The following is a 68472-nucleotide window of genomic DNA, read 5'->3' on the forward strand; positions in this document are numbered from 1 at the left end:
GGCTGGTCATGTAATGAGATTTAAAGACGACCGCTGGACTAGAGCTGTTACCGACTGGATTCCACGGGATGTCAAAAGACCACGTGGCCGCCCACCTACCAGATGGTCAGACTTCTTCATCAAGACCATGAACGATCGGTTTGAGGGAGCACACCTGGCTGTGCTCAGGGTTTACTCCTAACTCTATGTCCAAGGATCACTTCTGGTGGTGCTCGTGGGGCCATACATGGTGCTGGGGACCCAGCCCAGTTTGGCTGCTTGCAAAGCAAGAGCCCTACCCACTGTACTATCGATTTAGCCCTTTGTTTCCTGGAGAACAGTCATTCTGACAGGCGGGAGGTGAGTGCATTTGGTTTGCATTTCCCTGGTGATTCGTGATGTGGCGCACTGTAGGATAATATTGGTTTGTCGTTTCTCCCTAACAACAGGGAATTTAGGCTTATTGGGTTACACCCATCACAGTGCTCCCAAGGCACTCCCATTCCTGTGTGTTTATCTTTAACCTCTTCTCTGTACTTTGCTTCCCCAACTGGTCAATCACCTTTATCCCCAAATCAGACTCTTTTGATTTGTATTTGTAAGTGAAAATTTGCTTTTCTCTTCTTTTTATGTCCTTTTGCATAGTTTACTTCAGAGCAATGTCCTTTTAGTACAGACACCGGAAGACAGTTAATGCTATGCTTTTGTAACTTAGGAGTTAATTGACTCCAAATAATATTCACTCCTGGGTATCTGTTTTCTCGATTTATGCCTCAGTTGCCCTTAATTCCTAGCACCCCAAAAGCAGGGTCCCAACGAGGAACTGGATGGACACAGTGCAAGCTATGAGCTACCCTCGTATCGAAACAGGCCAGAGACGAATCTGGCCTGAGCACTGTACTCTGGGATCTAAAGTGAGATATTCCCAGGAGAGCCACCCTCCAAGCTTAATGTATCTCTAACTGTGTCCATACAAAATGTCTAATATTAGGAAGTAGAATAAAGGGGCTGGAGCAATAGTACAGTGGGAAGGGCATTTGCCTTGCACGCAGCTGACCTGGATTCGATTCCCAGCATCCCGTATGGTCCACCCGAGCACCTCCAGGAGTAATTCCTGAGTGCAAAGCCAGGAGTAACCCCTGTGCATCGCTGGGTGTGACCCAAAAAGCAGGAAAAAAAGTAGAATTAATATGAATGTTTACATGGTTACATGGTTGTTGGACTCAGGAAAGAAGAAAGACACCCCTGGGTGGTATGTGGCAGCCAGTGGATCTCCTGGCTGCAGGAGATTGGAAGGAAGGGCTTTCATATGTTGATTTTGCTACCGGTTGTTGCTTGGAGGGGTGGGAGACCAAGGCATCAAGGCATTGAGATGGAGCGCAGAGAGACTAGCATGGGGAATAGGAGGAGACAGAAATGAGGGGCAGTGTGAGGCTGGAATAGGACACTTAGTGAGACTGGAACAGGTGTGTAGGGAGAATGGAATAAAGGGCAACTGATCACCAACCAGCCTGGCGGCCCTGTTCCCTCCTTCCTGAGTCTGTTGGCAGCGACTGCAGGCCGAGGTAGGGAAGCGGCACATGGCCACCGAACGCACGTGGCAGGCTAGAGAGAACGCCACCACAGCCGATCACTTATTTGTTTTTTGATTACACAGCGCACCATTCCCAAACACCTGTTGGTTTTTGACACGTCTTTGTAAAACTGTCTACACAGGGCCTCTGACTTGCTCAGGATTTTTTTTTTTTCGATGGAGACGTCTGGGTTCCCTGTGTTGGATTATGGACCTTATATCCCAAATAGGGTTTGTAAATCCGTAGCCACACCTCCATCTTGGGGTCAGTTCTCTGGCTTCCTAAATGACTTGGGATTCTGGACCACATTGGCCTGTTCTGACTGCTCTGAGAGGACCCTTCACTTTTCTCCCAAAATATTAAAAGAGAGTTAGAAGGGGGCTGGAGCAATAGTACAGCGGGTAGGGCATTTGCCTTGCACGCGGCCAACCCGGGTTCGATTCCCAGCATTCCATATGGTCCCCCGAACACTGCCAGGAGTAATTCCTAAGTGCAAAGCCAGGAGTGCATCGCTGGGGTGACCCAAAAAGAAAAAAAAAAAGGAGTTAGAGGACTGCTAAAGTCAAAGGAAGAGAATCAGTGTCTAATCAGGGGTCGGAATAATACATAAAGAACATCCAAGACTCTTCTTTCTAGATGGACAATTTTATGGTGACATTCCTAGAACTAGAGGCAAAGAATGAAGGACACTTTGTCATGCAATCTGTCATTGTCACTGTCACTGTCCTCCTGTTGTTCATAGATTTGCTTGAGCTGGCCCAGTAACATTGTGAGACTTGTTACTGTGTTTGGCACATTGAATACATCACCAGTAGCTTGCCAGATTTTGCTGTGTGGATGAGATACTCTTAGTAGCTTGCCCGGTTCTCCAAGAAGGGCGGAGGAATCAAACTTGGTTCGGTCATGTCGTCCGCGTGCAAGGCAACCGCTCTACCCTCTGTGCTATAGCTCCAGCCCGTCATGCAATATATATATATATATATATATATATATATATATATATATATATATACACACACACACACACATATATATTCTCAAGGAGTAGAAAAAACACCTATTCTGGGCAAGGCCTGGGTTTTGATTCTGGGCACTGCATGGACCCACCCCTGAGTACTGCCAGAAGTAGCCCTGGTGTCCTCTAGCACTGCTGGGTGTGGCCCAAGGCCCCTGAGCACTGTCGGGTGTGGCTTCTGTAAAATAAAATAAAATAATAGAATTTTTAAAAAAGTGAATGAGTGATTTGGGGAAAGTCCTTCCCAGTAAGGATCCCTGCTGGATTCCATCAGAATGAGCACATTATTCACAGGGAATGCCTCGTGAGTATTCGCTTGGTCATTGTGAGGGTGAATCCCCAGGCTCCAGCCAGGAGTCTCTGACCCCTGGGTCTGTTTCCACCTGTGCTCTCTGCCCCATCTCCAGGCCTTAAGTAAACAGAAAGTCAAAGATGGTGATGACCGTGCTGGGAAGGAACACGCAGGCATGAGGACCTTTGTAAGAACAATGAACAGAGTCGCCTATGGGCTCCTCCTTCATCCCCATCACAGCTGTAGCTGCTGCCTCGGCTGCAGGGGCTCAGGACCCACAATGGAGACTTTCCCCGGAGCTTCCAGAACCACAGGAAGCGTGCAAGTCAATTGCCCTGCTCCAGCCTCTGCCTGGTTTGATCCCGAACACTGCTTGGTCCCCTGAGCACCCCAGGAGTAACCCTCCTTCGTCCCCCTCCCCCACTCAGCACTACCAGGTATGGCCCAAAAGAGGAGAGGGGATTCCTCATAGCTTTGATTTCTGAAGTTTTCTCAGTCAATATAGAAAAAACTTATAAGATTTACCACTAAGTAGACACATTTTAAGTTTACTGCTGTGTTCATTCCAATTTTTAATTTTTTTTTGTAGCCTGTATTATATAGAAGTCTGTTCATTTGTTTGGGGGCCATAATAGTGGTGCTCAGGGTCTACTCCTGGCTCTACACCCAGGAATCACTCCAGGTAGTCCTTAGGGGACCAGGTGTGGTGCCAGGGATGGAATCCAGGTTAGTCATGTGCAAGGCAAATACCCTATTCGCTGTTCTGTTTCTCCAGCTGGGAGAGTTCTGCTCCATTACTCAGGGTTTGAGAATTGGCAGTAGAGAATGAAGAATGTGGCGTGCAGTTTGGAATTCCAGGGCATCTGACACAATGTATCTTGCTGTCTTACAGTGTTGTCCTAAAAATCAGGATTGCTAACATTTAAAATTAATGGAGTTTATATTATTCACAAAGATGGTGCCACTGGGACAGAATTTCTGGGAGTTTTCCAGTCTTCCCGATGCCCGCTGACCTTCATTGACCCCTGGCCCCACCAGGAGGCTCCTGGGTGATGCCTGCTTTGGGAAGCTGCTGGGACACTTCCTCTCCCTCCTTCTGGGGGTCCCAGGGCTTGGGGCCTGAGTCCTGAGGAGGGTCCCAGAGTCCCTGTCTTTCCAGCAGCCTCCTCCCCTGTATGAACTCTCCCTCTCCCTGGCCCTCGGTATGGAAACAGGCAAATGCATCCGTGTTGCCAACATCTGTCCCTCCTAGTGCCCCCTGCACTCCGCCCTGCACCTGGACTTCCGGTCTGTAGTGGTCAGGATGACCTTCTCGTGTGGTTCTGAGGCAGGATCAGTGACTGTTGCTCCAATAAGGCATCTTGGAATGGATGCAGCCTGCGAACACAGCTCCTACTGGAGAGGATGCTGCTCAGGGCGAGCCAGGAAAGTCACCCTTGGACCACTCGAACCACGTCTGTGTTCTCAGCAAACATGTCATTGCTGAGGGACTAACCCTGAATATATATATATATATATATATATATATTGAGAAAGATCTAACTAGAAGCCAGCACTGGGGATTACCTGGGTCTTCACCTAGCTGGGAATCCACCAAGGGCCTTGGGCAGAGGCAGGCCTTGGCCGCACAGGGAGCCCCAAAGCACACCTGCCTGTCCTCAGTGACCTGCTCTCTAAGGCCCCGAGGAAGCAGTGATGCAGGCTTCTAAGGTTCAGAGGAAGTAGGTGAAGTCAGGCTGCTCCTCACCCTCACCCTGTACTCCCAGGCACAGGTGGTTTGAAACTTTTGTTGAACCCTTGTCTACCACTGCTATCCTAAGAGAGAAGGAGTAGACTGTAGCACTGTAGCACTGTCCTCTTGTTGTTCACCAATTTGCTCGAGCGGACCCAGTAACGTCTCCATTGTGAGACTTCATTGTTACTGTTTTTGGTATATCGAATGAGTCACAGGGAGCTTGCAGGCTTTGCCGTGCAGGCGAGATACTCTCGGTAGCTTGCCGGGCTCTCCGAGAGGGGCAGAGGAATTGAACTCCGGTCGGCCGTGTGGGCCACATGCAAAGCAAATGCCCTACCCGCTGTGCTATTGCTCCAGCCCTTGGGAGTAGACTCTAAATCAATTTTCTGGGGCTGGAGTAATACTGCAGCAGGCAGGGTGCCTGTCTTGCATATGGCCAACTGGGGTTCAATTCCCAGCACCCCATATGGTTCCTTGAGCCTGCCAGGACTGAGCCCTGAGTGCAGAGCCAGGAGTAAGCCCTGAACACTGCTGGGTGTGGCCCCAAAGTAAAGTGAAACAAACGAACGCTGGAGTGGCAGTACAGCAGGTAGGGCACTTGCCTTGCATGTGACCGACCTGATTGTATCCCTGGTGCCGTAGTAAGTGGTCCCTCGAGCCCTTCAGTAGTGATTCGTGAGCAGTGCTAGTCCCAAAAAACAAACAAAATCACTTTTTAGAGCACACACCTTCACCTTTGACTCATAAAGCTGCTAGTGCTGTTCAATTCACCTCTTGACTTTCTTTTATCTTTCCACTCACCTTTGTACCCTCTTTAAAGTAGGGAAAGGCACCGTGGGTCGACTGGGCCCTGCTCCCAGTTTAAACAGATCCTGACTTCACAGATGCTGGTGGGGAGGACTCTGCACCCCTGGGCACAGGGGGCACCTGAGACGCCCTCCACATCCTAGAGTACACATGGGTCAGGAACTGGTCCAGGGCTCACATCCATGAACCCCAGGAACTGGGCGGTCAACAGCCTGCTGGGTCTGCCCGGGCTTGTTCCACGGGGGAGTGCTCACCGCATTGTCCACACACTGCAGCAACAAGTTCTCCTGCACCTCAGAAAACTGGTCCCCGGCTCCCCTTGCTCAGGGGCCAGCCTGTTCCTGTGGTGGGTTGGTGAGGAAAGGTTGGAGGGGCGGCTAGGGGCACTGGGCATGAGTCACTCAGTCGGGACCCCTGAAGTATGAACTCTTCCTGGGCCACCTGTCCTGCCCATGGAAGGTCATCCAGCTGATAGGACAGTCAAGATGTCCTCTCTCTGGGGAACCTGCTTCTGGTTACAGACTCACACCTTAGCCCAGAATGCCAATATTTACATAGCTTCTCTTTCTTACCCAAGTGGACAGAAAAATGGGGACATGCTCAGTTTATGAGGGGTAACACTGGGACCACATTTCGTGGTCCTGCTCCTATACGCCAGTGGGCACCCCTCCCACGCACCCCAACCACCCCATGCAGTCTGGGTTGTGAGCGCTTGCGTGAGACAACGTTCTTCCTGTGCCAGGAGCGGCTTTAAACCCCTCATCTGCGAGGCACCAAGACCTGGTGCTGGTCTTCACTCGGGAGTCTGGGCCTCCCGGAACCTAGAACTCAGCAAACAGCTCAGTGCAGCCCTGGGAGCGCACTGCCGGGTTTCGGGCCCTCGCTGGGCTCAGAGTGGAGGCAGGGAGCGCCGGGGCGGCTGGCATCCGGGCGCTCAGACCGCGGCAGCCCCAGGTGCGGCGCTAGGAGTGGTGTAGCTCGGCCGCCAAGCCTCGATCAGGGGCTCTCAGCCTGGGCGGCGCCCCAAAGCCCGGGTCGCAGACCCGCGGGCAAAAGAGAGGTTGGAGGTGGGACGGCCCAGGGGCGGGGCATGCCGAGGGAGGGGCGGGGCGACTGGGGGCGGGGCATACCAGGGGGCGGGGCGAGGCGGGCGGGCGGAGCAGCCCAGGGAGCGAGGCGGGACCCAAGGGGAGGGCACACGGAGGGGCGTGGCGTGGCGTCTGGGGGCGGGGCTGGGAGGACGGGGCGGGGCGGGAGGCCCAGGGGTCGGGGCCGATTGGCGCACAGTAGGCCCCGCCCCGCCTCGAGCTTCCGGTTGGAGTTTCAGGGGCTCTAGGCCACTGACAGCTCAAAGTGCACGAATCAACAGTCATGTCCGTGACCTTGGGTTACTGGGACATTCGCGGGGTAAGCGGGGGGGGGTGGGGGGGTCTGCGGGCACTGGGGAGGAGGGCGTGGTGGAGGCGTCTGCGGGGAAGTGCTGAGCCGCCAGGGACTGTTCTGCAGGGGTGCTGGGGGAGGGGGGCCTGTTTGTGTGCCCGGTAGAGGGGCGGTAGAGGGGCGGGCAGGGGAGGCGGAGGTTTGGCTGAAGAAGAGCGCCCCCAGATTCTGAGTCAGGATTCGCATCTCAGTATTCTCCCCCGCATCTCTCCCAGCTGGCTCACGCCATCCGCCTGCTCCTGGAATACACAGACTCCAACTATGTGGAAAAGCTGTACTCCATGGGCGACGGTAATGCCACCCGGGCCTGCTCTAGCTTTGCCAGCTCGTGCTGACATCGTGCCACAACCCATGCCCGGACGTCCTGGCCCCCTCTGAGGGGTGAGGGTGGGGGTGGCCCTTCCCCTCAGCCCCTCCTGGGTGCTGCTTGTCCCAGCCAGGTGAGGCTGTGCCTTCTCGGTGTCTTCCCCTCAAACTGCTGTTGAGAGTCTTGCTGAGAGTCAGACCCAGCATTTCGCAGGGTCCGGCTTGGAATAGGGCTGGGCGTTGGGGAGGTCTGTTCTCACCCCATCTTCCCCACACAGCTCCCGACTATGACCGAAGCCAGTGGCTGGATGAAAAATTCAAGTTGGGCTTTGACTTCCCCAATGTAGGTGCAGGGCCTGGCGGGGGGTGGGGATGTGGGAAGTGTGAGGAATGTGCGCCTTCTCCTGTCCCAGCTGAGAGCATCAGGACTTGGTGTCTCTGCCCCTCTGCATTTCTGGGGCGCTGCCCTGCCTCTCCCTGGTGCTGGGCTCCAGCTCACTCAGTCCTCTGACAAGTTAACTTTGTGCCCACCCCGGCCAGGCACTGGAGGGCCGGGTTCCCTGTGGGGAAGGTGGGGTGCAGAGGTGCCTGGGGACCCTGTGACGTGCCCTGTTGCCTTTCAGCTGCCCTACTTAATCGATGGGCCTCACAAGATCACCCAGAGCAATGCCATCCTTCGCTACCTGGCTCGCAAGCACAACCTGTGTGAGTGTTGGTGGGCCAGGTGCAGGGGACAGGTGGGGTGCCCGGGCTGACCTGGGGGTGCTGAGGGGAGTATGTGTTGTGTGTCTGCAGGTGGGGAGACGGAAGAGGAGCAGATTCGTGTGGACATCCTGGAGAACCAAGCCATGGACACTGCAAATGATCTGGCCCGGGTGTGCTACAGCCCTGACTTTGTGAGTCCCTCCTGCTGGGCCGGACGGGGGCCTTCAGATTCCTGTGGCATCTCTGCTGGGTTTTTGGCCACTGGAACTTCAGGAGCCAGTGATTTACCAAAAATTTCCCTAACGGTCAGCAGACTCACCTGCATGTGCCTTAATGCATCGATGGAAATGGACTCTGTTCACCCAGTAGCTGCTAGGACTCTGCCCTCATTTCCTCAGCTGGTGCTTACTTGTGAGGCAAGTGCTGGCTCCCGGAACCAGGACCGGCCTACGACGTTTGCCCAGTGGACCTTGCATAGTGAGCCATAGCCTCTTGGTGTCACTAATTCCTCCCAGCCTCACACATTCTCATCTCTCCAAACTGCCTTGGAACCCTTCCATTTATTTATTTATTTATGTATTTTTTTTTAGTTTCTGGGTCAAACCCAGAAGTTCATGGAGGCTAGTCTGTGCTCAGTGCTCTGAGATTCCTCCTCAGAGGTGCTGGAATTGAATCCTGCGAAGCCCATGCTCAGGCCCTCTGAGCACTCTCCCATATGCACTCATTTTTCTCTCCATCATGGCTAGGTCACAAATTCTTCTCCAGGACTTGAGTTATTATCACTCTTGGTTTCTCCCTGTTATCCTCAGAGCTGGCCAGGTGCTCATGGCCCCCTGGGCTGACCCACTGGAGAAGGGATGACAGATCAGGGACACTGGAATGTGGGTGTCCCCCCACCCCCATGGGACTCACAGATAGGGGGACCCTGATAACACAGGTGGTTGATATCAGAGCTGGCCCCCACTGGTTGTAGTTTGGCATACACTGCTCGCCCACTGCCAGTGCTTGGAGGCAGGTGACACTTGCCCAGGGAGCAGGGGTGAGTTGACAGCTGCTCTGTGTCTCAGGAGAAGCTGAAGCCAGACTACTTGAAGGGACTCCCCAACACGCTGAAGCAGTTCTCGCAGTTTCTGGGGAAGAGGCCCTGGTTTGCAGGGGACAAGGTAAAGGGGCTGTCTGGGCTGTGGGGACTGTCGGATTTCCCAGATGAGAGGGGGCACTCACTCCTCCCCGCGTCTCTGCAGCTCACCTACGTGGACTTCCTGACTTATGACGTCCTTGACCTGCACCGCATATTTGAGCCCACATGCCTGGATGCGTTCCCCAACCTTCAGGACTTCATGAGCCGTGTGCAGGTGATGCCAAGAGCCTCCTCTGCATGCATGGCTCTGTTTGCTCTCCCCCCCCCGCCCCCATGTTTCCTTTGCTGGAGACGCATCCAAAGGACAGAATGGACACACTCTAGCTTGCCTGTGGACTCGCTTAAGCCATAATCCGTGCCATCATTGTGCCTAGATTATGTCAAGTTTAATCTTTCAACATTTCTCCACGGTAGAAGAATTACACCTGTGTGTTACAGATAAGGAACCGGAGGTTGGATGGAGATGATGACTCGGTCATGCTGCGCTCCCTGGCCTCGAGTGTGGTTGCTAGGCGGAGGCTTGTGGCTCTCCCTTCCCTGTGCCCAGGTCCTTTCTAGCCTTATGTGCGACATGAGTCCGTGTTGAGGAGCGGATGGGCCAGGAGTGGGCATGTCGCTGGCAGGGGGAAAGATTGTATCTGAGGCTCAGGCAGAACTTCCTCTCATTCCAGTAGGTTCTGTAGCCATCAGATAACTGGACATAGCTGTGATTACCAGAGCAAGAGTTACTTCTGGGATTTAAACACATCAGGGTTCTCCTGGGTAGGGTTTCTCTCAGGACAAGGGTCAGGGAACTCTTTTTCCCTCTGTCCCTCTTACATTCTTCTTCTTTTTTTCTATTTTATAAACCTCTATTGTTGTGACAACTGTTCAGTAGGATTGGGAAATTCAAAATATTCTAGCATTTAATATTCGGTATTAAAAAGAGCAAAAGGATCAATTCTATATATTGGACCAGTATTCATTCTGCCTAGTCTTCTATACATTCAACATGTACACTTAGAATCCCTGATTTATTTCTGTCACTGTCACTGTCCTCCCATTGTTCATCGATTTGCTTGAGCGGGCCCAGTAACGTCTCCATTGGAGACTTTGTTGTTACTGTGTTTGGCATATCGAATACGTCACGGGGAGCTTGCCAGGCTCTGCCGTGCGGGTGAGATACTCTCGGTAGCTTGCCGGGCTCTCCGAGAGGGGCGGAGGAATGGAACACGGGTCGGCCATGTTGGCTGCGTGCAAGGCAAACGCCCTACCGCTGTGCTATTTATTTTTATTAACATTTTTTAATTGAATCACTGTGCGATAGACCCTTACAAAACTGTTCTTGATTCCGTCATACAGTGTTCCAGCACCCATCTCTCCACCAGTGTACATTTCCCAGCACCAGTGTCCCCAGTTTCCCTCCCATCACCATCCCTGCCCCCAGCCTGGCTCTATGACAGGTGCCTTTTCTCTCTCTCTCTCTCTCTCTCTCTCTCTCTCTCTCTCTCTCTCCTGTGCATTCTGCCCCCAGTTACCCCAACTCTCTCTTGCAGAGGGGGCTGGTTTATTTCCAGCATGTTCAGGGACCTAGGGATGAGGGACAGGGAGCAGCGCGGCTGTTGCTGTGGGACAGTGAGGGCCCTGCTGGTCTCTCCTACTGCTCTCCCCCACCCCGCTTGGAGGGAGCAATGTCTGTCTAAGCATCCGAGAAGGAGTCAGAGAATGAGCCCTCGGGCTTTAGTGGCGAGTGTGCAGGTGTGTGTGAGGGCGGGGATCAGCTCTGTCAGCTCTGCAGACAGGAACAGGTGATTCCAGCTGTCCCGTTCCTGGCCTTCAATCTGCCTCCGTTCAGCCCCACTGCGAGGAATCTTTTGTTCCCTTTTCTGGGCCTGTTGGGGCAAGTCACCTTGGGGATTAGGTGAGGCTGTGAGTCATGATGGGAGACATGGGTGTCCCCTAGCTTTGGGCCTGGCAGGTCTCAACAAGACCTCCTGGTGGGAATCCTTTGTCCAGGGATGCTCTGCTCTGGGTTCAAACACCTAGATGGTCCTTGGCAAGAGGCTCTTGACTGGCCAGCTGGGAAAAGACTCCTGCCCAGCCGAGGCCCTGGGACTGTCCCCTTCCCCAGCACTCATGGCGCCTGGGCTCTGGCCTCAGGTCTCCTGCTCCCCCTCCTCCCGTGCTCCTCTCTCCTCTCTGCTGAGTCACGGGGAGCCCGGGCCTCTGCAGACTGCCTGGCACACTCAGAGCACGTGGTTCTGCTTTGTTCCCACACTGGGATCCTGGGAAGCCTGGTGCCTCCTTCTGAAGCTGGGGCAAGTGTGAGAGACAGGGCTGGGGCTCTGGGGGGGGGGGGGGTGGTGGTGGAGGGGAGCACTGTAGGGAGAGTCCAGAATGGGGAGAGAGCCAGGCTGCTTTCCTGCCTGTGTGGGGACTGAGGAAGCTGCTTCATGCCTTCATGCCTCAGTTTCCCTTCGGATAAAGCGGATTGTCTGCAGGGTGGTGATGGACTCTAAAGCTACCTCATAACTCTAGTGGATTTAAAGCACTGAGTCCTGTGTGGAACCGCTGATGTAGTCTGAGTAAAATATTTGTTCTAGAAGATTTGGAACATTGGCAGAAGGAGCTGGCGAGCAGGGCGGCTGTCTCCTGCCATGTCCGTGGTTCCCCCACTGCAGGTCGTGTGGTCCAGGGTTCTGCATTGGGGCTGCTGGCCCAGCTGACACGGACCTTCTCTCTCCCATGCAGGGCCTGAAGAAGATCTCCGCCTACATGCAGTCCCCCCGCTTCCGGCCGCACCCCATTTACTCCAAGGTTGCCGTGTGGGGCAACAAGTGATCTTCAGGGAGCGGCGAGCTGACTGGCTTCTGGGGACTCCCGGAGTCACTGTGTCATCCCGATGTTCCTGGTCACCTCTTCCCTCCCACTGTTCTCATTTTTTGTTCTCCCTGCCCGTGTCCCCCCAGCCCTGCTGCTCCCCAGTAAAGCCTCCCCCTCAGCCTGTCTGTCTTCTTTCTCTGGGTCCCAGAGCTGCTGTTCCTCATGACTGATGGCCTGAGGGATTAGGGGACAGTGGGTGGGACGGCATGGCCACCTTTGTGTTCCTGTGGTCCCCAAACCAGGAGGTGCCCTGGGGTGCTGGGAAGGGCGGTCTCTGTGTGGGGTGGTCCTCTCCCCTCAGCTGTGCAGGGCTGAGTATGTGAGTGAGCAGAGGAACCCTGGCTACTTCCCTCCTGGGTGTGTGACTCTTCCCAGTGTGGGGATCCCTGGTCTCCTCCCAGAGGTCCTAGGGGCCCTGTCCGGGTGACTGTGCCATCAGGACCTGGACTCTGGGGTCCCCTCAGGTCCCACTGCCCTGCGAAGGGCTCTGATCATGCATGTCTGAAATTGGGAGTCTAATGCAGCCCCTTGGGTCATCTGGAACTCTGGGCTGGTGCTCAGCACTCTCGTGGCCTCACTTGGTCTCTGATGAGCAGGGGTGGTGGCCACATGTCTTTCTGCCACTGGCTTTTCTTTGTACGGGATATGATGAGTCAGTGGCATGAACAGACTGAGCATCCTTCATAGGAGAAGTTAGTTGAATTGGGGTGTGTGGGGCGGAGACAGGCCTGAGGGCCAGGAGATGGTGCAGAGTTTAGCTGCAGCCTTGAATGCAGCCACCTGGTTCCAACCCCACACACATGCCCTTCCCAAGCACCGCCAGCATCATGTGGCCTGAGAGTTAGGGGCTCCAGAACTCCTGAGCATGGCTTGGGAGCCCCCTCTCCAAGAAAAAGAAGTTTCTAGAAACAGTGGAGTGAAGGCTGACACTCTAGTGGCAATGGGGCAGTAACATTTTATTCCCAAAACTTTAGTATCTACACTGTGGTAAACTTGCACTGGAGCACTGTCACTGTCCTCCCGTTGTTCATCAATTTGCTCGAGCGGGCACCAGTAATGTCTCCATTGTGAGATTTGTTGTTAACTGTTTTTGGCATATTGAATATGTCACGGGTAGCTTGCCAGGTTTTGCCGTGGCATCAAGTGTGGTAAACTTGATGCCTTAAAAAAAAGCCAAACCAACAATGGCTGATTCCTTGCATTGGTTCTGAGGGGTGAATCCAAGGCCTGTGGCATGTCCTACGGCCTTAACGTCCCCCTCAGCATGGATCCTCAGCCCTTCCCCGCATGCACGTCTCCTCTGGAAAGATTGCCATCCTGCTGAGAGTGGCTGGCTGGGAGGAAGGTTCTAGAGCCCTGAGGTGCCCTTACCTGATGCCCTTACATAATCCTGCTGCTTGTGGGCTGCTTGGGGCAAGGTTCAGCTGCAGAGAGGGCCCTGGGCGGCAGCTCACTGACCAGGGAGAGGGAGGGAGGAGGAAGTGCTGCTTTACGCTGTGGAGGGGCCGGAGTGGGCAGGGGCAGTGTGTGAGGGCACAGGTGGCATGAGTGTCCGGGTGCCAGAGTCAGCCCGGACTCTAGGTCGGGGGGCTCAGTGGCTTCTGTCCTGCCAGTGCTGTGTCTGGACTTCTGTGGTCCCTCCTCTCAGGGGCGGGGCAGGGTGTGAACCAGGGGTACGAGGTGTGTGGGGGCGGGCCAGCTCTGGCTCTGGCCACGCCCCAGCCCCACTCAGAGCATAAAGCCAGAGCCCAGCTCAGCAGAAGCGTCTGTTCCAACACAGAACCTGCACCATGGTTATGACCTTGGGGTACTGGGACCTTCGGGGGGTGAGTGAGGGGCTGGGGGTCATGGAAGGGGGCACGTGGGAGGTTCTGGGTGCTGGGGTGTCTTGTAATGTGGTTCCTTCCAGGTCTTGCTGGGACCCAGGCCACCCCTTAGGAATGTGTGAGTGTGTGTGTGTGTGTGTGTGTGTGTGTGTGGTGGTTGGTTGGTGTGAGGGGGAAGGCTGGGGGGTCTATAGAGATCACCTGGAGTCGGGGCTCCGCTTGTCTGACTGTGTCATGACCGTTCTCCCAGCTGGCTCATGCCATCCGCCTGCTCCTGGAATACACGGACACCAAGTATGAGGAGAAGAAGTACGGGATGGGCGACGGTAATGACTACAGGCCTTGTGTCTCCCTGACACGCACCCCAGTGCTGGCCTCTGGTCTCTCTATCTCCCTCTGCATGAGCCAGGGTGCCGCACCCTTACCCCACTGAAGGTGCTGCTTGCTTTCAAGGCAGGGCAGGCGAGATTGCTACATCTCAAACTGAAGTTTGGATGGCTTCCACCTCGGACTTTGCCTCAATCCTGCTTAAACCTTTCCCTGGTGGTTTCAGATTCTCCTACCTGCTGGTTTTCCCTCTAAGCTGGAATGTGAGACTTGGCTCAGATCACAAATCCCCCTGCTTCTGGGGTCAGGACACTGATTCGATTGCAGCTCCCCGCAGTGAGGTCTGGGCTTTGGGGAGGTCTGTTCTCACTCCATCTTCCTCCCACAGCTCCCGACTATGACAGAAGCCAGTGGCTGAATGAAAAATACAAGCTGGGCCTCGATTTCCCCAATGTAGGTGCAGGGCCTGGTAGGGTGTGGGGGTGTGAGAAGTGTGAGGGGTGCGCGCCTTCTCCTGTCCCAACTGAGAGCATCAGGACCTGGTGCCTCTGCTCCCCCTACGTTTCTGGGGCACTGCCCTGTCTCTCCCTGGTGCTGGGCTCCAGCTCACTCAGTCCTCTGACAGGTTAACTTTGTGCCTACCCCGGCCAGGCACTGGAGGGCCGGGTTCCCTGCAGGGAAGGTGGGGTGCAGGGGAGCTTGGGGACCCCGTGATGTGCCCTGTTGCCTTTCAGCTGCCCTACTTAATCGATGGGCCTCACAAGATCACCCAGAGCAATGCCATCCTTCGCTACCTGGCTCGCAAGCACAACCTGTGTGAGTGTTGGTGGGGTGGGTGCAGGGGACAGGTGAGGTGCCCGGGCTGGCCTGGGATTGCTGAGGGGAGTGTGTGGCATGTCTGCAGGTGGGGAGACAGAAGAGGAGAAGATTCGTGTGGATGTTGTGGAGAACCAGACTATGGACACCCGCATACAAATGGCCCGGGTGTGCTACAGCCCTGACTTTGTGAGTCCCTCCTGCCATGCCCGCAACCTCAGCATTGGTCAGGTTGGCAGCTTTGACTGGAGAGATGGTGAACTTGTCTCGTGGAGACTGGCCTTCCTCGGTGACTTCCTTTGAGCTATAGATCGCCCGGAATTTCCCAGTGTTCTGCAGACTGATTTCCATGTGTTAGATGTGTCCAGTGAAAGTGGACTCGGTGTCCTCTGATCTAAGGACAGCAAGTGCTACCGGGGCTGAGCTTGTCCCTGTGGGACCTCTCACTAGCCCCCTCTGGGAGACCGAGGCAGGGGCACGTGACTTCTGTATCAGGTTGGGTCAGCTTCGAGCCCTGGTTCCTCTGCCTCCTCCATCAGACTCTCACCTCCTCAGCAGGCTGACTTAGCGTCCCTGTCACTCTCCTCATGGGGACTCACGGCTCTTCCACCTAGTTAGTTCTGTGCTTCTGCCCCACAGGACCAGCTGGTCAGCATCTTGTGGTCTCCTGGCTCTGACCTGAGGGGATGTGTGAACATTTGGAAGGGTGGGGTGACAGGTGAAGGGACAGTGGACTGCCACCCCCTTGACTCACCCGGGCAGGGGGTGCTCATGGGTGGATGATGTCAGCGCTTGGGGGACATGCTGCTCACCTGTGTGTTGCCGTGGGGAGTCAGGACACACCCACACTGGGACCTGGTTTGTGTCGCAGGAGAAACTGAAACCGGAGTACGTGGAAGGGCTTCCTGAGAAGATGAAGCAGTACTCGCAGTGTCTGGGGAAGAGGCCCTGGTTTGCGGGGGAGAAGGTAACACTGAGGCAGAGGTGAGGGGCATGGTCACGTGTCCTGAGTTTGGACTCTGGGGCTCACTCTTTCTGGCGTCTCTACAGCTCACCTACGTGGATTTTCTGGCCTATGACGTTCTTGACCAGAACCGCCTGTTTGTACCCACCTGTCTGGATCCCTTCCAGAACCTAAAGGACTTCATGACCCGTTTTGAGGTACCTTACCTGATATCCCCCCAACCCTCTTTTGCTCTTGAAGCAGGAGTGGGTATGAGAGATGGGACTGGGATCCTGGGGGGAGTGGAGGAGAGCACCATAGGAAGAGTCCAGAACAGGGAGAGAGCCAGGCTGCTTTCCTGCCTGTGTGGGGACTGAGGAAGCTGCTTCATGCCTGCATGCCTCAGTTTCCCGTCTAAGCTGCTTGTTGAGCCTCTCTCGTAGGGTGAATGTTGATTTTAGTCTGACTCTTGGCCTGTGGTGATCTCAGGCTCCTGCACGGTGCAGAGTCTAACTATGGTGGCAGAAACACTGGTCGTATTTGCGGCACCCCAGAAATCGTGTCATTTGACCCTTTAGCCCATTTGGCCACAGTCCCCACTCCGTGTGTGTGGGGTGAGTGCACTGCACCTTGGACCTAATCTGGCTCCCTCTCCTCGCAGGGCCTGAAGAGGATCTCTGCCTACATGAAGTCCAGCCGCTATCGCCCCAGCCCCGTGTATGCCAAGATGGCACTGTGGGGCAACAAGTAGGCCCCTCCAGGAAGGAGGCAGAGGGGGCAGATCTGCTCCTTCTGTGTGGAGGCTTGTGGACATCCGGGCTCTCCAGAGCCACCTCGTTGTGATTTCTCCTCCTTTCCCCTGTCTCCCTGACTGGCTTCGCGGTTCCTCCCAGCTAGAGTCCCTGACCTCTGCTCCCCGTGTGGGGAGGGAGGCTGTGTCCTAGCTGCCCACTGTGCCCCCTGTGCCCCCTGCCCTAGGGTGGCTTCCTGTGGGGGTGCCCCACCCCGCTGCTCCCTAGTAAAGCCTCCCTCCATCTACTGTGTCCTGTCTTCTTTCTCTGGGTCCCCGGACTCTGGTGAGAGCTACTGCTTCCCATGACTAATGGGAGGGTCTGGGCTGGGAGATGGGGGACAATGGGTAGGATTGTGTGACCACCTTCATGTTCCTGTGGACCCTCAGACAGAAGGCCTTATGGGGCAGTGCGGCGTCTGTGTGGGGTGTTTCCCCCCACTCAGCGAACCCCCTGGGTGTGCAGGACTGAGTGTGTGAGTGACCAGGCCCTGGGCTGGGGTCCCCATGGAGGAACACCACCTCCTCCCCTGCCTGGTGAGAGGCTCCTCCCAGGGACACTAGGCTGCTGTGCCCATCAGGACCTGGACTCTTAATGCTCTCTCATGTCCCGCTGCCCAGGACAGTGGTTCTGATCATGTATGTCTGAAACTGCATCTAGTGCTCCACTTTGGGGGCCTGGAGTTCTGGGGTGGGCTCAGCCCTCTTCTGGCCTCATGCAGCTGTTGGTGCTCAGTCTGTGGCTGTCTGGGCATCTTGGGCCCCTGACGTCCCTTCCTAGATGATCTGTTGTTAACTGGACACGGTCAGGGTCCTTCTGGTTGTCCAAAGCCTGTGTGTGGATGTACTAGTTGAGGTTGGCCGTGGGGTGACAGTCTTATGGGAGGAAGGTAGGCGCTGTCTCCCAATGCTGTCATAGCTGGGGGCCCAGGAGACTCCGAGGACCGTGGGTGCATGGCATCACCACAGACCACTTCAGGTGCAGTCGGGACGCGGCTGCTCCTCTGGGCCCTGGGGTCCGGTGCTTGGAGCAGTATCTCTGCGTCTGGATCTGGGAGTGATACGAGGCAGCTCTGCTGTGTAGGGCAAAGAGAAGTCGGACTACTTGGAAGAATCTGGCGGCACTGCCGAGAGGCAGGGTGGAGGGGATGAGATACAGGGCGTGGGAGTCGTCCTCCAGGTTCCAGTTGGGGCTTGTGCACCCCAGTGGCTATGGGTTCACACATGGGATTGGTTTCCTGTGTCATTTCAACCCTCTCCTTCTATTGGAGCCCAAGTCCCTGACTGGGTTCCCACACCTGGAGGATTTCGGGCTCACCTTCCCTGATCTTGCTTCTTCCTTTATGCTCCTCTCCTCTCCTCTCCTCTCCTCTCCTCTCCTCTCCTCTCCTCTCCTCTCCTCTCCTCTCCTCTCCTCTCCTCTCCTCTCCTCTCCTCTCCTCTCCTCTCCTCTCCTCTCCTCTCCCCTCCCCTCTCCTCCCCTCCGCTCCCCTCCCCTCCCCTCCCCTCCCCTCCCCTCCCCTCCCCTCCCCACAGAACCAGGGCAACATTCTGGGTGGAGAAACATCCAGCTTTCCTGCGTCCCAGAATCACCCCCCTTGCCGGATCATCCAGGAGGGCTTCTGTGCTTAGTGGTCCATGGGCTGCATGAATCACTGCGTTCGATTCCTGGCACCACCAAAAGTAACTGTCACTGTCACTGTCCTCCCGTTGTTCATCGATTTTTTCGAGCGGGCCCGTAACATCTCCATTGTGAGACTTTGTTGTTACTGTGTTTGGCATATCAAATACGTCACAGGTAGCTTGCTAGGCTTCGCTGTGTGGGCGAGATACTCTCGGTAGCTTGCCGGGCTCTCCGAGAGGGGCAGAGGAATCGAACTCGGGTCGACCATGTTGGCTGCGTGTAAGGCAAACGCCCTACCCGCTGTGCTGTCACTCCAGCCCACCAAAAGTAAATTTTTAAATAATTTTACATGGTAGAAGAACTAGGCTGGAGAGATAGGATAGCAGGTAGGGCGTTTGCCTTTCACGTGGCCGACCCAGGTTCGATCCTCCGCCCCTCTTGGAGAGCCTGGCAAGTATCCCACCTGCACAGCAGAGCCAGGCAAGCTCCCCTTGACGTATTCGAGATGCCAAACACAGTAACAACAAGTCTCACAGTGGAGAGGTTACTGGGCCCGCTCGAGCAAATCAATGAACAACGGGAGGACAGTGCTACAGAGCTACAGTGGTCGAAGAACTATCAACTGTATGGAGGCTGGGAGGAGAATAACAGCTCAGCACAGAAGCCAGTCCAAGCCCTGTTGGGCTCCCTCCTCCTCTGGCTTCTCTGGGCGGTGCTCTGTGGCTCTCCCTGTCCTGAGTTAGAGAGGCAAGTCTGAGACCCTTTTCCGGCTCGCTTCCCAGCTCAGGGCAGAGCAGCTGAGGCCTCAGTCCAGCCGTGGGTGCTGCTGGCGGTGGTGCAGGGGAACCTGGAAGGATGGTGGGAGGACAGACATAGACAGTGTCCACTGCACATGCCAGAAAACTCTGCGGCTGTGTGGGGCCGCACTCAACCCCCTGGACCATGCAGGGCTAGGATTTGAGCATGATTGGGTTCCTAGGGATGGGTTCTCTTGTCACCTTCTGTTCTGGGGACTGTCTTCCGGTTACCCCAGCTCTCTCTTGCAGAGGGGAGCTGGTTTATTTCCACCATGCCCAGGGATCTGATCAAAGGATGAGGGTCAGTAGAGGCACACATGGGGTCACAGAGGGGAGCCCCCCTGCCCCCCTCCCCTGTTCAGTGCAGCTGGAGAGTGAGAGGGAGCAGTGGGGGGTGGGGGGTGGGACCAGGGGCCACTGGAGGGGCACAGCTGGGCTCTCCTCCCACTTCTGTCATGCGGAGTCAGTTTTGGGGGAGAAACTAATCTGTTACAGAGGCTGAGGATTTGAAGTCTTTGTTCACTGCTCTTATGTCAATATCTGTCTCTTCCCACTCATCATCCTGAAATTTGCATTTTTGGTTTTCCCGGGCTCTGGTTCTCAGCCAGACTGTCCATGGTGGTGCCTCCATAAGAGCTGGGCTGGCTTAGGGGTCAGGCAGAGAGGGCAGCTGTGTCCTGTAGCTTCTCTGGGTGGGTCTGGGCCACTGGGCCCAGCAGTCCCAGGACCTTGGCCTCCAAGGTTCCATCTCAGCAGGCTGATTTCCAGCATACCCACATGCTCTGTGCCTGGCCGGCTGCAGCAAGAGTGAGCAGGCAGCAGAAAGGGCCCGTGAGATGGGTTCAGCCCAGCCTAGGCCCTGCACTGTCCCTGTTCCCAGCACTCATGGCGCCTGGGCTGGCCTCCTGTTCCCCCTCCTCCCGTGCTCCTGTCTCCTGCTCTGCTGAGTCACGGGGAGCTCGGCCCTCTGTAGGCTGCCCGGGCACACTCGGAGCACCTGGTTCTGGTCTGCCCCCACGGTGGGACCCTGGGAAGCCTGAGGCCTCCTTCTGAAGCAGGAGCAGGGATTAGAGATGGGGCCGGGGCCCCTGGGTGGGTGTGGGAGTGAAGAGGAGCACTGCAGGAGGAGTCCAGAATGGGGAGAGAGTCAGGCTGCTTTCCTGCCTGTGTGGGGACTGAGGAAGCTGCATCATGCCTGCGTGCCTCAGTTTCCCTTCTGACAAATCGTGATGGGGATCCTTTCTCGTGGCATAGCTGTGCCTATTCAATCTTCTAATGATCTCTAACTCATGCAGAACCCAGCGCAGTGCTGGTAAGTGACAGTACTTATATAGAATATATGGCAGAGAAAAAGGAGTTAGTGCTGCGCATATGCTGCCTGAGCCCATGTGCTGCTTGTGCCCATGTGGCTGAGCACATGTGTCGCCTGAGCACATGTGTCACCTGCATCTCCCCTCTTGAGATGTGTACTTTTATGCTTTCGTGTCTAATGCTAGGATGTGTGTAGGGGCTCTCTCGGCCCTTGGAGAAGCCTGTGTTCTCTCTTGAGTACGTTACTCTCTCTCACTCTCTCCCCCTCCACACCTTAAAACCCTCCAAATAAAATTTATTTATTTCAAAAAAAAAAAGGAGCTATTTCTGTGGGTCCACCAATGGTCAGCAGGACTCTGAACTTGCTACTCACACTCCAGTGCTCTCTCAGATTTTGAGATCTGACAGTTCCTTTTTTTTTTTTTTTAACCTTGGACTGGAGCGATAGCACAGTGGTAGGGCATTTGCCTTGCATGCAGCCAACATGGCCGACCCAAGTTCTAATCCTCTGCCCCTCTCAAAGAGCCCGGCAAGCTACTGAGAGTATCTCGCCCGCATGGCAAAGCTACCCGTGACGTATTCGATATGCCAAACACAGTAGCAAGTGTCACAATGGAGACATTACTGGGCCTGCTCGAGCAAATTGATGAACAATGGGAGGACAGTGACAGTGACAGTGACCTTGGGTGGAAGAAGGTCTCTATCTACCCTCCACCAATTGCTTCCCCCATCCCTCTGTTTTCGAAGATTTCCCCACGGGGCCACAGATAGGACCTGTAAGGCCAGTGCTGGGGCGGGGGCACCAGCTCTGTGCTGTCAGTCTGGGGTCCAGAGGTCTGCCAGCTTCCCGATGGCAATTGCCCTTTATTTTTCTGCCTTCTCGTTCCTTCTCACCAAATCCACAATTATTTGGCACTCTTCCCCCCGCCCCCAATTCCAGGCCAACCAGGCCCTTGTAGGTCTTCCCATCCCTCTGCTTTTTTTTTTTTCCGTGTTTTGTTTCTGGGACACACCTGGCCTTGCTTAGGGCTTACCCCTAGCTCTGCGTCTGCGCTCAGGATGACTACTGCTGGTGCTCAGGGGAATGACATGGAATGCTGCGGGGTGGAACTCGGCTTGGCTACCGGCAAGGCAAACACCCTAGCCCTACCTGCTGTATTATCTCTCCACCCTATATCCCTCTGTTCTTTGAGAATTCCCTCAGCCCAAGTCTACCAGATCCACCCTCTCTACTGGGGGTTGCCTCTGCCAAGAACTGCCTGCTTGGACCCTTGGCAGGAGCTTTACCCGGGCCTTCATCATGGCCCTGGGGATCATTGTTGTCCATGGGAGGTCAGTGCATGTGACTTATGTTGGGTTGCTCATTAAAGAGACCTGTGTAACGTGGGAATGTTCTCTCTCCACTTAGGCATAGACCGAGCCCTCAGAAAGTAGCTCTGGCACCACCTGTCGACTGTACACAGCCAATGCAAAGGATACGCTGATTTCTTCTAGTTCATTCTGCGATTTTTCTGGTGTTCTCTCTGGCGAGATGCAGCCAGTTCTTATGGGGAGTCTCTCCCCACAGGACAAAACCAGCTGAGGGCAGAGACCTCTGTCTCTCCTGTTCCTTGGTATCACAGATATTTTCAGCATGGCTAGAGAAGACCCAGGAGCCTTGTGGGAGTTGGATTATTCTGTACACGCTCTCATCTCGTGGGCTCACTTTTGTGTCCTTGAGTTTCAGTTGCGTGGGTGAGCTTGATGTACGCATACGCTTTTTGGTTCTGCGTTTTCTCAAATATCTCTCTTTGAAGTGGTGCATCTTGGCAGTAGACAGACGAACAGACAGGAAGCCCTCTCTACGTGGCTACAGGTTCTCAGAAACTCAAAGTGAGACTCTAAAGTAAACCAGGTTTTACCACGAGTTAAAATGAAAACTAAAGTCTTGTCCTTGGCCAGACTATTGCATGTGAGAACATTATCAAATACTTTATCCAAGACCCAAACCTTTCTCGTCATGAACAATCCTTTCCATCCATTTCCTCATCATGGACAATTCTGTGTCCATCCACTGTCCAGCACGCTCACTCCTAGTCAGGTCAAGAGTGGCCGCAGCCCATGCTGGCAACTCAGGCGGACAGCACTCTTCCCTCTCAGGGTGCACCCACATTCTGCCTCCTCCAGAACAATTTATTAGAGCGGAAGTGAGTGGAATGTGGGATGTCTGGGAAAAAGAGTATGAGGAAACCCCTAAGGAACAGTGAGGAGGGCGAACTTGCAAGCCCCACCCCGAGAGTGGCGTGAGGGAGGAGAGGACGGTTTCTTTATCAGCATTATAGCAAGTGGCCTTGAATCAAAGGGTGCTGGGCGGGAACAGCCAACTCAGGAGCTTGGCCAGGAGCCCACATTCCTTTCTTCGGTGAAGGACCGTTCGCCAGATAGCCTCGGACCAGCGCCTGGGGGAGTCTCTGAGTGGTTCCCTTTTCACTTTGTACCTATGTAAATTCACGGTTTTCTCTGTTTATGGTTCTATTACTCGAGTTAACTGTGGGCAAAGGGGAAGACCTACTTTATGCATTTATAATGTTTGATTTTATTGTCTGCCAGGACACTGATGGAAACGGTGGCACCACTGTTGGGGCCCAGGTCTCTCCCACCACTCCTTGAGTGCAGCTTTATAGAGGCCCCCCAACACCTGTGTTTTCCACTTTCATTTGCAAATTGTGGCAAGTGGGGGGTGGGGAGTGCTTCTCACTTGGTGCCCATGAATCTCTCTGTGGACAAGTGTCTCCCTGTGGCCTGTCCCCCTGCTGAACATCTCCACCCACACCCCAGTCTATTCCTGGATCACAGTTAAAGGTAGGCATGGCAGCACGCATGCCTGTTGTTTGATTATGAAATCATTGAAAAAAAGACCAAAATAAGTGGAAGCACAGTTGGAGAGGTCTTTGGACTGGAAGTGGACGTCTTTGCTGGGGAGGCCTTTGAGTGTTGGGCTCTTTGACTGGACACACCAAGATGCCTCAGGGCCCAGCTCTAAGGAAGGAAGAAGAGATGATATTTTCCTGTGGGTGGCATTCCTTGATCTCTGTCACTATATTCCAAGGGCTGCTGCTTGTTTGGTCCCCAGTTCCACGTTCAGGGGGTGTCCTGGGATGCTGGGGTGTGGGTGAACAGCTGGGCATCTACAGTTTTAGGCGACTTCTATCACTGACGTCACACCTAGGAGAGTTTCCACTTGTTTAGGAATTCCAGGCCCCACACTGCATACTGGCAGTGACTTTAGGAACTTTCTGGGCACCATCTCCGTCAGCGAGTATGTGCTGGGCATGTGCTTTGCTGCTTGTGCGTCTCCTTCCCTCCCCAGCCCGTCCTGTATCCTTCCAGAATGGGGTTGCCTGCAGGGACGTCAGCCCTCCCCTCTCCTTGGCTCCAGAGCTTGGAGACTCCCTGAGCGTGTCCATTGTATTCTCACAGGGGTGACCCAGCATCCCCACAGACCAAGTGGGCTCTGAAGTATGGTCGAGGCCCTGAACCCAAACATGGCCCTCAGTGGATTCCTTTCACCAGTAAGCTTAGTTCATCCTCTCGAACCCTGCCTGCTCCTGATGCCACCCACATCCCACGTCCCTCACCCATGATCTCTGCCCACATTTCCTCCTTTTGTGCCTGTATGTGGAACCCGAAGGTAAGGTTGAGAGCAGGTCCTCCTTCCCCAGTGCTCTCTGCCCACTGCGCTCAGGACCCCTCCGTGGGGCTGCCAGGCAGTATGTGTGCAAGCGCAGCTCTTGGTCCTGCCCCAGAGGTGGTCTCTGAGCTCAAATGTGCCTACATTTGGGTCCCCTTCCCTCATCCTGTGGAGGGCTGCCTGCATACAGCAGGGGTTGGGTTACAGCACCCTTACCCTGCCCCCCACCAGATGCAGGAGCATTTCCAGGTGTGACAGTGAAATCATGTCCAGATGCTGCCTTGTGTCCCCCTAGGAGAAAAGTCTCTGCTATAGAGGAAGATGGATGGAGGGGAAAAGCTGGAGAAATGAAACAATGTCTGGGCATCGATCCCGGCCTTGCCAGAAGCGGGACCTGAGATCCTGCCGCTGTGCACTTTAGTCATTTCTGGCTACACCATGGCCAGGCATGTGGGGCACTGCAGAAGGTGCTGTGACACCTGCAAAGCCCACACACGAAAATGTGGTGCATCATGGCCTAGAAGGGCGTCCCTCCGTGAGCACATGTGTGAGCACCCCAAATGAAGGAACATAAAGTTCAGCGAGCTCCATGCTGAGTGTGGGCTCCCTGGAGCCTGGGGAGCACCAACACCAGGCATGGAGGTCGACCCTGGTTATCACAACAGCAACACTGACAACACCACATTAGCATCACCAATAACCTCGATAGCATCAGCATCTATGCCACCACCAGCAACAGCAACACCAACAACATCAACACAGCAGCAGGGGCACCACCACCAGCAATAATAATAATGAAGGAAAGAAGGAGAAGCAGAAATGATTATTCTAAGTATTTATTCATTTAGTTATGAGTCCACACCCTGCGGCGCTCAGGGTTTACTCCTGGCTCTGTGCTCAAAGGTCACTCCTGGTGGGGCTCAGGGATCACCTATGGTACTGGGGATTGAAGCAGGATTGACTGTATGTAAAATAGAATTTTTAAATGTCAGAGTACAGTCTATGTTATTATCATAAGTCTTAATTGATGAAACTTATTTCAGTGAGTATTATATTATCTATGTATACATTCTGGGTCATGTGGTAGATTTATGTTGTTGTTATCTGGACCATATTCTGAGGAGTGCTAGGGATACTCCCAGCTCTGTGCTCAGGGGTCACTCCTGGTGGTTCTCAGGGGACCATGAGTGGCTGAGCATCAACCTGGGGTTCCTGCATGCAAAGTGTGTGTTCTGGCCCTTGGGCTATCTTCCAGCCCCAGATTCTTCTGTTTTGTTTTGTCTTACTTTGCGCTCAGGGATTACCCCTACGGTGCATGGGAGACCAATGTGGTGTTGGGGATTGAACAAGGTCAGTGGTGTGTAAGAAAAGCACTCTCCCTGCTGTGCTATCTCTCTAGCCCTCAGCTCTTAATTAAAGAAAACAAAACGGACTTAAAGCGGTAGGGCGTCTGCCTTGCACACAGCCAACATGGGCGACCCGAGTTCGATTCCTCTGCCCCTCTCGGAGAGCCCGGCAAGCTACTGAGAGTATCTCGCCTGCATGGCAGAGCCTGGCAAGCTCCCCGTGATGTATTCGATATGCCAAACACAGTAACAACAAAGTCTCCGATGGAGACGTTACTGGGCCCGCTCGAGCAAATCGATGAACAACGGGAGGGCCTTTACCTTTGCCTTTTTTTAAATGTTTACAGAAATAATAAAAGATCTTTGGTAACTCCAGATAACAACGCTATTCAGGTCTCCCAAAGAAGAATAGAAAGAGCTCTGCTTGGAATATCACGTTTCACTCAAATGAGAGAAAGAATCCGGAGTTCCGACATCCGTCAACCATCAAGAATCAGGGACGCTGTCTCATTTGCCAAGGTGTCGAAAATCAGATGGGCTGGTCACGTAATGAGATTTAGAGACGACCGCTGGACTAGAGCTGTTACCGACTGGATTCCACGGGATGTCAAAAGACCGCGTGGCCGCCCACCTACCAGATGGTCAGACTTCTTCATCAAGATCATGAACGATCGGTTTGAGGCCCTTCATGTTCCCGGAGCGAACAGATGCCATTGGGCTACACTAGCACGCGACAGGGACAAATGGAGATGTTACTGGCGCCCGCTCGAGCAAATCGACGACTAACGGGAAGTTAAGTGATTAAGCGATTAAGTGGTAACTCCAAATGTTAATGTTTTTCACATTGACTTTCTCCTTTTCTCTCATCTCTCTTTTTGCTATCAATCTTTCCCTTTGTCTGCCTAGTTACACTTGATAGAAGGAGAAAGGCTTTTGAAAAGAGCCACTGTATTCTGTTCTCTAGGGTGTCATCATTGGTGTTTGGATTTGGGACGATGATTTATAGTTATTTCATCATGAGATAGCCCCCATCAAAGATTCTTGGCCCAACAGGCAGGTAGTGAGGGACTGAGGATATGGTGTTGCTCAGGGTCACACTTGATGATGCTCGTGGTGCTGGGGGTGGACCCTACTGGTGGAAATGGACTCGATCAGGTGCATGCAAGACATCTGTACGGTGCTGTCTCTCTACCCCAACAGCCATTTGTATTCATACCCACCCAGGAAGAGGAATCCCTTCTCCAAGACGATGACTCACGCCATAATTGACTCTATTCTTTAATAAATTCTGGACTATTTTATCCAAAGGTTTGTAAGGTTATTTAGAAAATTCCAAAGCACCAATTGTCCTTTAGTGTTATCAGTTTTCTTTCAGTTGCTTTTATGAGTTGATTAAAATCTAACTTTCTTTTAATATATTTACATGTATTTGTGTTTTTCCACGTGGTTGTAACAATAATTAGCATTATCTAAAGATGTGTTCATTTTTAAAATGAAAATTTTAAAAAATTATTTTTAAAAATTATTTCGCTTGTTTTTAAGCCTTCTTTCTCTCCTGACTTTTAAAAATAATTTGATGTTGCCTTTATGTTTTTTGTTTTTGCACAACTAATGCTTACAGAGAATTAACACGTTTTACATTCATATTGGTTTAACCTTTGATCTTTTCTACTTGTTATTCTCTAGTTCTTTCCATATTTTTACCTCAAATGTTGCTTTTTCACCCCCAGATCTGGCAGTGCTCAGGGCTTACTCCTGGCTCTGCACTTAGGACTCATTCTTGACAGGGTCCCAGGGACCATACATAAACCTGACTTGGCTTTATGCAAGGTAAGTGCTCTACCCCCTGTACTACCTCTCTGGACTCATACTTCTTTCCTAAGTATTTGTAAACACATTTATATTTCCTTATTTAAAACATATAATACGCAGGAAATGTTATTTCTAAATTTGAATTTGTCATCATTTCAGAAGAGGTTATTTTCGTTTTCTTATTTTCAGATTAAAATAGTCTTCATATTTTGGCTTCCCTTTTTAAACCAGCCTATATTTAAAAGACTTTAAAAGCACCCTGAGGTGGATATGTTTTCATCTGTTGCTGAACCCAGCTTCCCACACTCACCAATTGAACACTCTGGAAAAACAAGGCCCGATATGCAACTAGCAACTTACTCAGAGCTAGCAACAGGAGAGGGTCTGTATGTTGCTCCTCCCCCTAATCCTCTTCCTCTCAGGAAGGGGTGAGGGGTTTGTATTGGAGTATTGCACTGTAGCACTGTCCTTCCACTGTTCATCGATTTGCTCGAGCGGGCACCAGTAATGTCTCCATTATGAGACTTGCTGTTACTGTGTTTGGTATATCGAATATATATATTCGAGACTTGTTGTTACTGTGTTTGGTATATCGAATATGCCATGGGGAGTTTGCCAGGCTCTGCTGTGCAGGTGGGATACTATCGGTAGCTTGCCAGGATCTCCGAGAGGGAAGAAGGAATTGAATCCAGGTGGGCCGTGTGCAAGGCAAATGTCCTACCCATTGTGCTATCGCTCCAGCCCTTTGGAGTGTTTGAGCGGGCACTGTAACATCTCCATTGTGAGACTTGTTGTTACTGAGTTTGGCATATCGAATACATCACGGGGAGCTTGCCAGGCTCATGCGGGCGAGATACTCTCGGCAGCTTGCCGGGCTCTCCGAGAGGGGCGGAGGAATCGAACTCGGGTTGGCCATGTTGGCTGCGTGCAAGGCAAACGCCCTACCACTGTGCTATCGCTCCAGGCCTTTGGAGTGTTAGAGACATTAAATCAGAAGAAATCCATGGTCGTGGGCAGAGCATAAGGCAGCTCTGTCTGGAAGCCATTGAACTGGATTCAGCAGTTATTAAATCTATGAACGTCAGGCGACTCTGTGTCAACCATCTGCCCTCCAGGACCTGCATGATGACCTTCAAGAGCCCTTCAAGAAGGTCTGTGCTGATGTTTCTCTGGGAGAGAGGAGGCTTGGGCGGGATGAGTTCCGGTAGAGTGTTCTCAGAGAGCCTGTTGTTTCTCCTTCCCCTCCATCTGTTACTGGACCTGATTCAACATCACACACACAAGGACAGCAAAGACCCAGGTGGGAAGAGAGGGTCTGAGAAATGAATTTGGAGGAGCATGATGGAGGCTCTCATAATTCTACTAGAGGTATGTGTTTCTAATGCTGTTCCCCCCACTCCGCCCCCTGCCATACGTTCTACAGATTTGGGGTTAATGTACTGAGGGGTTGGCAGTTAGCAGTAGTGAGGGGAGGAAAACGGAATGCAGTCCAGAAGTGAGAGCGAGGTTGGAATTCTGCACAGCTTATCTGACACAATGTATTTTGCTGTTTTAAACAGTATTCTGAAACTTGGAGGCAAGGTCAGGGAGATAGTTCTAAGAACTGGAGCACATGAACCTCAGGGGGAGTCCTGGCTTGGGAGTCCCCGGAACACTGGAGTAACCTCTTTGTAATGAGCTGGGGGTAGCCCCTGAGCAACTAGGGCACAGCCCACAAACAAACAAGCAAACCCTGAACAATTAGGGTATGGCTGTAGCTCAACTGGAGGGGTCTTGCTATATGTCAGCCCGGGTTCAGTGTGAGAGATGGGAAGTAAACGAAAAGGAATGCCAGCATCTGCAATCAGGGAGCTTAAGTGAGTCCCCCAAATGGTGACGTTGGAATAGGAATTCCAGGTGTTTTTCCGGTGCTGGGGTGAGGGTTTTTTTTTTTTTTATCAAACTGTTAGGGACATTAAATTGAATATGAGAGTTTCCCAGTCTCCCCGCTGCCCGCTGGCCTTCACTGACCCCTGGCCCCACTGGGAGGCTCCTGGGTGATGCCTTCTGCTGGGACAGTTCCTCTCTCTCCTTCTGGGGGTCCTGGGGCTTAGGGCCTGAGTCTTGAGGAGGGTCCCAGAGTCCCTGTCTTTCCAGCAACCTCCTCCCCTGCATGAACTCTCCCTCTCCCTGGCCCTCAGTATGTAATCAGGCAAATGCACCCGTGTTGCCAATATCTGTCCCTCCTAGTGCCCCCTGCACTCCGCCCTGCACCCGGACTTCCAGTCTGTAGTGGTCAGGATGACCTCCTCGTGAGGCTCTGAGGCAGGATCAGTGACTGTTGCTGCAATAAGCCATCTTGGAATGGATGCAGCCTGCAAACACGGGTCATACTGAGAGAGGATGCTGCTTAGGGCAAGCCAGGAAGGTCACCCTTCAACCACCCCAGTCACGTCCCTCCAGTGACCTGCACCCTTGCTGGGCTCTGGAATCTGGGCGGGGCTGCTCACAGGCTGTGTGGGGTAGCACAGTCTGCGATGCTGGGAGGGTGAGGTCCCAGAGTCCTTTCCTAGCTTCTTTTCTTTATTTCCTAAGATGGGATGACTTCCTCGAGTCCGTTCTGAGGGGTGAATCCAGGTCCTGTGGCAATTGGGACTGAGGGTCCCCCTCTGGCCTCCATATCCCCCTCAGCATCGGTATCATTTGGATCCTCAGGCCCTTCCCCTCAGTTCACTTGTCCTCTGAAAAGTTCTCCATTCTGCTGAGAGCGGCTGCTGGAGAGGAAGGTTCTAGAACTTTCCCTGGTTACATACTCCTGCTGCTTGCAGGCTGCTGGGGGCAAGGTTCAGCTGCAGAGAAGACCCTGGGCAGCAGCTCGCTGAGCCCCAGAGGGTGGTGGAGCGTCTGGATGTGGCCAGGCATCCTGACCAGGGAGAGGGAGGGAGGAGGAAGTACTGCTTTACCGCGGTGGGGGGCAGAGGCTGCGTGGGGGGGGGGGGCGGGGGCGGGCAGGAGCAATGCGTGAGGGCACAGGTGGCATGAGTGTCCGGGTGCCAGAGTCAGCCCGGGACTCTAGGCCGGGAGGCTCAGGGGCTCCTGTCCAGTCTGTGCTGTTTGGGCCTCTGTGGTCCCTCCTCTCAGGGGCGGGGCGGCTCTGATCTCTGGCCACGCCCCACCCCTGCTCCGAGCATAAAGCCAGAGCCCAGTTCAGCACAGGCGTCAGCTCTAACACAGAACCTGCACCATGCCTATGACCTTGGGGTACTGGAACCTTCGGGGGGTAAGTGAGGAGCTGGGGGTCATGGAAGGGGGCACGTGGGAGGTGCTAGGTGTGCTGGGGTGTGTTGTAATGTGGTTCCTCCCAGGGGGCCCGGGGCACCCCTTAGGAATGTGTAGTGTGTGTGTGTGTGTGTGTGTGTGTGTGTGTGTGTGGTGGTTGGTGTGAGGGGGAAGGCTGGGGGGGGGGTGTATAGAGATCACCTGGACTCCGGGCCCTGCTTTGTCTGACTGTGCCGTGGCCGTTCCCCAGCTGGCTCACGCCATCCGCATGCTTCTGGAGTACACTGACACTAAGTACGAGGAGAAGAAGTACCAGATGGGCGACGGTAATGGCTAGGGCCTTGTGTCTCCCTGACTTCTGCAGACCCTCATGCGCACCCCAGTGCTGACCTCCTCCTGCCCCTTCTCCTGTCTCCACAAGACAGGGTGCTGTACCCCTTGGCTTGCTGCCAGGGAAGGGCAGGGAGGATTTAATTACCCTGAAATTGTAGCTGGGAGTTCCGCCTAAGGCTTTGTGGCACTGCGAAATAATCCTTTCCCATGGCTACTGGGATTCCACTGGATGTTTTTTTCCCGCTAAACTGGAATGTGAGACTTGGCTCCGATTACAAATCCTGTTTCTTGGGTCATGACACTGATTTAACGGCAGCTCCCCGGAATGAGGGGAGGTTTTGGGGAGCTCTGTTCTCATTCTGTCTTCTGCACACAGCTCCCGACTATGACAGAAGCCAGTGGCTGGATGAAAAATTCAAGTTGGGCCTCGATTTCCCCAATGTAGGTGCAGAGCCTGGCGGGGTGTGGGGGTGTGGGAAGTGTGAGGGGTGCGCGCCTTCTTCAGTACCATCAGGACCTGGTGCCTCTGCCCCTCTGCGTTTCTGGGGCACTGCCCTGCCTCTCCCTGGTGCTGGGCTCCAGCTCACTCAGTCCTCTGACAGGTTAACTTTGTGCGCACCCTGGCCAAGGACCGGAGGGCCGGGTTCCCTGTGGGGAGGGTGGGGTGCAGGGGAGCCTGGGGACCCTGTGACGTGCCCTGTTGCCTTTCAGCTGCCCTACTTATTCGATGGGCCTCACAAGATCACCCAGAGCAATGCCATCCTTCGCTACCTGGCTCGCAAGAACAACATGTGTGAGTGTTGGTGGGGCGGGTGCAGGGGACGGGTGTGGTGCCTGGGCTGGCCTGAGGTTGCTGAGGGGACTGTGTGTTGTGTGTCTGCAGGTGGGGAGACGGAAGAGGAGCAGATTCGTGTGGACATCCTGGAGAACCAGATTATGGACACCTTTATGCAAATGGCCCGGACGTGCTACAGCCCTGACTTTGTGAGTCCCTCCTGCTGGGCTGGACACGGTCTGTTTCAGGGGCCCAGACCCGAGCACCCCATTTCCACTCCTGTTTGCCAGTTTCTCCTCTGCTACAATTCCCTAAATGCCCTGCGACCACCCCCAGGGGCTGAGATAGTGTGACAGGAGAGCTCTGGCTCAGGCCTGTGGTCTGAGGGTCTTGCAGGCTCCTGAGTGGCACTCAGTTACCTGCAGATGTTTGTTTGGGAGCCCAGGGCTTTCCTCATGCCTTCTGCATGTTCCAGTACATTCTCCCAGGAACTGTGCCAGGTCGGACTTTGTCTTCATTCCGTCTCTTTAGGTCTTCTGTTTCCAGATGTATCCCAGCGTCCATCCAGTTTCCTGTCTCCCACTTACTAGAGATTTCTGTTCTTTCCCTGAATCATTTCATTTTTTTTCCCTTTCAGTTCTTTGTCTGATGTGCTCAGAGCTGGTATGGGGTCATGGCCCTCTGGGCTGACCCATGGGAGAGAATTACGCATGGGTGACAGATCAGGGACACAGGGGATGTGGGATCCCCCACCCCCATAGCACACACAGATGGGGGGTACCCACCGGACTCTGATATCACAGGTGGATGGTCTCAGAGCTGGCTCCCACTGGGTGTAGTTTGGCACACACTGCTCACCCTCGGTTACTGCTTGGGGCCAGGTCCAGCCTGGGGCCCGGTGACACTTGCCCAGGGAGCAGGCGTGAGTTGACAGCTGCTTTGTGTCTCAGGAGAAGCTGAAGCCGGACTTCTTGAAGGGACTCCCCGACACGCTGAAGCTGTTCTCGCAGTTTCTGGGAAAGAGGCCCTGGTTTGCAGGGGACAAGGTAAAGGGGCTGTCTTGGGTTGTGGGGGTCGTCGGGTTTCCCTCATGAGGGGGGCGCTCACTCTCCCTGTCTCTACAGCTCACCTACGTGGACTTCCTGGCTTACGATCTCTTCGACAAGCTCCGCATGTTCGAGCCCCCGTGCCTGGATGCATTCGCCAACCTGCAGGACTTCATGGCCCGCTTTGAGGTGCTTCTCGGGTCTTTGATCTTCCATCTTTTCCCTGCTCTGTTGCTCGGCTGGAGCTAAAAGGAAGGAAAGCTCCTGTTCCCTGCCCCAGGCAGGACTTTGCTAGAACATTGTGGGGCAGGGACTGTGCCAGGTTTCATCTCACAGCAGCCCGCACTGTGCTGCCTGGAAGCTTCAGCTCCATCTCCTTGATGGGGAGTGAGGTCGGGAGGGGAGCGACGGCTTAGATCAGAGCCAGTCCCAGCCCTCTGGGCTCCCTCACCCTGGGTGCTCCAGCTATGCGTTGTGGTTCTCCTTTTCCTGAGTCAAAGGGGCAAGTCTGAGACCCTCTTCCCACTTGATTCCCAGCACAGCACAGAGCAGAGCACGTCAAGCCTTGTTCAGGCATGGGTGCCCCTGGCAGGGAGCAATGTCTAAGCATCCGAGATGGAGTTCAGAGCATGAGCCCTCAGGGGCTTTATTTTTAAAATTTATTTATTTATTTATTTATTGCTTTTTGAGTCACACCCGGCGATGCTCAGGGGTTACTCCTGGCTCTGCACTCAGGAATTATTCCTGACGGTGCTCATATGGGATGCTGGGATTCGAACCTGGGTCGGCCCGCATCCAAGGTAAATGCCCTACCCACAGTGCTATCGCTCAGTCCCCCTCGGGGGCTTTAGTGCGTGTGTGCAGGTGTGTGTGAGGATGGGGATCAGCTCAGGGCTCTGCAGACAGGGACAGAGTTTCCAGCTGTCCCGTTCCTGACCTTCAATCTGCCTCTGTCCAGCCCCACTGCGAGGAATCTTCTATTCACTTTTCTGGGCCTGTTGGGGTGAGTCACCTTGGGGATTAGGCGAGGCTGTGAGTCGTGATGGGAGACATGGGCGTCCCCTAGCTTTGGGCCTGGCAGGTCTTAACAAGGCTTCCCGGTGGGAATCCTTTGACCAGGAGTGGTCTGCTCTGGGTTCAAACACCCAGAAGGTCCTTGGTGAGAGGTTTTTGACTGGCCAGCTGGGAAAAGACTCTGGCCCAGCCTAGGCTCTGGGACTGTTCCCATCCCCAGCACTCATGGTGTCTGGGCTCTGGCCTCCTGCTCCCCCTCCTTTCTCTGCTTGCTGAGTCACGGGGAGCCCGGGCCTCTGCTGGCTACCCCAGCACACTCGGAGCATCTGATTCCGTTCTGCTCCCACTCTGGGACCTTGGGAAGCCTGGTGCCTCCTTCTGAAGCAGGAGCAGGTATTAGTGACGGGACCCTGGGGGAACAGATGGGCGCACTGTAGGAAGAGTCCAGAATGGGGAGAGAGCCAGGCTGTTCTCCTTCCTGTGTGGGGACTGAGGAAGCTGCTTCATGCCTGTGTGCCTCAGTTTCCCATCTAAGCTGCTTGTTGAGCCTCTCTGGTAGGGTGAATGTTGATTTTAGTCTGCTTCTTGACCTGTGGCGATTTCAGACTCCTGCACTGTGCAGAGACTAACTGTGGTGGCAGAAATATTGGTCATATTTGGGTCAAATCCTAGACCGGACATCCCAGAAATAGTGTCATTTGGCCCCGGGCTGGCCTCATAGTCCTTACTCTGTTGTGTGGGGGAGCACACTATTTCTCATTGCTAATCTGGCTTTCCTCCCCTTGTAGGGCCTGAAGAAGATCTCTGCCTACATGAAGTCCAGCCGCTACCTTCCACGCCCTGTGTTCGGAAAAATGGCGTTGTGGGGCAACAAGTAGGCCTCCCAGGAAGGAGACGGAAGTACAAGCAGTTCGTGATTTCTATAGTGGAGCCTCATGAATATTTGGACTTTCCTGCACCCCAGAATCAGCCTGTTATGATTTCTCCTCCTTCCCCTTGTCCACCTGACTCTGTCTTCATGGTCCTTCCAGCTGGAGCTCCTGGCCGCTGCTCCTGGGGGAAACAGTGGCATGAACTGCCCACTATGTCTCCCGCCTAAGTTCAACCCTGCTCTAGAGACCGGGCAGCTCCCTGTGGGGTTCCCCAGCCTCGCTGCTCCCCAGTAAAACCTCCCTCGGTCTGTCGGTCTGCTGTGTCCTGTCTTTTTCTCTGCCTGGAGGTGATGTTACCCCCCGACTGATGGGATGTGCAGGGCTGGGGGGGGGGTGAGGGTTTATGTGATTCCCTTCCTGTGAACCCCAAGACAAGGAGGCATGTGGGGTGCTGGGAAGTGCGGCCTCTGTGTGGGATGGTCTCCCCCTGCCCAGGGCTGAGTGTGTGAGTGAGCAGGGCCTGAGTTGGGGCCCCCCGAGGGAGCCCCGTCTGCCTCCCTCCCTGGTGTGAGGTTCTTCGCAGTGTGGGGGTCCCTGGTCTCCTCCCAGAGGTTCTAGGGGCCGTGTCCAGGCTGCTGTGCCCATCAGGACCTGGACTCTGGGTCCCCCCTCGTGTCCCGCTGCCCAGAACAGGGGGTTCTGTTCCTGCATGTCTGAATCTGTGCATCGGATGTGCCACTTTTAGGGGTCTGGAGCTCGGAGGTGGGGTCTCAGCCTCTCCTGCCCCACTCAGAGCCTGTTGTGTTCAGTGAGTGGGTGGCCGGGTGATGGCGGTCATGCAAGTCCCTTCCATGGTGCATTTTCTTTATTATTTAAGACCTGACCCTTCATCTGTGTGACTCTGGGGCTGCAGCGTGGACAGGAGCACGACATCCAGGGGGGTCTTCTCTGCTCCCCAACACTCTCATTGCTCCGGGGGGGCCCAGAGACTCCGAGGTCCACAGGTGCATGATATCACTGTGGATCCCCTCAGGTGCAGTTGGGACACGGCTGCTCCCCTGGGCCCGGGTCTGGCTCTCAGAGTGGCATCTCTGCACTGGATCTGGGGGTGACACGAGGCAGCTCTGGTGTGTCCAGAGTGGAGCCAGACTACTCGCAAGAATCTTTAGAATCTGCAGGAAGCAATACAGTGTTCCTGCTGAGAGCTGGTTGTCGGAGGGAGATGAAGGACTCAAGGGTCTTCCTCTCCCGATACTTGAGGTTGGGTTGTGCACCTTGGGGGTTCTGCAGTCACCTGTGGAATCTGATCCTGCTTCATTTCCACACGGTCCTTGTATTAGAGCTCAAGTTCCCTGATTGGATTCCTAAACGTGGAGGAATTCGGGCTTGCTTTGAGGGGCTTCCCCGATCTTGTTTTTCTCTTTCGTGTTTCCGCCTTGAGCTGAAGAGCAGAATTAACACTCGTGGCTGCATCTGGGTCTGCTTCCTCCCCACAATGGTTCTCCAGTACAGGGCTGGGCTCAGAGAATCATGAGCTACATGTTGGAATTAGTTCAATCCCTGGCACCATCAAAAGTGAATTAAAACATTTATACGTGTGGAAGAACTGTCAGCTCTATTTCACTGATGGGGAGTGAGGCCGGGAGGAGAGTGAGGGCTCAGATCAGAGCCAGTCTAGGCCTTGCTGGGCTCTCACGGCCTCAGGCCTCTCCGGACTGTGCTCTGTGGTTCTCCTTTTCCTGAGCCTAAGGGGCAAACCTGAGACCTTTTTCCAGCTCAATCCCCAGCACAGGGCAGAGCGTGTGAGGCCTTAGTTCAGCTGTGGGAGTCACTAGTGTTTGTGCCAGGGGCACCAGCCCAGCCTTTACTGGCCAGTGTGATTTTAGAAATCAGGGATCAGCATATATGGGTGAAGCTTAGTGTGACTTTCTGGAAAACATAAAGGGAAAATTCTTGCTCTTTCAAAGATCTGGCTATTCCTGAAAATGCACAGCCCACCGGGGGATCTGGTCTCCAGGAAACCGTGGGCAGTGGGGTGCCGAGACATGAGCCCAAGGTCCTGTTGGCAGATTGTCCTGAATTTCATTCTCCAGGTCCTAGAGGCTTAGTGCCCTCAGTCCTCACTGATTGGCTGGTACCTGGAGGGCGTGGCCCCCATTAGGCGGGGAAAGGTCGGCTCCACTGGGCCCCGCCCTGGGTCAAAGAATAAAATCCTGAGCTCTGCAGAGGCCACAGCACTAGCAGGAAATCCAGCACTATGTCTATGACCTTGGGGTACTGGGACATCCGCGGGGTGAGTGAGGGATCTCTCACTGGAATGGAGATAAGCGGGTGGGAAATGCTGCCAGGAAGTTCCTCTGGAGCTGAAGGTTCTGGCTAAAAGAGGGGGAAGCTTGAAGGTCTAAGTATGGGGTCATCTGGAGCAGAGACCGTCAGTCTTCAGAATCTTCCCACTCTCACTCTTGTCCCCCACATCTCTCCCAGCTGGCTCACACCATCCGCCTGCTCCTGGAATACACAGACTCCAACTATGTGGAAAAAGCTGTACTCCATGGGCGACGGTAATGCCACCCGGGCCTGTGCTGACATGGTGCCACACTCCATGCCCGGACCTCCTGGCCTCCTCTGAGGGGTGGGGCTGGGGGTGGTCCTTCCCCTCAGCCCCTCCTGAGTGCTGCTTGTCCGTTCTGGGGAAGCTGACAGGGGCTCCCAGCCTCCTGAGCAGTGATGGTGTGGGCTTGTCTGGGTCACCTGAGCAGACGTCCCTGAGCCTTCTCAGTGACTTCCCCTCAAACTGCAGTGAGAGTCTTGGTGAGAGTCAGACCCAGCGGTTCACAGGGTCGGGCTCCTGGATCTGTTCATCCCGGCATAGGGCTGGGTTTTGGGGAGGTCTGTTCTCACTCCATCTTCCCCACACAGCTCCCGACTATGACAGAAGCCAGTGGCTGAAAGAAAAGTTCGAGTTGGATCTTGACTTCCCCAATGTAGGTGCAGGGCCTGGCGGGGTGTGGGGTGTGGGAAGTGTGAGGGGTGTGAGCCTTCTCCTGTCCCAGCTGAGAGCATCAGGACCTGGTGCCTCTGCCCCCCTGCGTTTCTGGGGCGCTACCCTGCCTCTCCCTGGTGCTGGGCTCCAGCTCACTCAGTCCTCTGACAGGTTAACTTTGTGCCTACCTTGGCCAGGCACTGGAGGGCCGGGTTCCCTGTGGGGAAGGTGGGGTGCAGGGGAGCCTGGGGACCCCGTGACGTGCCCTGTTGCCTTTCAGCTGCCCTACTTAATCGATGGGCCTCACAAGATCACCCAGAGCAATGCCATCCTTCGCTACCTGGCTCGCAAGCACAACTTGTGTGAGTGTTGGTGGGGTGGGTGCAGGGGACAGATGTGGTGCTCGGGCTGGCCTGGGGTTGCTGAGGGGACTGTGTGTTGTGTGTCTGCAGGTGGGGAGACGGAAGAGGAGCAGATTCGTGTGGACGTCCTGGAGAACCAGTTTAAGGACTCCCGCATGAAGCTTGCCATGATGTGTTACAACCCCGACTTTGTGCGTCCTGCCAAGCGAGGCTGGGGCTTTGCTAAGCAGAGGTTGCGGGGGGGGGGGGGGGCTGTTTCATCCCCATTGGTTGCTCATGACTGCAGTGGAAACCAACTCCTTAGAGCATCCTTTTTTTCTTCTTAGAAACTATTCAGGCGATTTTCTTCCATCCCAGCTCTGACACACAGGCAGGGACACAGATAGAGGCCAGCTTCCAACCTGGGACCTTAAAAAATTCTGCCCAGGGACTGGAGAGATAGTACAGTGGGTACTTGCCTTGCACGTGGCTCACCTGGGTTCAATTCCTAGAACCTATATGGTCCCCTGAACACCATAGGAGTGATTCCTGCACAAAGAACCAGGACTTACCCCTGAGTATTTCTGGGTGTGGGCCAAAAACCAAAGAAACCCAACCCAACCCAACCCAACCCAACCCAACCCAACCCAACCCAACACTTTTCCTGTGTCAGAGCCGCTCAGTACCCATTCATTCTCCTGTGCTCACCAACTAGAATTTTCTACTCTTTCCTTGAGTTTTTGCTTCTGCCCAATATGTTCATGGCTGGTCAGGTGCATGTGACTCCCTGGGCTACCCATGAGAGAGGATTGCATATGGGGTGACAGATCAGGGACACTGCTGTGTGGGCATCCCCACCCCACCAGAATGCTTACAGATGTTACAGGATTCGGATATCACTGGTGGATGACGTCAGAGCTGGCCCACGCAGGTTGTAGTTTGGCATGCTCTGCTCTCCACTGTCAGTGGGTGACCAGGCACAGCCTGGGAGCAGGTGACAGTGTTCAGGGAGCCAGGTGTGTGAGCTGTGGTTTTGTCGCAGGAGAAACTGAAGCCGGATTACTTGAAGGAACTTCCTGACCAGGTGAAACAGTACTCACAGTTTCTGGAAAAGAGGTCCTGGTTTGCAGGAGACAAGGTAAGGGAAAACTCTGGGGACCGGGCAGCTCTCATTGTCTAAGACTGGAGTCTGTGCTCACTCCTCCCGGCGTCCCTGCAGCTTACCTATGTGGATTTCCTGGCTTATGACGTCCTTGATCGATTCCGCTTGTTTGAGCCTAACAGCCTGGAAGCCTTCCCGAACCTGAAGGACTTCATTGCCCGCTTTGAGGTACCTTTCCTGATTATCCATCCTCTTTTAACTCCTTGGCCTTCTTTCTCTTCCCTCAAGATTTCCTAGCTCTGGGGCTGGGGGCTGGGGGGGAGCGCTGGAGTGATAGCACAGTGGGTAGGGCGTTTACCTTGCACACAGCCGACCTGGGTTCGATGCCCAGCATCCCATATGGTCCCCTGAGCACTGCCGGGGGTAATTCCTGAGTGCAGAGCCAGGAGCAACCCCTGTGCATTGCCAGGTGTGACCCAAAAAGAAAAAAAAAAAGATTTCCTAGCTCTATAGGTAAGATGAGGAATAAGTGAAACTCTCTATGGGCTAGACTTTCTCCACTATACTGTTAGTATGTTACACGTACGACGTCCAATTTAATATTGGGAACAGTCCTCTAATGCACCAGAAGGATTGCATTCATTTTGTAGATAAGGAGCAGGAGGATGGAAGGAATACTCAGCCCACGGGCCAGTTCAGGCCATGAGCGGCTCCCTTAACTGCTGGCATCACTGGACAGCTGTCAGGGACTTTTCCTTTCCAGTGCAGAGCTGAGAGTTTTCTGCAGCCTTGGTGAACAATATGGATACAGCAGACGATTCTGGACTGTGTATCTAATTGGCCACAGTAAAGCTGAGATATGGTAGGACTGATATTAAGTATCAAAGACACAAAGAATATGCTTCTTGTTTCTTAGCAGTTTTCTGGGGCAATGCTGCATGGCTGAGGAGTGAAGTTGTTGGGTTTGAGCACTGAGTCCCCTGCACTGTGATATCTCTTGATGCCTCTTTGTTGCAGTTCTTTCCTGGCCCCCTTCCTACCTTCTCCACTTACCCTGACTCTCTCTTAAAGAGGGGGGCTGCATTTATTTCCACCATGCTCAGGGATCAGATCTCCTGGAGGTGAGGGTCTGTGACAGACTCACAGCAGGGCATAGAGGGGAACAGAGCAGCCTGGAGCCCCCTCCCACGCACAGCGCAGCTGGCGAGGGAAAGGCAGTGGGGCAGTAGGTGTGGGACCAGGGGACGCTGAAGGGGCACAGCTGGGCTCTCCTCCCTCTTCTGGAAACACTGAGTCCATTGACTGGAGAGAAACAAAGTTGGCCTTGGAGATATTTAGGACCCTGAACTTCTGGATTTCCCTCCTTTTCTCAACTTGCTCTCATTAGCCCAAGTTTTGGTCCTTGGCTATTTGTCCTTGGCGGGTTATGCAACAGCTGGGAGTCCTTGGTGGTTGGGTGGTTGGAGAACAGTTGTGTCCTGCAGCTTCATCCTGCGGACACTGGAAGTCAAGGATCTTTGAATGGTGGGGGACATTCTCTAGCTTGGGAGAGAGGAGATAGTTCCTCAAGCATCTGAGTTCCATGCCCAGTTGTCCGAGCGGGATATGGTTGGATCTAGCTCAGCCCGGACCCTGGACCGTCCCCGTTCTACCACTCATGGCGCCTGGGCTCTGGCCTCCTGCTCCCCCTCCTCCTGGCTCCTGTTGTTGGAATGTAGCTCTAAATATTTTAGGCCTAATATTGGTTTGCCCTTTCTCCCTTGCCACCGGGAGCTTAGGCTTATTGAGTCACACCCATCACAGTGCCCCTGAGTCACTCCCATTCCTTTGTTTATCTGTAACCACTTCTCTATGCTCTCCTCCCCAACCAGTTAATCAACTTTTCCCCTAATCAGACTCTGCTAATTTGTAAGGTCACATCCTTCTAAGACACTGAACTTGTAAGTTAATATTGCCTTTCTCCTCTCCTTATCAATTTGCTCAAGCAGGCCCAGTAACGTCTCCATTGTGAGACTTGTTGTTACTGTGTTTGGTATATCCAATATGTCACGGGTAGCTTGCCAGGTTTTGCTGTGTGGGCGAGATATTCTCGGTAGCTTGCCAGGCTCTCCAAGAGGGACAGAGGAATCGAACCTGGGCCTACCGGATCGGCCGCTTGTAAGGCAAACGCCTTACCCACTGTTCTATCGCTCCAGCCCTCCTCTCCTGATATCTTTGGAATATATTACTTTAAAGCAATGTCCTTTTTGCCATCATTGCAAAGTCTGGCAAGCTACCTGTGAAGATTCGATATGCCAGATACAGTAACAAGTCTCACAATGGTGGTGTTACTGGACCCACTCAAGCAAATCGATGAACAACGGGAGGACAGTGACAGTGACAATGACAGGAAGACAGTTAATATTATGCTTTTGTAACTTGGGATTTAATTGACTTTGAATATTATTCACTCCTGGGCATCTGCTTTCTCGACTTAAGCTTCAGTTGCCCTTAGTTCCTACAACCCAAAAGCAGGGTCCCAACGAGGGGTTGAATGGACCCAGGGAAAACTGTAAGCTGCCCTAGCATCGAAATAGGCCAGGTGAAAGCACCATGATACTCAACTATAAGTTGAGAGCATTGGTCATGGACAAATGCTGTCATGATCCAGAAGTAACGACGAGATTAGGGATGGGAAAGACTAATCTGGCCTGAGCACTGTAGTCTGAGATCTAGATGACCCTAGGAGAGCAATTCTAGAAGCTTAATGCTTATATGTTTGTTGGACAAGGAGAGGAGAAGCACACCCATGGGATTCCGCTCTTGGGTGGGTCGTCCTGCTGAATGAGAATTTGTCCTAGAAGCAGCTTTCCCTGAAGGAAAGACTTTACCTCTGTTGATTGTATGACCACACCTATTTGTAATTAAGACCCCTACCCCTCATGATTTGGGATTTAACTAGACTGGAAGAGGGGAAAGGGGCTGGAGGGAGAAGTAGAGGGAGAGTCAGAAGTGCATGGAGATGAGATTGGAATAAACGGCAGTTGAGACCAACCAGCCTGGCCCTCATTTCCTCCTTTGCCTGCCCGTCGCCATCGACCTTCCCGGGGTGGGGGAAGCGGCCCGAGACTACCAAATGCGGGTGGCGAGAGAGATAGAGCATCACTGCCCATTAGTGAACACACACCTTTCCCCAGTTCTGCTGAGTCACGGGGATCCTGGCCTTCTGCAGGCTGCCCGGCACACTCACACTCTCGGCGCGCCTGGTTCTGCTCTGCTCCCACAGTGAGACCCTAGAGCCTCCTTCTGAAGCAGGGGCAGGTGTTAGAGATGGGGACAGGGTGCCGAGGTGGGGGGGGGGAGTCAGTGGAGGGAAGAGGAGCATTGCAGGAGGAGTCCAGACTGAGGAGAGAGCCAGGCTGCTTTCCTGCCTTTGTGGGGACTGCTTCATGCCTGTGTGCTTCAGTTTCCCTTCTGATAAAGCGGATTGTCTGCAGGGTGGTGATGGACTCTAAGGCTGCCTCATAACTCTAGTGGATTTAAAGCACTGAGCCCTGTGTGGAACTGCTAATGTAGTCTGAGTACGATATTTGTTTCAGAATATTTGGAACATTGGCAGGAGCTGACGAGCAGGACGGCCATCTCCTGCCATGTCTGTTGCTCTCACAGTGCAGGTTGTGTGGTTCAGGGTTCTGCATTAGGGTTGCTGGCCTGGCTGACACCAACCTTCTCTCTCCCATGCAGGGCCTGAAGAAGATCTCTGCCTACATGCAGTCCCCCCGCTTCCGGCCGCACCCCATTTACACCAAGGTTGCCGTGTGGGGCAACAAGTGATCTTCGGGGAGCTGGGTGCTGACTGGCTTCTGGGGACTCCCGGAGTCACTGCGCCATCCCGATGTCCCTGGTCACCTCTTCCCCTCCCACTGTTCTCATTTTTTGTTCTCCCTGCCCGTGTCCCCCCAGCCCTGCTGCTCCCCAGTAAAGCCTTCCCCCCTGCCTGTGTGTCTTCTCTAGTTGAGCTACTGTTCCTCATGACTGATGGGAGGTGCTGGGCTGGAGGTTTGGGGGACAGTGGGTGGGGTGTCTTCATTTTCCTACGGATCCCAAGATGGGTGGGGCGCCGGGATAGGCGGCCTCTGCATGGGGGTGGTCTCCCCCTGCTCTGCCCAGGAAGGCCCCTGGCTGTGTAGGGCTGGGTGTGTGTGAGCAGGGCCCTGGGCTGGGGTCCCTATAGAGAACCCCAGCTGCTCCCTCCATGGTGTGAGACTCTTCCCAGTGTGGGACCCCCTGGTCTCCTCTCGGGCGTCTAGGGGCCCTGGACAGGCTGCTGTGCCTGTCAGGACCTAGATTCTTGGTTCCCAACCCCCCCCCCCCCCCCATGTCCAGCTGCCCAGGATAGGAGCTCTGATCCCACATGTTGGAAACTGTGCAGCTAGTTCTCCTGAACTCCATGGAAGGTCCAGAGTCCTGGGCTGGGGGTGTGGCCCCCTCCTGGCCTCACTCAGAGCTGGTTAGTTTTCAGTCTGCAGAAGGCCCAGGGATGCCATTATGCATGTCTTTTCCTAGGCCTTTTCTGTCTTATTAAGACACAGTCAGTTCCTCCTGTCCATTCTGAGTGTCCTAGCCGAAGTCTTTTGTGGATCTGGTGGCTGAGCCCCCCCACCCCATGGCATCCACACCCACTTCAGTGATTTTTTAATTTTTGTTTTTTTTGGGGGTGTCACACCTGACGATGCTCAGGAGTTACTCCTGGCTCTGCACTCAGGAATTACTCCTGGTGGTGCTCAGAGAGCCATATGAAATGCTGGGAATCGAACCCAGGTTGGCTGTGTGCAAGGCAAATGCCCTACCTACTATACTATCGCTCCAGCCTCAAACCCACTTCAGCATGAGTTTCCTCCAACTCCTCACGCCTCTTCCTCCCAGTGTACGTGTCTTCTGGAAAGATCTCCAACTGTTGAGGACCAGCTGTTTGGGCCAAAGGTTCTAGCAACTTTGGGTTCGTTCAGGAGCTCCCAAACCATGTGGTCCTCATTAGCTGCTGGTTCTGTGGTTCTGATGCTCAGACAAGGCTCAGCTGGAGAAAATAATCACAAGTCAACAAAGGCGTTTTTGTCAAAAAATGAAGCATCTCAAAATACAATCCAATAAAAAGAAGGACCATGTCTCAATAAGTATTTTCCAGTAGAGAATATCTGAATGAGTAATAAGCATATGAAAAGATACTCGGAGCTGGAGAGGTAGTACTTTGCATGTGACCAACCTGTTTTGAATCCTGTTACCACATATGGTTGCCTGAACATGGCCAAGGGTCGATTCTGAGCATATTCTAGTCCTTAAGCATCACAGGATGTGGCCTAAAATCCCAATCCTGGGGCTGGAGTGAGCACAGCGGGTAAGGCGTTTGTCTTGCACGCAGTTGACCTGGGTTTGATTCCCAGCATCCCATAGGGTCCCCTGAGCACTGTCAGGAGTAGTTCCTGAGTGCAAAGCCAGGAGTAACCCCTGAGCATCGCAAGGTGTAACCCAAAAAGAAAAAACAAATCCCAATCCTTCCCCTCCAAAAAAGATAAGGCATTCAACATGATTTTATATTGGAGAAGTGAAGAATATATTAGGAGTTATTACATGCTGTCATATGCCAAATAAAGGAGAGAGTAGAGCTGTCCAATTTCTAGAGTAAAGGAATTGTCATTCATTACTAGTGTGACAACTGTTTTGGAGTTCTGCATTGTTTACTGGAAGGAAACAGCTGTCTCCCCTCTGGCCCTGGAATCTTGCTCTTTGTTCTGTGCCAATGGGAACAAGTACTCTCTGTTCTAGAAGTCATGCACAATAATGGTCAAAGCAACTTTTCTGGGGTTTTGTTTTGGTTTGGTTTTGGGCCAAACCCAACTGTGCTCTAAAGTTACTCCCAGCTCCATGTTCTGAGGTCACTCTAGCTGTACTTGAGGAACCATGTGATGCCTGGGATTAAACCTGCGTCTCATACATGCGAAGCATCCCATAAGCAGCCTCTCGAAGAAACTTTATTTGAAATAGACGATAACTCCCACAATCCAAATATCTACCTGTGGTTAATGAGTATGCTCCGGTTTCTGAATGAATTTCATTATTTATTTTATGGAATACTATACAACACCAAATGAGTGCCAGTATATACAAGTATGGTATGGCTAGACTGAACAGCATGGAGCATCTTTACAGACACAAAAGATTGGTCAGAAGGATGTTGACCTAAAAGAACACAGACCATGTCATTTCATTTACGTGAAAGTCAATTAACAAAGTGCACCCATCACTTTTGGGGGTCAGTTGATTGATGGTGTATGCTTAATTTTACCTTGAAGTGCATTTTGGATTATTGCAAATGTGTTCTCTCTCCACCTAGGCAAGGGATGAGCCCTCAGAATGGAACTATAGCATGACCTGTCAACTGTACACTTAGGAGTTGTGCCCAATGCACTGATTTATTCTTGTTCATTCTGCAATTTGTGTGTTCTCTCTGATGAGATGCAGCCTGTTCTTATGGGGAGTCTCTCCCTACAGGACAAAACCAGCTGAGGATAGGGACCTCTGTCTCTCTTCTTTTCCTGGTGTTTTCAGCACAGCTAGAGGAGGCCTGGGAGCCTTGTGGGAGCTGGATGAAGTAATTGTTTTCCATGCTCTCCTCTCATGGGCTTGCATCCAATATTCTGGTTTTACTAATGTTTTCTTCTTTGGTGTGTAAGACACCTGTAGGACTGTTCTATTAATATTTCACTTACAATCTATACGTAATGACAGTATATTCCTATATTCCTCTGAATATTTAGAAGCATCACTTCCTCTAGAGAAAGTAGAAATCATTCAAACTCTCTTGGGCATGTGTTTTTTCAAAGTTTTACTTTTATTTATATTGCCACGACTTCTTGAAGCTAATAGTTCCCGCCGTTCTTGGTTTTATCATTGAGGCAAATCCCTAAGCAGAAATTAGCAGGAAAATGGTACAAACTGTTTTCTGCTTTTATAAGAGAATATTTTCTGATTCTACCAAGAGAGTATTTATAGTCCCAGAGTCAAGGAACAGAGTCTCTTGCTCTGCTCCTTAGAAAGATGGCACTACACAATTCCTCTAGTTGTTTGATTGGTTTTGGAGGCCCTGGCAGTGGAACCCAGGGCTTCAGCCATTTGCCACAAGCAAGACAAGTGATTTACCACTCAACTATACTCCCAGACCTCTAAAGCAGTTTTAGAAGCTCAAACATTTCCAGTTGGGGATGTGGCACAGTGATTGAACATGTATGTTGCATATGTGAAGACCTGAATATGACCCCTGGCTCTGCCAAAAACAGAACAACAAAAACAAAAGCCAGAAGACATAACATTGATTTCGTTTCTCTTCTTCAGTTTCTGCTAGTGATGAATTACTGTCAGTAAATCACTCTGTCCAAATCTCAGTTCCTCATGTGTGAAACCTTCCATTTGGCTATTCTTGTATTACTGTATCACTGTCATCCTGTTGTTCATCGATTTCCTCGAGCAGGTACCAGTAACGACTCCTTCGTCCTAGCCCTGAGATTTTAGAAAGTGCCATGTTCGAGGCTCTTTCAGGGTCAGCAGGAGAATGAGACCCATCATTTTAATTCTTGAACCATTAATAATCCATTTTCTGGTAAATATGAAAAGATGAGGTGTAGATCCATAAACATTATTTTTGTTTTGGGGGGGTCATAGTTGGTGGTGCTCAGGAACTATTCTCAGCTCTGTGCTTGGGGGTTGCTCCCGTGGTACTCAGAGGCTCATTAAGTATTGGGACCCAAACCCCTCCTGCACGCAAAGCATTACATCAGCCTATTTTTTAAAATATTGATTTAAAAATATTTGTTTTTATTTGTTTGTTCTTTTTCAGTTTGTTCTTATTCTATCTTACCTACCCTCCTGCACACAAAGCATTGCACCAGCCTATTTTTTAAAATATTAATTTAAAAAATAATTGTTTTTATTTGTTTGTTCTTTTTCAGACCATACTAGTGGTGCTTAGGGTTTATTCCTCTCTCTGAGCTCAGGAATCACTCCTGCTGGTGCTTGGGATCAAACTTGAGTTGGATACATGCAAGGCAAGCACTCCCCCGCCATATTACATTTTGGACCATATATACATATATTTTAATATAGATGCTTCAGGAATGCATGTGCCCTCCTTGTGTAGGCTCATGCTGATCTCCATTTGTTTCAATATTGGTACATGAGCTGCTGAAGCAAGCGTATAAACTGTTCTAATGGACCCAATGTTCTTCACTGTGGCTCTGGTTGACTTCTTATCATTCCAAAAGTATCACCCCAATTAGTAACAGGAGGAAATAAATGACTCTGTGTGCAAGTATATATTTTTTCAGCATTTTCTTTGAACTTTTTTATTGAATCACTGTGAGAAAGAACATCACAAAGCTGTTATTGATTAAATTTCAGTCATACAGTATTCCAACACCCATCCCTCCACCAGTGTACATTTCCCAGCACCAGTGTCCCCAGGTTCCCTCCCATCACTCCTCACCCCCACCCCCGCCTGTCTCTATGGCAGGTGCTTTCTCTCTCTCTCTCTCTCTCTCTCTCTCTCTCTCTCTCTCTCTCTCTCTCTCCCTCCCTCTCCATCTCTCCTTTTGGGCATTGTGGTTTGTAATATTGATACTGAAAGCTTATCAAGTATAACCTACTTTTAACCCTCAGGTCTTGTTCCAGCATGATCATTCCCAGCTATTATTGTCATACTGGTCTCTTCTCTATCTTATCTACCCCCAGTCCCCAACACATTTGTGGTTAGTTCCAACCATTGACCAGTCCTCCTAACTCCTGTTTTCCCTGGCCATTCTTCGACTATATATATTTATTATATACCACAAATGAGTGTAGTCATTTTATATCTATCCCTTTCCTTCAGACTCATTTCACTCAGCATGATACTCTCCATGTCCATCCATTTATAGGCAAATTTCATGACTTCATTTTTCTTGACAGCTGCATAGTATTCCATTGTGTAGATGTGCCATAGTTTCTTTAACCATTCATCTTTTCTTGGGCAGTCGGGTTGTTTCCAGATTCTGGCTATGGTGAATAGGGCTGCCATGAACATAGGAGTGCAGATGGCATTTCTACTGTGTGTTTTTGGGCCCCCAGGGTATATCCCCAGAAGTGGTATTGCTGGGTCAAATGGGAACTCAAGTGTTTTGTGAAACGTCCATATTGTTTTCCAAAAAGGCTGGGCCAGTCGGCATTCCCACCAAGAGTGAAGGAGAGTCCCTGTCTCCTCACATTCAGGCAGCAATGGTTGCTTTTGTTGCTTTTGGATGTGTACCAGTCTCTGTGGTGTGAGATGATATCTCATTGTTGTTTTGATCTGCACCTCCCTGATGATTAATGATGAAGAGCATTTTTTCATGCCTTTTGGCCATTCAAATTTCTTCTTTGAGAGAGTTTCTGTTCATTTCATCGCCCCATTTTCTGATGGGATTGGACTTTTTTTCTTGTAGAGTTCAACCTGGGCACACAAATATATTTTCAAAAGCTAAAGCATGCTGGTCTTGGGAAAGCTTTGGACTGCTGTTTGATATGGGACTGGGTGATTGGCCTCAGCATTGTAACTTTTTGGAGTGATAAGCTCTTTAATCACTGTCACTGTATTCTAAAGCCTTCCAAAGTCCCCACTCCCCAGACAGAGAAGATTCCTGGGCTCTGGAAGTGGCAGCAGTCAGCAGGAAAGGAGCTGTTTCTAAGAGACTTGCATCATTGGGTCTGAGCCTGGGTATATAAATTCCACCTTTGGCCTCTCTGGCTGGCGGTTGATATCAAAGCTGGCAGTGACTTAATAGGAGCTCTGCACCCACTTCTCAGTTATGGTGGATCACATCGAAAACAAAATATGTAGTTTTCCTGTTGAGGTTGGTCTGAGCAGCTTTTGAGGAATCAACTCCAGAGATGCTGGGTGATTCCAGGTGTGCACCTGCCCGCTTGCACCCCTGAGGGAGGCAACAGTCCAGCATGCTACCTGAGGTATCTGCCCTTGTCTCCTCCAGTCCCTGCGTGTCATGAGGCCATCTCCCCCTGCATCCCCTACTGCTCTCTGTCCTCTGGGCTCAGTGGTAAGGCTTGGGGGCCCCTCCCATGGGGCTGCCAGGGCACTTCTTTCTAATTTGGATTTTGGGTCCCACCTGACTGTACTCAGCACTATTCCTGACTCTGCTGGGATTCACTCCCTGCAATGCTGGGGCACCGTGCAGAGCTGGGACCCACCCAGGCTTCCTGCGTGCACAGTCCTTGCTCCAGACCACTGAACAACTCTCTAGTCCCCAGGTGCAGCGTTTGATCCGTGGCCTGGATGTGGGTCTGTTAGTCTGAATGCCCAGTGCTTAGGATACATTGGTGTTTGTTGGGGGAGGGGTGAGGGCCGAAGCGTCATTCTGTTGTAGCAGGGTGTATGCAGGACCTCCAGACTCCTACCCACAGGCACAGGAGCATTTCCATCTGTGGCAACAGCCGTGTCCAGACACATTTCTGTGGCCGGTGGGAAACATCTACCTCATGAAGAAAAAAATAATAAATAAAAATGCTGCTGTCCTTGTGAATTCCAGGTGTTCTTCCAGTCTCTTGTTGGGTAAGACTTTATTTTCAGTAAATAATATGCGTGTCTGTGTTTTCTGGGTTATGTCATAAATGGTCTTTATTTATTTACTTTTTGTAGCTTTGGGGCCACAGACTGGCAGTGCTCAGACTCTGAGTTCAAGGTTCACTACTGGCGGGGCTCACGGGTAGTACTAGAGATTGAACACAGGTTGGCCGGGTACAAGGCAAGCACTCTACCTGCTGCACTATCTCTCTGGCCCCTTAAAAACATCAAACAGAAAATTTGCAAAAATGATCAGAGACTGGTGATAACTGTTTCATTTTTCAGCATTTACTTTCTTCTCCTCCCCCTCCTATTCCCTCCACCCTTTCTAGTACTGTATGAGGGCAAAGTCGTTACTAACTGAGCCCCGGTTGTGTTGCCAAAGGTGACGTGCATCCATTTCTGGGTTCCAGTTTATGAGAGACTGATTTTTCTCATCGTTGCGCGTACTGTTCTTGGTAGGTACTTCATGGCCTGTCCATCTATTTTAAGGCAGCTTAAGAATATATTCCTTTTTTGGGGAAAAGTGTTAAAGTGATCTAAACTTTCCAATCACTCTGTTTTTTCCCTTTATATCTTTCTTCCTGAATTTCCCTTTCCCACTTTTTTTTAATAACGTGATTAAACTTAACATCTACATTTCCCTCCCTCCCTTCCTCCCTCCCACCCTTACTCTCTCTCTCTTCCTCTCTTTCTTTCTTTCTTTTTTTTTTTTTTTTGCTTTTTGGGTCACACCTGGCGATGCACAGGGGTTACTCCTGGCTCTGCATTCAGGAGTTACTCCTGGCGGTGCTCAAGGGACCATATGGGATGCTGGGAATCGAACCCGGGTTGGCTGCGTGCAAGGCAAACACCCTACCCGCTGTGATATCTCTCCAGCCCCTTCTTTCTTTCTTTCTTTCTTTCTTTCTTTCTTTCTTTCTTTCTTTCTTTCTCTCCTTCTTCATTCATACTCAGTTGTGTTCAGGGTTCACTCCTGGCTCTGTACACTTATGGTTTGGGAGACCACAGTGATAATGAGGATCAAACTAGGGTCAGTCACATGCAAGGAAAGGGCCCTGCAGGATGTATTATCTCTCTGGTTGAAATTTCTTTCTTTTTGCACAGCGGTAGGGCGTTTGCCTTGCACGCAGCCAACATGGCTGACCCGAGTTCGATTCCTCCGCCCCTCTTGGAGAGCCCGGCAAGCTACCGAGAGTATCTCGCCCGCACGACAGAGCCTGGCAAGCCACCCGTGATGTATTTGATATGCCAAACACAGGAACAAGAAGTCTCCAATGGAGACGTTACTGGGTCCGCTCGAGCAAATCGATGAACAACGGGAGGGCCTTTACCTTTTCAATTTGAAATACAAATTAAAATTTCTTCTAAGGTGTTAGCAAGTGGGGCTGGAGTGATAGTATAGCAGGTACGGCATTTGCCTTGCATGCAGCTGAGCTGAATTCAATTCTAAGCATCCCATATGGTTCCCCGAGCACTGTCAGAAACAATCCCTAGTGCAGAGCCAGGAGTAATCCCTGAGCATCAACCAGTGTGACCCAACACACACACACATGCACACACACAGTGTTTAGTGTTTTGATGTATTTGTGTTTGTTTATAATTTTGTTTATAACTTTATAACTATAGTTTGTTTATAACTTTACCTGAGAAGATACTTCCATAATTTTAGAAATTGCCAGAACTCAAGGTCTGCGGTAGATGGGGCAGCACCAGGATAAATGTCAGATTCAGTGAACTGCTCCGTGGGGCCCTTAGGAAGCAGTGCTGCGGGCCATTGCCCTCTAGGGTTGAACAGCAAGCAGGTAAAGTCTGAGTGCTCCTCAAGCCTCACTCACAGGCGGGGTGGTTTGAAACCTTATTGACCCCAGGCTCCACCCTGCTATCCTAAAGAAGGAGTGAAGTGTAAACAGGTTTTCTAGACCACGCGCCTTCACCTTTGACTCATAAGGCTGTTGGTACTGTCCAATACCCCTCATCGGCTTTCATCTTTCCACTCACCTTTGTACCCCCTTTGAAGTAGGGAAAGGCACCGCGGGCAAGCTGGGCCCTGCTATCAGTTTAAACAGATCCTGCCTTCACAGATGCTGGCAGGGAGGACTCTGCATTGCCGGGCACAGCGGGCAGCTGAGGCGCCCTCCACAATGCAAAGCACTCATGGGGCAGGAGCTGGTCCAGGGCTCACATCCATGAACCCCAGGGCCTGGGCGGTCAACAACCTGCTGGGTCTGCCTGGGCTTGTTCCATGGGGGAGTGCCTGAGGTTTTTGGAGGCATTCCACTGTCTACATGTTACAGGAATCTAACCAAGAAACATTGGCACTAGACAGATTAGAGGGAGAACATTTTAATTACACATTCATACTCAACCTGGTCACTTTCAAAAACCGGCCAAGCCTTGAACACAATCCACAAGGATCTTTTCTAGGCTCGACACAGGCTATATCATTTCCAAGGAAATGTTTTTCATCGAGATAATGATGCTAATATGATTGCTAAGGTATACATTGTTGGAACAATCAGTGTTGATATAATTAGCTTCAATTTCCATATAATTGCTTTCTGCGATTCCGTTCCTACTCGAGCAACCCCATCTGTCTGACTCTTCTGCTCTGTTCTGGCGCTTATGATTTATGACTTGTTCCTCTTTGCCCAGCTCCATGGATAGGTCACTCAGGGGTCCTGCCTCCAGTTTCCAACTCTTCTGCCTTTAAAAATTTCCACCTCACACACATGGCGGTAACCCAGGCCCCTGCACCTCAGAAAATAGCTCGATCTTCTCATTCCCCATTCCCCAGGGACCCCCAAGTTCCTTGTCACATCCCCACCCACGGGAAGGTCATTTGTGGACAGGACATCCGGGACTCCATCTGTATTCCCGCCTCTGGCTGATCCTGGCTGGGGATTTAGAGTCACGAGTTGGGCTGAAACTGCAACAGTGCATCTGCTCCTGTTCTCTGTCACATGACTGAACGGCTGGCTGCACACACACACACACACACACACACACACACACACATGCGCGCGCGCGCACCCACACACACACACACACACACACACAAGCAGGGAAACCTACCAAGGTCCGATCTCCACGTCTGTGCCCTGTGCCCATTCGTGACTCTGAGAGGGGTGCAGGTCAGAAGGAACTTGCAGGCTATTGGGAAGGGCTGGGGTGTGCCTCACTTCTGGGGAACTGGCAGATGGAAGCCGGCCTTGGAGAGGCACTTTATTTGGCCTTGTGGAGAGGCAGGAAGTCTGCATCCAGGGAAGGGGAAGCAGCGATTTTGAGGGGCAGGAGAAAGAGGAGAACATTGCCCTCTCCCCATGGGGGAGGGGAGGCCTGGATCTCAGGAGCCTGGCTGGGAAGCAGGTCCCAGGACACCCTGATGACTTTCTCAGCTTCTAGGCAGCCTGACATGAGTCTTGGGGTCCTATTAGTTGGAGGGGCAGGGCCGGTCCTAGGGATCTGCTGGCCTGTGGTGTGACTGCTTCTGGCTAGGTGGGGGCGGTGGCAGGGGTGGGAAAGGTCCCTGTTCAAAGACACATCTCACTCCAGCACCACTCAGGACTCTCAGACCAACACCTGTGACCTTGACACCCCTGCATGAGGGGTGCGTGAGGCTCCATCAGAGCCAGGGCAGGCCAGCAGTGCTGCTCAGAAGGACCAGTTCTTCCAGAAGGTTCCTCTCCAGGGCTAGCTAGAGTCTTGTTCCCTGCAGCCACCTGTCTTCTCAGTCAGGCAGAGTGGTGAAGCAGGGCAAGAAGCGAGTATGGGGATTGGTTTTGGAGAGGGAACAATGGTCAGGTAAGATCCTCCAACCCCTGTCCCCTGCAGCTCTCCCTGCTGGCTCACACCATCCTGGGGCACCTGGGAAAGTCAACCTCCGAGGGAAGGAAATGCCATTGGAAAAAGCAGCCTCAGTTTCCCATGGTCCACTGCTGTTTGTGGCTCCATTTTAGCCGACTGAAGCCTGCACTTTAGATATTCCTGCAAAGTCCTGGTCTCTCTCCGAGACTGTGGACTTGACACTTTCCCAAGTCCATAAATTCTGCCTAGACCCCGAGTTTACGGGAGACTAAGAGACAAAGTGGGTAATACCTGGGCATATGGTGACATCTAAAAGGTCTTGAACAAACAGTCCCCACCAGGCTGAGTGGAAATGAAAGATATTCATCTTAGCAACTCAAGTAGGTCCTAAATGAGCAAGACATCTTCGTGAAACTTCGTGAAACTAACGAGGATTCTCTGAGACTTTGAACAGTAACACAAAGACCCAGTTCTCCTATAAAGACCCCACAAACCCAGCCGTGCCTAGTCAGAGACTCAATTCCTCCCCTCCTGGGGAGGGAGTTTCTTTCCCTTTCTCATCTACTTTCCAGTGAACTTTTTCTACTTTCCAACACTGAGTCTGAACATTTTTATTACTCAGTATTTTCAGTCTTGACAGTATCATAGCACCTGGGAACCGTGGACAAGCACAGCGGGCCACCATCACCACCCTGCCCCTCCGGACTTCTGCAGGTCATGCTCTGTGTAAGCAGCCCCAAGGAAGGCCCTGGTCTATTGTCCCCCACTGCCACCCTGCCCAGTGGAGTCAGTACTGTCCTAGCCCTAATCTTTTGAGGGTGCTGCCTGGCTTTCCTCAGGAGGACAAGGGTGAGCACTGGGTCTTGAAACAATACTTAGGGTGTTCCCAAGCAAGTTCCCACACAGTGTCCTCAGGGAGGAGAGAACAATCCAGGGGAAGGTAGAGCCTGGGGTACAGCTGGGGTGCTCTCTGTTTCCTTAAAGAAGGGAGATTTCCAGGTGGTGTTGGGTAAATTTTTTTTTTCTTCTGAAAAAAGGGAGGAGGGCTGTGGCCAAAGTCTGGAAACCTCTGCCCTTCCTTTTTTGCCTTAATCCTGCCTAAGTCTTTCCCTGTTGGTTTCAGATTCTTCTACCTGCTGTTTCCCCTCAAAACTGGAATGTGAGACTTGGCTCAAATTACAAATCCCCCTGTTTCTGGGGTCATGACACTGATTCAGTGCAGCTCCCCACAATGACGGGCTGGGCACTGGGGAGATCTGTTCTCATTTCTCTGTCTGAATGAGAAGTTCAAGTTGGGCCTTGATTTCCCCAATGTAGGTGCAGGGCCTGGCGGGGTGTGGGGATGTGGGAAGTGTGAGGGGTGGGTGCCTTCTCCTGTCCCATCAGGACCTGGTGCCTCTGCCCCCTGAGTTTCTGGGGCACTGCCCTGCCTCTCCCTGGTGCTGGGCTCCAGCTCACCCAGTCCTCTGACAGGTTAACTTTGTGCCCACCCCGGCCAGGATTGGAGGGCTGGGTCCCTGTAGGGAAGGTGGGGTGCAGGGGAGCTTGGGGACCCTGTGACGTGCCCTGTTGCCTTTCAGCTGCCCTACTTAATCGATGGGCCTCACAAGATCACCCAGAGCAATGCCATCCTTCGCTACCTGGCTTGCAAGCACAACCTGTGTGAGTGTTGGTGGGCCAGGTGCAGGGGACAGGTGGGGTGCCCCGGGCTGGCCTGGGGGTGCTGAGGGGAGTGTGTGTCTGCAGGTAGGGAGAAGGAAGAGGACTCCTCCACTGCTTCATGTGGCTAATTTGGAGGATTGAGTAATGGATATCTGCATGAGCTGCCCGGAGACTGCTGAAGCTGACTGTCTGTCCCTTCTCGCTGTGTAGAATGGGGTCCTCGCTAACAGGGACCCTGTCTCTTTATAGTCTACCTGCACTGCCCCTGTTGTCACGAGAACTCCTCCGATTACCAACAGATTCTTGCTGCTCATCCCTGTTCCCCTCCCACCCTCCTAACCCTAACTTGTGTTGAATGAAAACTGACTGGGCTTGAGCCCCTCAGGGTGAAGCACGGACCCCAGTGTGGGGGTTTCAGTCCTGGTCAGTGTGTTTGCCTGTTTGCCCAGAGCCGGCAGCTGGAATCTCAAGCACATGAGCTCCTTTACTCACCAGGAAGACTGGATCCGAGTTCATCTCCCTTTCCTAACTAAGACTCTCCAATTCACCTTTTGTCTTGAGAAATGTACAGGGGACCATCCACCTTCCTGACTGATGCTGCAGAGTCCTGCTTCTTGCCCCGTGTTACCTTAACCTTTGCTTCTTTCTTTCTTTCTTTCTTTCTTTCTTTCTTTCTTTCTTTCTTTCTCTCTTTCTTTCTTTCTATAATGTAGGAGCTCTGCTATTTATTCAGCCATTGATTAAGCTGATTGAATTGGGCATAAACTCCACATTACTTTTTCTTTTTTTTTTTTATTCAGAATCTTAATTTCTATTACTTTATTGTTATTTCCCCCCACCCCCTTTTTAAATTCACCATGAGATGCAGTTACAAAGCTTTCATGTTTGAGCTTCATCAAACACCCATTCCTTCACCAGTGCACCTTTTCCACTACCAAAATCCCCTGTATTCCCCCACTCCCACCCTCATTCCAACCCTTCCCCTGCCTGTGTGGCAGACAATTTCCCCCATATTCTCTCTCTACTTTTGTTACATTCGATACTTCGACATCAGTCTCACCACCACTCAAACCTGCTGAAAAAACAATGCTAGACGATTTGTTTTGTATTGCTTGTTATGGATAGAATATAAAGTCCAGGAAATTCTGTGTCATTCTCCTCTGGAAGCTTTAGCTTATAGTCTCTGGGTCTATTTTTGTCAAAATTCATTTTTTTTAATTTATTTATTTATCGAATCACCATGGGAAAGGTTACAAAGCTTTCAGGTTTAGGTCTCAGTCATGCAAATATCAAGCACATTTCCCTTTACCAAAACTTATTTTTTACCATGAAGAACCCCAATAAAATCCCACCCCCCCACCCCTCCCAGTCCCTGTGGGGCAGATGAATTCTAGTTAACACTCTATCTGCTTTGATTAGATTCATTGTTTCAATAAAAGATTCACCACTATTATTTAGAGTTTACCGCCCCCCCCCCCCCCCAAATCAGACATGCTGACAAAGCATTGTGAAGTGAAGTGATTTGCTTTCTACAGCTGGGTTCAAGAATTATATGTTGGTTTTGGATTTCTGCTATTTTACTTATTGACCCTGGAAGTATTTCTACTGAAAGTCAGATAGTTAAGAAATTGGTTTCTGTGCTCTGGAGTCGTGGCTGTGCTGGAGAGCCGCTAGTGGGGGGCAACTGGTGGCCTCGGTAGGGCGTGAAGGGCAGACCGAAACGCCCCCCTTCCCATGAGGTTTTAGTCGCCCCCCAGTCCCCCGGCTCATACCTGCTGTCCACAAGGCTCCCATGCGGCCGCCATCTTTCTTTCCAGAGAGGAGAAGGCGACTGGGGCAACACCCTTTCCCCTCCGGACAGACCTGATGGCCTGGATTAACGCATAGTCCGTTCACTTTTCTGCTCCAAGCTGCCGGGTTCTGCATTAAGTCCTTGTGCATCTGGGGCCATGGCCATGCTGGAGAGCCGCTCGCGGGGGGCAACTGGTGACCTCGGTAGGGCGTGAAGGCCGGACCGGGACACCCCCCTTCCCATGAGGTTTTAGTCGCCCCCACACCCCCGGCTCATACCTGCTGTCCACAAGGCTCCCATGTGGCCGCCATCTTTCTTTCCAGAGGGAGGAGGGCAGAAGGGACCAACACCCTTTCCCCTCCGGGCAGACATGATGGCCTGGATTAACGCATAGTCCTTTCACTTTTCTGCTCCAAGCTGCCGGGTTCTGCATTAAGTCCTTGTGCATCTGGGGCCGTGGCCATGCTGGAGAGCCGCTCGCGGGGGGCAACTGGTGACCTCGGTAGGGCGTGAAGGACGGACCGGAACGCCCCCCTTCCCATGAGGTTTTAGTCGCCCCCACTCCCCCGGCTCATACCTGCTGTCCACAAGGCTCCCATGCAGCCGCCATCCTTCTTTCCAGAGAAGAGAGGGCGAATGGGGCAACACCCTTTCTCCTCCGGCAGACTTGATGGCCTGGATTAACGCATGGTCTGTTCACTTTTCTGCTCCAAGCTTCCGGGTTCTGCATTAAGTCCTTGTGCTTCTGGGACCGTGGCCATGCTGGAGAGCCGCTCGCGGGGGGCAACTGGTGACCTCGGTAGGGCGTGAAGGACGGACCGGAACGCCCCCCTTCCCATGAGGTTTTAGTCGCCCCCACTCCCCCAGCTCATACCTGCTGTCCACAAGGCTCCCATGCGGCCACCATCTTTCTTTCCAGAGAGGAGAAGGCGACTGGGGCAACACCCTTTCCCCTCCGGACAGACCTGATGGCCTGGATTAACGCATAGTCCTTTCACTTTTCTGCTCCAAGCTGCTGGTTCTGCATTAAGTCCTTGTGCTTCTGGGGCCGTGGCCGTGCTCCAAACTTAACTATGATTTTCAGAGAGAAACGTTGGGTCATTTACTTCCCATGGATCACTTTGTGTATAGAGAGATGTCGCGCGGCCGCGTGAGTGGCCACGCGGTTTTGAGGAAAAGTCCAAGTTCCCGCATACTCGAGCTGTGGTTGTAGAGGCTTCTGGTCACCGGGGTTCCATCTGGGGGAGGCGGGATGCGGTACCTACCCCATCTGGGGCTTCCCGATGATCTTGGCTCTTTTTTGGAACCTGTTTTTTTTTTTTTTCTCCTTCGGGATCTGTGGATCCCGCCCTCCATGTTGTTCTTCTCTTCAGCTGAATGCTGTCAATATGGCGCTGGGGGGCGGGCTGTGGGCGTGACTTCCGGAATCTGAGGTTACCTGGGAGTTGCAGTCCCGGCAGATTTGAGGAAAAGTCCAAGTTCCCGCATACTCGAGCTGTGGTTGTAGAGGCTTCTGGTCACCGGGGTTCCATCTGGGGGAGGCGGGATGCGGTACCTACCCCATCTGGGGCTTCCCGATGATCTCAGCTCTTTTTGGAACCTGTGTTTTTTTTTTTTTTCTCCTTCGGGATCTGTGGATCCCGCCCTCCATGTTGTTCTTCTCTTCCCAAAATTCATTGTTATTAATAGAAAATAAACACTTATTCCAGTTTCAGTTATACTTGAGGTTGCTAATAAAAAAAATCACTCGATCATCCTATTTTGACTATGACAATGAAATTGTGGCTTAAAAAAATATTCAGCACCATTGCTTTTAAGTCTTTCAAAATTTTTTCTTAAAAGTTTCTGGAACTTGGGGGTATGGTGCCGTCAGCAGGTCAATCTGTACCTGTGAGGCAAGTGCATCAGCAGCCTGATGGCGCCTTCAGACTTCCAGGTACCCCAAAATTGCTGCTGTGCTTTTGGCCAGACCCCAAAACTTGGGGCAAAGTTTACCAAGAAAGTAAACGGCCAAAAGTTAGGTATGTGGGAAACACACCCACAAACCACCTCCGGCTCAGCTATATAATTGGAGGCATGGCCTCTCTGGTTCCTGATTGAACTGCTTAATGGCTATGATCCCAGAGACTCGAAACAAATCTCGAAACCCAGCGACTTTTGGCAGAAAGGCATCCGGTCCCTGCAGTAGGTTACTGGTGCTGGGCCAACCCAGGTGGGAATAGGTTTTGTGCCTTGCCCTGTTCCCCCCTTCAGAGGCCACTGGACAGTCTGTTCCTTCAGAGGCCACTGGACAGTCAGGTTTGGGCCCCCAGTGACGAGACACGCAGGGCCTCACAGGATGGGGGTGGAGCCAGTCCTGTCCTCCCCACCCCAACGAGACCCCAAGTCATCACCCACGAACAGCCTCTCTGGCTCCTGATCAAGCTGCTTAACAGCCATGATCCCAGAGACTAAGAAACAAATCTCGAAACTCAGTGGATTTTGGCAGAAATGCGTCCGGTCCCTGCAGTAGGTTACTGGCCACCCCAGGGAGGAAAGGGTGTTGTCCCTCTGCCTGCTCCCCCTTGGCGGCTCGGTGGCCGTCATCCTCCAAAGGCCATTGGACAGTAAGATCTGGGCACGCAGTGACGAAACTTGTTGGGCCTCACAGGATGGGGGTGGAGCCGGTCCTGGTCTCCCCGTCCCAACGAGACCCCAAGTCATCGCCCACAAACGGCCTCTCTGGCTCCTGATCAAGCTGCTCAACGGCCATGATCCCAGAGACTCAGGAGCAAATCTCAAAACCCAGTGGCTTTTGGCAGAAATCCCTCCAGATTTAAGTGTTAAAATTTCGGAATTTCAAAACGACATGGCCCTACTGCAGCCACACGACATCATAGGTTATTCATAACCAGCAATAGAACACAAATTGTCTACTGTTGCCTTTTCAGCAGATCTGAGTATTAGGGTAAAATCTCAAATAATAATGGTGGGTCTGGTGTCGAAATATTGTATGTGATCAAAGTAGAGAGAGAGTAATGTGGAAATCACCTGCCCCACAGGCAGGGGGAGGGTGTGGGATGGGGGTATACTGGGACTGTTGGGGGTGGAGAATGGGCACTGGTGAAGGTACGTGTGTTTCATTGTATGACCGAGACTTATACCTGAAAGCTTTGTAACTGCTCTCATGGTGATTCAATAAATAAAATTATAAAAAATGAAAAAAAAAAGTAAGGTGGAGTTCATGCACGATTCAATCAGCTCATCAGTGGCTGAATAAATAGCAGTACTCCTGCATTTAAAAAAAAGTTTCTGGAACTTTTCTGTATGTAAAGTACAGGAATTGCTGAGCTACATGAGGCAGTCTCTGTGGGACAACCAATGGGAAGTTAAATGATCATTGTAAGAGGAATAATATACTTTCAGCATAGTAACTGGGACTATCCAATGATACCCTCCCCTCCAGCTTAGGAGGGAGATGCTTCTAAGCACTGAGGTATGAAGGATCATACTGTTATTAGTTGGAAAGACTGATTCTAACCGCAAATAATAGTAAATCTCTGGCACAGATGCTATCGGTCCTTAATGTCCTGTGACCTTAGGAAATTCTGTAAACATTTTGGATTTAGTTCAATATACTCAGAAAAAAATAAACAATGATTATTAGTAAGGTTCACTACTCTAGCAGAACAAGGTTTAGTAAAGAATACATATATGTATATAAAAATAAATAATAGAACATACTTAAAAGACTGCATCAAACTAAAATTTACTTTAACAAAATAAGAAGCAGCAGATGAAACTAAATCTAAATCCAATACAGAGGAGAGCTGCCCTCACTGGAGGCTGTTGGGGAACACAGAGCACCTGCCCTAGAGGCCCCTCGAGGTGAGGAGGGGAGTACCCTCATGCTTTAGGATCCAATTGGAGTTGGGTCAGTTATTAATTTTTTAACTATATCAAGAATTCATGTTTCTGTTTTTTAAAAGCAGTAGGTGAAGGAATGGCTTTCAGCATCAGAGAGTAGCTGTGCCCATCAGAATTTCTAATAGCACAGTGACAAAGGTGGGTCTGCACACGTGATCAGATGTCAGAGGAATGGGAGATGGACAGTGCGGTCACCCTCAGTCAGAGCTTCTGCTGGCATTTTACTCTAAGCTGTTCACCAAGTGAGGCGAGAATAGTGTGGTGGCCAGGACCTCTGCTGGGCCTTTCTTCTTAAGTGGAGCACATGACAAATGGGGCTTAGGGGAGGTAATGCAGGGAAGCTACACTCTCCAGCTCAGACGGAGTTGATGAAGCCCATGTAAGCATTCAAGAAGCCCGTGGGATCCTCTAGCTGTGGATAGTGGCTAATGTGGTCATTCAGAATCGACACTGTGGACCGCAATAGCGTTTTCCTGTACAGCTCCAAAAATTCCAGAAGAGGGTTCACAGGATCCATTGGCCCTTAGATAAAATGAATAGGAATGTTTACAGAGGCTAGTGCTCTGATCCAGCGTCATCGAAACTTCTTCCTCTGGTTGATGTACTGCAAGAGACTGTCGATGACCAGGTTCCTGTTGTTGTTTTGGATCCCTGCCCACATGTTTCACAGCTCTCTCTCCGAGGGGCGTGTGTAGAGCCTGAAGACGGGGGGTGAGACCTCGAGAGAAGACAAAGAAGTTCATCAGCTGTGTGAGGATGGGAGAGGGCATGCCTCCATCTTTCAGCAGCTTTTGAAGGAGGAGAGGCCGATGAGTCTCAGGAAAAATACCTCCACTGGACAGACAGAGACTCTTGATGGTGAGCCGGCCAGATCGATTCTGCTTGAACCTATAGAGCAGCTCCTGGGCAAGAATATCTCTGTAATTGTGAGACAGAAGGTTGATTTTGCGGTTCTGGAGAACCAGGTGCCACAGGAGCACCTCTACGATGCTGGCCTGCTCGAATATGGAGTAGTGATGTGGTCTGGGTTTGTCACTGAAGCCAAAGCCTAGGAAATTGAGGGCAATCACACAATGAAATCTCAGGGTCAGACCCTCCCAAATCTTGTACCAATCATAGCTGGATGTTGGAAAGCCACATAAAAGCACCACCGTCTCGGGACTTCTAATCATGCCCACGGAGTCTTGGTAGAAGATGCACAGCCCCTTTTAGGTGAAGAATTTGCCGGACGACTTCCATGAGTGAAGCACAGGGGAGAGATATGGGGGTGGGATGTGCAGGTAGGCTTCCAGCAGGGGCACCGCCAGCAGCCCCACCTGGACCCACCACTCCTTCATCCTGACTCAGATAGGATCTGGGCTACAGGACTCCATGTTGGGGGAAGTGGGAGCACATGCACCTCTGGTCTAGTCTCTGGGCCTTGGCCATTGATGAGATTACATGGCGCAGGGGGCAATTCATGGGCCTGACTGCCAAGCTTCCAGAAAACTGGGACCTGGGGGGAGGAGACCCAATCCTGATTCAAGTGGTCTTGGAGATCTCAGTCATGGGTTCCCGAATACCTGGGTTTTCCTACAGGCTGGCTCTTTGGTGAGGTTCATCTTGTTTTGGGTGAGGCTTGTCTCCTCTTGGGTGAGGCTCTTTCGAGCGTGTGGAGAGTGACCTTGGGCATGGCAGTGGTTGCGTTCTGGAGGTTTTTTGGCTGCCGGGGCTCTACTTGGGGCAAGGAGGGAAACTCAACCCGTCCCCCTCCGAGGTGCCCCGGTGAAGACAGCCTGGCATGGGGTCAGGAGATTCTGTGGTGCTCTCTTCTAGGAGCTTTAGTTTAGAGTCTCTGGGTCTCTGGTTGATGAGATTGTATGACACTGGGGGCAGTCTGTGGGTGCGACTGTCAAGCCACTGAAAAACTGGGGATCTGAGGGGAGGAGGCCCAGTTCCAATCCAAGAGAGCCTGGAGATCTCGGTCACGGGTTCCCGCTTACCTCCTCACTACAGGCCCTGTGTCTTTTGATCTCTTTTGAAACATATGGGTCTCTGAAATAAGGCCAATAAGTGAGCTTATATAGCTGAGTCCAAGGTGGTTTGTAGATATGACTCCCAAATACCTAACTTTTGGCCTCTTAATTTCTTGGTAAACTTGGCCCCAAGTTGTTGGGGTCTGGCCAAAGACACAGAAGCAATTTTGGGGTATCTGGAAGTCTGAAGGCATCATCAGGCTGCTGATGCACTCACCCCACAGGTACAGGTTGACCTGCTGGCGGCACCATACCCCTAACCTTTGCTTCTTTGTGTGAGCTTCAGTTGGTCATCTTTGTACAGCATTTGGGATGGTACATGGGGTGACAGATCAGGACACTGTGGTGTGGCCTGTCCTCCTGCCCCCCGCCTCCATCAGCACACACAGATGAGGGTACCCACAAAACTCCGAAATCACAGGTGGATGACAGAGCTGGCTCCCACCCAGATGTAGTTTGGTTCATGCCGCTTTCCCTTGGCTACTGGGTGGTAGATAGTATTTGCCCAGGGAGCAAGTGTGAGAGAGACAACTGTTTTGTCTCCGGAGTAGCTGAAACCAGACTACTTGAAGAAACTCCCCGACACGCTGAAGTATTCTCGCAGTTTCTGGGGAAGAGGCCCTGGTTTGCAGGGGACAAGGTAAAGAAGCTGGCTGGGCCGTGGGGGCTGTCAGGTTTCCCAGATGAGAGGGGGCGCTTGCTTCTCCCTGTGTCTCTGCAGCGCATGTTTGGCTGGGTTTCCAACATGAAGGAAGTTACAGCGGGTTTTGTGACACCCCCCCCCCCCCCCGCCCTCCTAACTCTGTGTGTCTTTTTCTATTAGTTTTCTCCCTGAAGGTTACTTAGTCCTGGAGCTAAAAGGAAGCATCACTTGCTTTTGGGGGGAACTTTGTTTTGCCATGGTCTGCCTCTGAATCTTCAGTATTTGGTGCCACATTTTATCTTAGAGCCAGCCGCACTGTGGGAGAAGGGTCAGCTCTCTTCACTGATGGGAAAGTGAAGCTGGGAGGAGAGTGACAGCTCGGATCACAATCAGTCCAGGCCCTGCTGAGGGCTTCCTGAGCCTCTGGCCTCCCTGGCTCGCACTCTGTGACTCTCCCTTCCTGAGGCAAAGGGAAAAGTCTGAGTCCCTTTCCCAGATAGATTCCTAGCAAAGGGCAGAGCAGGTGAAGCCTTTGTTTGATGTGGGAGCGGCTGGTGATAGTGCTGCAAGGATAGTAGAAGGACAAAGACCCAGACAGTGTCCACTGTGCTTTCCAGAAAGCTCCACAGCCACCCCAGCTCTGTGTGGAGAGGAGAAACACACCCATGGGATTCTGCTCTCGGGTGCTTGAAGGAGAATCTGTCCTAGAAGAAGCTTCCCCGGAGGGAAGGACTTTCCCTCTGTTGATTGTATGACCCCACCTACCCACCTACCTGTAATTATTACCCCAACCCCTCATGCTTTGGGATTTAACGAGGCTGTAAGAGTGGGCTGGGGGAGGCAGAAGGAGAAGGAAGTAATATGGGGAGGCAGAAGCAGGAAGGAGAAGTATGGAGGAGCAGATCCAAGAGGAGGGTGAGGGGGATCAGGGGAGGCAGAAGCAGACGGGGGCTCCTCCTCCTGCTCTTCATCGTCACCCTGAATCCAATATCAAGAGACATATAGTCTCTGGATTACATCTTTCTTTTTGTTTGTTTCTTTTTGGGCCACACCAGTGATGCTTAGGGGCTATTCTTGACCCTGAGCTTACAAGTGACCCCTGATGGTGCTGGGGGACCATAAGAGATGCCAGGGATCGAACCTGGTCAGTTGTGTGCGAGGCAAGCACCTTTCCAGCTGCACTCTTTCTCAGCCTCTGGGTTGCATATTAGAATTCTGATCCATTAGATTTTCAGGCTATTGTATGCTTTCTTCCATCCCATCAAAATATTTTCATTTAGCAGAGGTGAGAGTGTGAGTGAGCAGGGTATTGGGGAGAGGGGAGCAATTTTCTCTCCCATTCCATGCCCTGCACAATGATGCTTTATTTGCTCTCACAACTCTACTTGAAAACCACCCTGACTTGAAAGTGCCATTACTGACAACAATTCAAATGTTGACCAATGGTTAGGGCCAGGTTGACTGCTGTTCATGAATATGATTCCGTTATTCACATGATAAAAATTATTTTTTGTTGCACAAATATGAAATATGGGTCCTGCTAATCTGCACTCACAGATAATTTTCAAAGACAGGGAGCTAATGCAAAGAGATGTGCCTATAAAAGTGGACTGTGTCATCCCAGCTATAGGAGAGTAGTCACAGGCAGAAGAATCCAGGTGGGAAACTAGTGGTGATATTGTGTCCCTTGCCATTGAAGGGACTTTGTGACTGGCTACAGCACTCTCTACAATACAGGTGTTTTCTCTCAGTTCCCATATGGATTCCACAAGCACATAAGTCACCAGCCTAACTGTATACACTAAGACTTGTGATTTTTACTACATATGATCTGAACATGAATGATAATTCTACAAGGTACTTCGCTGCATACTCCTCCCCCAGTGCTCTCTGCTTCCTGGGTTCAGATTTAGGGCTCAGGTCCCCTCAAGCAGGCCTGCCAGACAGTGTGTGTTTAAGCAAAGCTCTTTTTTTGGGTTCTTGTTTATTTGTTTATTTCTTGTTGATCCCATTTTCACATTTAGTTATTAACTGATAACATTTCCTTCTTAGAGGAAACAATTTTTATCCTCTATCTTTGACATGCACAGCACAACACTAGTAATAGTATTTAGAATGCTTCTTTAACAACAACTTAAGCACAATTTTAAAGCAAGTGCATTAATATTTACTGATAAGTTTCCCGTTTACTTGCTCAGGAAAGTGGCTACATGTCAAAGAACTATTCCAAAGCTCTGCTACTTGTCATGATATTCCAATTGTTAATATGCGAGGTTGTTGTTGTTGTTGTTGTTGTTGTTGTTGGGCCACATCCCTGATCACTGTACTCCACTGCCAGCACTGCTGGTACCACCATCCCCCATCACTGCACACCACTGCCAGCACTGCTAGTACCCCTAGTCCATCACCACACTTCCACTGCCAATTCTGCTAGTAGAACCACAACACTTTCACTGCCCTACCCGCTGTACTATCACTCTGGCCCTGATAAAACCTTTATTTCAAAGAGAAATGTGGGGCTGGAGCAATTGTACAGTAGGGCGTTTACCTTGCATGCAGCCAACCAGGGTTCGATTCCCAGCATCCATATGGTCCTCTGAGCACTGCCAGGGGTAATTCCTGAGTGCAGAGCCAGGACTAACCTCTGTGCATCACCAGGTGTGACCCAAAAAGAAAAACAAAAGAGAAATGTATTCAGTTCTTGGGTCATGTGTGTTTTTTTTAAGCTTATACTATATCACACTTCTAAAATTTGTGTGTGGCTGGAGCAATAGTAAAGTGTGTAGGACTCTTGCTTTGCACGTGGCCGACCTGGATTTGTTCCCTGATATCCCATAGGTCTTCTCAGCACCTCCAGGAGAAATAAGTGAGCGCAGACCCAAGAGTAATCCCTGTGTGTCACTGGATGTGCCGTCCCCCCCCCCTTTTTTTTGCAAGGATAATCAAGTTGGAAAACAGTACGGAGTCTCATTAGAAAACTAAAATTACAACTACCTTATGGATCAGCAATTTGACTTCTGGTATCTATTTGAAGAATATGAAAACATGAACTGAAAAAGTCATATCCACCCCAATGCTTACTGCAGTGTTATTTGGGGGCATTCCCAAGCAGTGCTCAAGGGGCCTGGAGCCACCTTCATTGATCCTTGGCCAAGCAGGCCAGTGTTTCAGAGTGAGAATATGGTGCTGTTTGGGGGGGCCCTGCGGTGTTCAGGACTCAAGACCCCACTGGTGGTGCTTGGGAGTCTCCAGAGCTGCTCCTAGCAATGTTCAGAAGACCTCCTGAGATTGAGTGGGGTGGAACCTGGGTTAGGTGCATGCTAGGCAGGCTTCCTCACCACTGTACTATCTCCCAGTCCTGCAGCATTATTTATAGTAGCTAATATGGGCCACCAGCAGAAGTATCCATTGGTGGATGGTTGGATGAAAAAGACGTGCTATATAAACAATGAAACACTACCCAGATTTACACAAAAGATGAAATTTTGTCATTTACAACAGCACGGAGGGAACTGTGGGGAGTTCAAGCAAAATAGGTCAGAAGGGGAAAGACTACTAGTGGACAATTTGTCTAGGTAGGCAATATCAAGACATAAAACCAATGAATGGACAAAACAAAACAAAACAAAGAAAAAGAGAACAGTGTTGGGCAGGAGAGATTGCTCTCAGGACTGAAACGCCTGATTTGCATGCAGGAGTCCTGGGTTCAATCTCTAGCATTTTATGGTTCCCCAGTACTACGCAAAGAGACCCTATACTGCTCCTGCCTTCACCCCAAAATAAGAACCTCAAAAACAAACAAGGTTATCAAGAGTAGAAGGGTCAAGGTAGGGTATGCACTTAACTGGAAATGCTTATGTTTTTGGTTTTGGAAAGAAATTTGAAAAGTAATCTGTGAATTACTGCAAAGAATTTTGGTATATTCACATCCCACTTTTTTTCATTTTTGTTTTCTCTCCCTTCTCTGGTTTCTCTCTCCCACCCTCTTTTTTCCAGTACACGCTGTACTACCTACTACCAGGGCCTTTATTTGTATTTATTTATTTATTTTTAAATAAACAGATTTTATTTGGAGTTTTAAGGTGTGGAGGGGGAGAGAAAGAGAGAGAATAACGTACTCAAGAGAGAACATGGGTTTCTCCAAGGGCGGAGAGAGCCTCTACACATACCAGCATTAGACACGAAAGCACGAAAGTACACATCTCAAGAGGGGAGATGCGGGCGACACATGTGTTCAGCCGCCACATGTGCTCAGCCACGTGGGCAAGCAGCACATGGGCTCCAGCAGCATATGTGGCCTACCAAGCCTTTTTAGTGAAAGAGCTGCCAAGCCTTTTAGTGAAAGGTCTTCAATGTGTCATTGTTGATATTTGGATGTGAGAGGGATTTGTGCTCATCCTCGCCTGCATTCTCATTATTTCTTAAACCTTTCATGCCACATTTATTGACATCCTGCGACAATCCATTTGATCGATTACTTAATTGAAAGCTTTGAAAAATTTTCTAAAAAATTTCCAAAGACCAGTTTGTTTTCATGCTATTTTTTTCTTCACGATTATTGCTACTATTATTACTTGATTCAAAATTTTCTTTTTCTTTCTTTTATTTTTGGTTTACTCCTGGCTTTGTGCCCAGGGACCACTCCTGGCAGTGCTTGGGGTACTAGGGATCAAACCCGGGTCAGCACATGCAAGGCAAGTGCATCACCCCCTATGCTACCTCTCCAAGCCAAAAATTCCATTTCTTCTAACAAAAGTTTTGATATAGTTGTGATTGTTCCACTTGAATAAAGAATTTTGAACCTCAGGTTAAATAGAATTTCTTAGATTTACTGAGAGTTTGAGAGTTAGCAGTAGGGATGGAGAACACAGAGTACAGGTAAGTGACCCAATGAATTTTTTTGTCCTGCACAGTGTGGTCCGAAAAACTAGAATTGCTGGGCAAGAATAGAGATTCAAAGGACTGGAGCACAAGTTTAGCATGTGGAAGACCCAAGTTCAGAACTTGGCATCACATAGTCCTCTGAGTACAACCTGGAGTGACCCCTGAGCACTGAGTCAGGAGTAGCCCCTGTGCATGCCCAGGTATGATCTGCAGACCAACCAAAAAACCTAACAAAACACACTTGATGGTGTAGCTCAGAAATAGAATACTTCTTTACATGTGTGAGACAGACAGTGTGGC

At 51.7% G+C, this 68472-nt stretch overlaps 3 protein-coding genes and 2 pseudogenes across 4 annotated transcripts; 4 read left to right on the forward strand and 1 right to left on the reverse strand.

The window, feature by feature from the left end:
* Positions 1 to 6689: 6689 nt before the first annotated feature.
* Positions 6690 to 11974, forward strand: GSTM4 (glutathione S-transferase mu 4). Of its 2 annotated transcripts, XM_056106554.1 has the most exons (8): positions 6690 to 6809; positions 7058 to 7133; positions 7427 to 7491; positions 7772 to 7853; positions 7944 to 8044; positions 8921 to 9016; positions 9098 to 9208; positions 11725 to 11974. In XM_056106554.1, exons 1-8 carry the CDS (start codon positions 6774 to 6776, stop codon positions 11812 to 11814), a joined length of 657 nt encoding a protein of 218 aa, XP_055962529.1. In that variant the 5' UTR covers positions 6690 to 6773; the 3' UTR covers positions 11815 to 11974. The 2 variants fall into 2 exon arrangements, with proteins under 2 accessions (XP_055962529.1, XP_055962530.1); XM_056106555.1 differs by lacking the exon at positions 8921 to 9016.
* A 1588-nt stretch (positions 11975 to 13562) lies between these two features.
* On the forward strand, positions 13563 to 16800 carry LOC130015786 (glutathione S-transferase Mu 2-like). Its single transcript, XM_056106553.1, has 8 exons — positions 13563 to 13682; positions 13933 to 14008; positions 14398 to 14462; positions 14744 to 14825; positions 14914 to 15014; positions 15697 to 15792; positions 15876 to 15986; positions 16430 to 16800. Exons 1-8 carry the CDS (start codon positions 13647 to 13649, stop codon positions 16517 to 16519), a joined length of 657 nt encoding a protein of 218 aa, XP_055962528.1. The 5' UTR covers positions 13563 to 13646; the 3' UTR covers positions 16520 to 16800.
* Positions 16801 to 30243: 13443 nt separating this feature from the next.
* On the forward strand, positions 30244 to 34728 carry LOC130015789 (glutathione S-transferase Mu 1-like). Its single transcript, XM_056106556.1, has 8 exons — positions 30244 to 30377; positions 30627 to 30702; positions 31086 to 31150; positions 31421 to 31502; positions 31593 to 31693; positions 32435 to 32530; positions 32609 to 32719; positions 34333 to 34728. The coding sequence occupies exons 1-8, from the start codon at positions 30342 to 30344 to the stop codon at positions 34420 to 34422; spliced, it is 657 nt and encodes a 218-aa protein (XP_055962531.1). The 5' UTR covers positions 30244 to 30341; the 3' UTR covers positions 34423 to 34728.
* A 1945-nt stretch (positions 34729 to 36673) lies between these two features.
* On the forward strand, positions 36674 to 42817 carry LOC130015791 (glutathione S-transferase Mu 2-like; annotated as a pseudogene).
* An 18168-nt stretch (positions 42818 to 60985) lies between these two features.
* LOC130046115 (mesoderm-specific transcript homolog protein-like) lies at positions 60986 to 61967 on the reverse strand (annotated as a pseudogene).
* Between the last annotated feature and the right edge of the window lie 6505 nt (positions 61968 to 68472).

Source organism: Sorex fumeus, unplaced genomic scaffold (genome assembly GCF_029834395.1).
Source record: "Sorex fumeus unplaced genomic scaffold, SorFum_2.1 ptg000131l, whole genome shotgun sequence".
Taxonomy (NCBI): Eukaryota; Metazoa; Chordata; class Mammalia; order Eulipotyphla; family Soricidae; genus Sorex; species Sorex fumeus.

Bases quoted from the DNA above. Each gene is read 5' to 3' on its own strand.
- LOC130015786 (XM_056106553.1), top strand. From the start codon at position 13,647: ATGGTTATGACCTTGGGGTACTGGGACCTTCGGGGG. The intron at 14,009-14,397 runs GTAATGACTACA...TTCCTCCCACAG, and splicing joins GAAGTACGGGATGGGCGACG to CTCCCGACTATGACAGAAGC. The intron at 15,793-15,875 runs GTAACACTGAGG...GCGTCTCTACAG, and splicing joins CCTGGTTTGCGGGGGAGAAG to CTCACCTACGTGGATTTTCT.
- GSTM4 (XM_056106554.1), top strand. From the start codon at position 6,774: ATGTCCGTGACCTTGGGTTACTGGGACATTCGCGGG. The intron at 7,134-7,426 runs GTAATGCCACCC...TTCCCCACACAG, and splicing joins GCTGTACTCCATGGGCGACG to CTCCCGACTATGACCGAAGC. The intron at 8,045-8,920 runs GTGAGTCCCTCC...TCTGTGTCTCAG, and splicing joins TGTGCTACAGCCCTGACTTT to GAGAAGCTGAAGCCAGACTA.
- LOC130015789 (XM_056106556.1), top strand. From the start codon at position 30,342: ATGCCTATGACCTTGGGGTACTGGAACCTTCGGGGG. The intron at 30,703-31,085 runs GTAATGGCTAGG...TTCTGCACACAG, and splicing joins GAAGTACCAGATGGGCGACG to CTCCCGACTATGACAGAAGC. The intron at 31,503-31,592 runs GTGAGTGTTGGT...GTGTGTCTGCAG, and splicing joins GGCTCGCAAGAACAACATGT to GTGGGGAGACGGAAGAGGAG.